The sequence below is a fragment of the Lontra canadensis genome, unplaced genomic scaffold, assembly GCF_010015895.1.
Source record: "Lontra canadensis isolate GAN:19392208 unplaced genomic scaffold, GSC_riverotter_1.0 scaffold20, whole genome shotgun sequence".
NCBI lineage: Eukaryota > Metazoa > Chordata > Mammalia > Carnivora > Mustelidae > Lontra > Lontra canadensis.
This window is the reverse complement of record NW_022631014.1, coordinates 16,602,692-16,663,687: the sequence shown is the minus strand read 5'-3', so window position 1 is coordinate 16,663,687 and position 60,996 is coordinate 16,602,692. Positions and strand designations below refer to the sequence as shown.

General features: G+C 42.5%; 2 protein-coding genes across 7 annotated transcripts; both read left to right on the top strand.

The window, feature by feature from the left end:
* The first annotated feature begins 5,247 nt into the window (after positions 1–5,247).
* Positions 5,248–36,229, top strand: ZNF621 (zinc finger protein 621). Of its 5 annotated transcripts, none has more exons than XM_032861117.1 (5): positions 5,248–5,306; positions 22,621–22,706; positions 32,521–32,647; positions 33,212–33,316; positions 35,100–36,229. In XM_032861117.1, the coding sequence occupies exons 2-5, from the start codon at positions 22,683–22,685 to the stop codon at positions 36,158–36,160; spliced, it is 1,317 nt and encodes a 438-aa protein (XP_032717008.1). In that variant the 5' UTR covers positions 5,248–5,306; positions 22,621–22,682; the 3' UTR covers positions 36,161–36,229. The 5 variants fall into 5 exon arrangements, with proteins under 5 accessions (XP_032717008.1, XP_032717005.1, XP_032717007.1 ...); XM_032861114.1 differs by lacking the exon at positions 5,248–5,306 and adding an exon at positions 21,845–21,926; XM_032861116.1 differs by lacking the exon at positions 5,248–5,306 and adding an exon at positions 21,876–21,921.
* ZNF620 (zinc finger protein 620) lies at positions 6,118–14,828 on the top strand. 2 transcript variants are annotated; one of them, XM_032861118.1, is made up of 4 exons: positions 6,118–6,196; positions 10,506–10,632; positions 11,123–11,236; positions 13,779–14,828. In XM_032861118.1, the coding sequence occupies exons 1-4, from the start codon at positions 6,128–6,130 to the stop codon at positions 14,771–14,773; spliced, it is 1,305 nt and encodes a 434-aa protein (XP_032717009.1). In that variant the 5' UTR covers positions 6,118–6,127; the 3' UTR covers positions 14,774–14,828. The 2 variants fall into 2 exon arrangements, with proteins under 2 accessions (XP_032717009.1, XP_032717010.1); XM_032861119.1 differs by lacking the exon at positions 11,123–11,236.
* Positions 36,230–60,996: the final 24,767 nt, after the last annotated feature.

Sequence of the window (60,996 nt, the reverse complement as noted above, 5' to 3'; positions counted from 1 at the left end):
GTTCTTTTCCTCTTATAGGCATAGGTGTCTCTCCTCAGCTCAGTTTTCATAACTCTGTGAGCTGAGTTCCCAGTCATCAGACTCAGAGGTTCCTGGTTGAGAGGAGCCCTAGGTTCTCTTTAGTATTAAAACAGAGGTTCCCCAATTCCCTAGAAGAGACTCTGGGCAAAATGGGAAATGAAAAGTTTTCTGATGCCCTCCTTAAACCCTTGGTTCCTACCTCACCCTTGTTTTCTTGAGATCTTTGTCCTCTACTGCTACCCCTATTTTAGCGCATATTCAGATAGGCCCTCGTAAGGTAAATTTCTTAAGTTTCTTCCAGAGTGAGACAGGTGCAAGGGCTCCTAAGACCCACCTACCTTGTCCTCCTGGGTGTTCCACTTCCCTTTCCACCTGCTAAAAGCAGAGGATGGGCTGAAAGGAGTTCCAGAATCAACTCTGATTCCCGGTACTCTCCTGTTCTGATAGCTTTGCTAGAGCAAGGGGAGGTCTCATGGGCCCAGATCCCTGGACACAGGTTGGCACAAAGGTCCTGAGAGGGATGCCTGAGTGGCTCAGTTGGTCAAACGTCTGCCTTCGGTTCAGGACATGATCCCAGGGTCCCGGGAACAAGCCCTGCATTGGGCTCCCTGCTTGGCAGGGAGCCTCCATCCCCCTCTGCCTGCTGCTTCCTCTGCTTGTGCACTCACTCTTTCATTCTCTGACACATAAATAAATAAAATCTCAGAAAAAAGAAAGGTCCTGAGAGATGTCATTACAGGTAAGTAGGAGAACCCGTGAGCTTCCTTTCCTACTTCTACTTTCTCTTTGTTTTCTTTCTCAAATGGCTGCTGTGGGGGATGAAGATGGTCATTCTTAAAGTATTGTAAGACATTTGGTGAAGGCTCAGTGGAGCATCCGCCCTGAATTAGATAGGACACTCCCCAGGGACCCATGCCTGCAAGGGTTCTGCACATTCCGCCACATATTTGTGTTACCACCCTCCTCCAGCCACACACCTTTTATTTCATATAATGGGATAATTTAATTTTCCACTATTTTCAATACAGAGATGTATTTTAATTACAGTTTAAGGAATTTAGGCTCCCATGAACTAGCCCGGGAGAGCATACAGAACATTATCATTCATTGTTTCTATAAGAAAATGTAATGTTTCTCTTTTTTTTAAGGTATTATTTATTTATTTATGTCAGAGAGAGACCAAGCATGTATGAGTTGGGAAGGACAGAGGGAGAAGAGCAAGAATCCCAAGTGGACTCGCACTGATTGTTGAGTCCCATGTGGGGCTCAATTCCATAACCCTGAGATCATGACCTGAGCTGAAATCAAGAGTTAGACGCTTAACTGACTGAGCCACCCACGTTTCCTGAATATGTAATATTTCTTTTTCTTTTTTAAAAAGATTTTATTTATTTATTTGACAGACAGAGATCACAAGTAGGCAGAGAAGCAGGCAGAGAGAGGAGGAAGCAGGGAGCCCTATGCGGAGCTCGATCCCAGGACCCTGAGATCATGACCTGAGCCGAAGACAGAGGCTTTAACCCTCTGAGCCACCCAGGCGCCCCATATGTAATGTTTCTAAAGAGTGACCTAATGATAAACTCTATGAGGAAATCATGGTCGTAACTGGGATGGAAACTGGCTTTCTTCATTTGAAAGAAGTCCATTAACCAAGATTTTTAAAAATCCAGAAGAGTACATTGTGGCCTTTCCTATTCTTCTCAGCCTATCCCAATTTCTCAAACTATACAGAGCTTTTATGTAGCATTGCCACTTTTAATTCAGCCTTGCTGTCACTCTGAAGTAGTGCCTTCTCAGGAAGGGCTCTCCCGCAGGAAGGACTTAAGACTATTTTGGTGAGAAAGCTTCCCTGCATCTACTGTGAATTCTCTTTATGAGTTGTCTGTTTAGCCTGCTAATGACCCTCACAGGGGGATTCAGGGAACTTTTCTTTCATTCTTTTATAATGGGTAGGCAGTAGGTAGGATTCAGGAGAAAAAAAAAATCAAAATACAAGATTAGTGTATCCAGATACAGTCTGAGTCAATCCCAGATCTCTTAAAAAAAAAAAAAAAAGAAGAAAGAAAGAAAGAAAGAAAGAACCGTAGGAAAAAAGACAATGATTTTGATTTCTGAAAATTATATTTATTAACTGTGTTTTCCAGTAGTACTTATGAAGAAAACCTCTGAAAAACCATTGTATTGTAGCAGTTTAGAGCAGGAGAGAAAAATATGGGATCTCTGTGGCTCTAGTTGATGGACAGAAATTTGTCCTAGTCATAGCCCATCATATGGGGATGGGAACACTGGGAAGACTGAGACTGTATGTCTTAAATTGTTTGTAATAGTCCTTCATGGGAAGATAGTGTATTTATAAAGAAGTTGATCATAATAGTAGATTTCAGAGACCTATTCTGCAGTGGGCTAGTGGGTTTTTTTTTAATCAATGACAAGATAAAACAATAAAAGCCCATCTAGAATAATGCCTTATATACAATACAGGAAAGATAACATCTTTGATGGAGAGAAAAACCTTTGTAAACTGTACAGATAAGAAAAAAAAAGTAAATGCTTTTCCAACACTTAACAGAAAAGTTTTTCTCAGATACTCAGTGACTAACGGAATTAGTTTTGGAAATAGGATTTAGGCTTGTAGTCAGAACAGGAACATTGGGCAAATGATAACAGAATGAAAGAAGATACGCTGAGTGTGAGGGAAAGTTTCCTTAGAAGAAAGTTTGAGTCCATAAAAGCCAGGCCAGGGAGATATAAAAGGGAGCAGGACATTTCTATATATAAATGGCCTTGAAGATATGACTAAACATCATTATTAAAGGGTGTGCTCAGCAAAAGAAGGAAGAATGAGGAGGACATCATGTCCAGAAAAGCATGGGTCCATTGTAAGGAAATTGTGGATTCAGCATAACAATTGTCCATGCTCAACAGTCCATGCTCAGCAGCAGGGCTGGAAATTTGTGTGTTCATACTGTTAAGGGCAGACAGGTTCTAATAGGACACCTGGAGGCCAGCACTAAGGAAGTTATGGCCAACTATTAGGAAGGTCAGAGTCCTGTCCTGGCAGCACTCCACAATAAGCCGGGTCAAACCAAACAAGTCCAAGATGGTGGATGCCATAACAGGAAACTCCTGACCAAATTAGGAAGAAAAGGTAGGAAACCCTGCTTCACACCCCAGATAATGAAGATTCTGCCCTCTAGTTAACAACTGTCAATACAAGATAGAAACCCAAACCCCTGGGCATCCATCTCTCTCTCTCTCTTGAGCTCACCAGCTCTCCTATCTCTAGAGTGCACTTTTCACTTTAATAAACTTTACCTCTTGTGTCACTTAACCACTGTGCTGTGTGTCTGTCTTTGAGTTCATTCTCATGACAAGTCCAAGAACTCTCAGCAACTCCTTTGGGTCTGGCTGGGTCAAGACCCCAGGGCCTGAGGTCTCCCCAGTTCACCCAGCAACAATACCAAAGAGGATTTGTAAAACAACAACAACAACAAACCCCCAAAACCCCAAAACTAGGATATCATAAAGTCAGCAGTAGAAAATATGTAACTAGGAATTTTTAAAAAGTTGTGCAATAAAAGAGATATAATCTTTACATATCATTTGGCTCTGTAGTGAGCACTATTTACATGGTACAGGGAAAAGGACTTTCCAAGTTGCTAGAGTAACTGGAGATAGAGATATTTTGAGTGACATCTGGGCACTGCAATCATTATTGCTACCTGACAGATTCTGGATGTATTGTAGGCATGACCAAAGGGTCCAGAATTTATAAACATTCCTTTACACAACAGTGTATACATTTGTGTGTGTGTGTGTATAAATTCTTCTGATTAGGTTGAGTATAAAAGCATCGCTCACAAAAGTTGAGTTTCTCTGATATAGAAGGACCCACTCCAGTATCCTAATATGGGGCTTGATCTTAGGACACTGAGATCATGACCTGAGCCAAAATCAAGTGTCACATGTTTAACTAACTGAGCCACCCAAACACACCTGCTTCTGCTTTCTGTGGTTACCCCATTTTCAATAAAATTTTGTAAAACTTGTCTAATTAAATCTTACTCAACCATATGTAAATGTTGCATGAAGTTTTCCCTAAACTGTGCCACATCTTGGAAGTCTCAACAGCACTTGTATCTTCGAAAGCAAAAAAGACAATTAGAAAAACAAAACAGGGGCGCCTGGGTGGCTCAGTGGGTTAAGCCTCTGCCTTGGGCTCAGGTCATGATCTCAGAGTCCTGGGATCGAGCCCCGCATTGGCTCTCTGCTCAGCAGGGAGCCTGCTTCCCTTCCTCTCTCTCTCTCTCTCTCTCTCTCTGTCTGCCTCTCTGCCTACTTGTGATCTCTCTCTCTGTCAAATAAATAAATAAAATCTTAAAAGAAAAGAAAAGAAAACAATCCGCAAGCATTTACTGTGCGCCAGGCACTACTGTAAGTACTTTGCTAATCCATTAACTAATTATTAAACCTCAACAGTTCTTTGCGGCTGGTATCACTATGGTGTGAGCTGCTGCTCACACAGCTAAGACGTGGTACAGCCAGGTTTCCGGAGCTATGTAGTCCATGCTCTCCACTAATGAACCGTTGGCTGTTCAAATGATGGGCCCCGCATACGGCAGTGGGCCTTCCACTGCAGCGCCGCCACAGAACCTAGCTAGGCAGCTTCAGGACCTGAAGAGCACCCAGGAGGGGTAAACGCCAGGGAAGCCTGGAAGATTACGCGGATTGCAAACGTTCCGTGGTCTGAGGGGGCCAGACCGTGTCCCCGGGAGGAGCTACCAAGAGAGGGCGCTGCAGGGCCCGAGCCTGGAGCCCCCAACTCTGGCTCACAGTCTCAGAGAGAAGGAACAGCGGCTGTTAGCAGCTCGGCTGGGGAACCACGGAGACGCGCACGTTTTCACGTTCCTAGAGAGGAAGGGAAACGGCTCTACGTATTTCCGGCGGAGAGGGTCCCAAGCTTTCCCGGGAGCGCAGGTTCGCAGCCGTCCCTCGCGTTCCCTGTATCTGCGGCGCTCGGTTGTAGCGGTCGGTTGGGCTCCGGGTCCGGCTAACGGGGCTACATCCCCACGGCGTTCTCCAGCACCTGGTTCTCCAGTCCCTGTGGCTCTGGGGTGAGGGGGTACTGGGACAGAGGGGGCCCCCGGCGGAAGACGGCATTTGAGGGGTGCCCGGCAGCAGCAGCCCTACTCTTGCCTCTTATTTTATCTTCAGCCTCACCTCGAACCCCGAAGGCGCTGTGTGAAGTGGGGACCCCAGCCATGCTCCAGATCACGTGGCGCCAGGTGAGCGAGCATCCTCTCTGCCTCTGTCGTCCTCCTTACCGGCCCGCCCACCCTTAGATGGCAAGTGAGAGCAGATGTCAGTCCGCATCCAGAGCCTGAGTTGTCCAGGTCTTAGGGGACTTGGGTCCTTGGACTCAGCATCCGTAGAAACGAGACTGGACCCCAAATTTAAAGTCACAAGAAAGGCTTTATTGGGGCTTAAGCTCGAGCACAGGGGAGCAGCACAAAGAATCCTCAGGCTGACTCCGAGGAGAGGTCAAGGAGAATTTTTTTTTTTAAACCCCACTATTTTTTTTTTAATTTTTAAAGATTTTATTTATTTGACAGAGATCACCACTAGGCAGAGAGGCAGGCGAGGGGGTCGGTGGGAAGCAGGCCCCCGCTGAGCAGAGAGCCCGTTGCGGGGCTCGATTCCAGGACCCTGGGACCGTGACCTGAGCCGAAGGCAGGCGCTTTAACCCACTGAGCCACCCAGGCGCCCCCCAAGGAGAATTTTTAATAAGATACTTAGGTAGGAAGATTGTGCCGTCTAAGCAAGTAGAGCGGGGCATTTATTAGCACCTACACACTTAAAGGTCATGTTTCTTCATGCATCGCTTGCGTAATGAACTTGTTAAATCTCCACCCCTGGGTATGAGTTTTAGTATTATAATGAGGGAAAAGTCGTGAAAATTCAGCACTCGTGTGGATCTTGGAGGAGGCTGGTTTGGACCGGTCGGGGCTTGCTCCTTAGCTGATGCTTTGCTCTGCAAGCAGTGAAAATAGCCAGTAGGGAGTTGTGTTAGAAAAGCGTTAACAGCCGGCAGGCAGCGGGGAGGTGTATGGGAGCTCCTTCCCAAGGTTCCCGTTGGACAGGTTTGTGGCTTTCATTGTGCGGCTGTCACTATCAGGTGTGTTCGGGCAGAGGAGGTGGAGTTGAGAGGGATGGAGAGATCAGAATGCCCAAACTAAGACATAATCAGGATGGAAAGGCAAGTGTGGGGGATTGATTGGGATAGATTTGCAGTGGAGGCTGAGAAGTAGAAATCTGCATCATTGCATGTTGTGAAGACCCTTTTCACCTCTGTCCACAGGAGTGTTCTCTTTCCTTGGACAAAGTAATTCTAGTTTTTGTTGTTGTTGTGTTTGGTTTTGGTTTGTTTTTGGTAGATTCCATTGGATTTTTACATAGACATGCCATCTACAAATACAGTTTTACTTTTTTCTTTCCTGTCTGGATACCTTTTCTTTCTTTTTCTTGCCTAACTTCACTTGCATTTAATGTGGAGGACAGGTGGTGAGGGCAGATATCCTTGTCTTATTTGTGATCCCAAGTGAAAGCATTCAATATTTCTCAGTTAAAACCATCATAGGTTTTGTTTTATTTTGTAAATGCCCTTTATTACATTGAGAATGTTCTGTGCCTAGCTTGCTGAGAATTTTTATCAAGAGTGGGTGCTGGATTTTGACAAATGCTTTTTCTTTTCTTTTCTTTTTCTATTGTATTGTGTTAGTTACCATAAAATACATCGTTAATTTTTGGTGCAGTGTTCCAAGATTGTTTATGCACCACACCCAGTGCTCCATGCAGTATGTGCCCTCCTTAATACCCACCACCAGGCTCACCCATTCCCCCCACCCCCCTCTCCTCCTAAACACTCAGTTTCTCAGAGCCCACAGTATGTCATGGTTCATCTTCCCCTCCGATTTCCACCTCCCCCTTCATTTTTCCTTTCCTTCTAATGTCCTCCATGCTATTCCTTATGTTCCACAAGTAAGTGAAACCCTATGATAATTGACTATCTCTGCTTGACTTATTTTGCTTAGCATAATCTCCAGTCCTGTCCATGTTAATACAAAAGTTGGATGACTGAGTAAAATTCCATTGTGTATATGAACCAACCTCATTTTCTTTATCCATTACTCTGTTGGAGGGCATCGTGGCTCCTTCCGCAGTTTGGCTATTGTGGACATTGCTGCTATGAACATAGAGGTACATATGGCACTTTTCATGACATCTGTATCTTTGGGGTAAATACCCAGTAGTGCAATTGCTGGGTGACAAATACTTTTTCTATGTTGGTTTAGAGGACTTTATGGTTTTTCTATTTTAGTTTCTTAATATGGTGAATTACATTAATTTTTCAAATGTTCAACCAACTTTGCATTCCTTGAATAAAAACCATTTGGTCATTTGTATTATTCTTTTACTGTATTTTGGATTCTCTTTTGTTAAAATTTTGTTTAGAATTTTTGCACTATGTTTGTAAGGGGTATCGATCTGCAGTTTTCTTGTTGTGACTGTCCATTGATTGAATAAGTTGGAAAGCATTCTGTCCTCTTGAGTATTTTGGAAGAATTTGTGTAGAAGTATTTGGTAGAATTTCTTCCTTAAATATTTCTTCCTTAAATATTTGGTAGAATTCACCAGTGAAACCACTTAGGTGTGGAGTTTTCTTTCTAATAACTTTTATTTATTTATTTATTAAAGATTTTATTTACTTATTTGACAGAGAAAGATCACAAGTAGGTAGAGAGGCAGGCAGAGAGAGAGAGAGAGAGAGAGAGGAGGAAACAGGCTCCCTGCCAAGCAGAGCAGAGAGCCTGATGTAGGACTCTATCCCAGAACCCTGAGATCATGACCTGAGCCAAAAGCAGAGGCTTAACCCACTGAGCCACCCAGGCACCCTGGGAAGAAACTTTTGATATCTCATTGAAACTGGTAATGTCAACACAAGTAGAACTGAGATAGATTATACACAGATAATATTATACTGAGTGCCTACTAAATATCTATACAAAGAAATACTCTGAGCTCAGAGCCCAACACAGAGCTAGGTCCCAGGACCCCGAGATCATGACCTAAGCTGAAGTCAGAGGCTTACCCACTAAGCCACCCAGGCGCCCCTAAAGCAAAGAATACTAAGAGATAAAGAAAGTCATTTATGACCCCAGCAGGGAGCCTGCTTCCTCCTCTCTCTCTCTGCCTACTTGTGACCTCTATCTGTCAGATAAATAAAGTCTTTAAAAAAAAAAGAGTCACATACACTGAGCCAGCCAGGCGCCCCTTCCCAAAATATTCTTGAGTCTTTTCTGGAATCAGGTTCAGTTACTTGGAAACAATTTGGTTCTTCCTGGTCCTGATATTTATTATTTGCCAGTAGAATCTGGAAAGTAGAATTCTGGTCAGCCTAGGAATAATTACTCTCCACTACTAAGGCAAGAGTTTCCCGAGAGCTCTATCTAGTGGCCTATGAATTATGAAATTTTCCAGTGTGGATAGTAGAAGTAGGCGCTGTTTCTAGACCTATGTGAATGCCAGGCATTGTGTCCTTCAGTCCTTTCAAATGATCCTTTTCCTGGCTTTGAGTAGTTTCCACACACCTGAGCCCTGGTCATTCTTTGCCCAGTCGAGTGAACCCTCTGCAGATAATTGTTTTTTTTTTTTTTTTAATCTGTGCAACTCTCTTCTCTATAGTATTCTGTCCTCTAAACTCTGCTGTCTTGGTCTCCTCAGAAGCTACCAGGGAATCTGCTCGGCTTCGCCTCATTTCCTCCTCCCTGTGTTGCAGCCTGGAAACTCCTAGTAGTAAGCATGGTGACTCACAGGGCTCACCTTGTTAACTTCCTGTCCCTCTGGGATTGTTATCCTCCATTGCTGTCACCTAGTATCTGATAACTTGTTTTGTGTAAATTTGTCTTGTTTTGGTTTAGGCAAGATAAAACCAATCACTTTGACTCCATCTGAATGAAAACCGGGGGTTTTCACTCAGCATTTTTATTTTTTATTTTTTTAAATTGATTTATTTGAGAGAGAGATTGAGAGCAAGGGGAGAGGGAGAGAAAGAATCCCAGGCAGACTCCACACGGAGTGTGGAACCTGATGCAGGGCCCATCTCATGACACTGAGATCACAATCTGAGCAGAAATCAAGAGTCTGAGGCTTAACTGACTAGGTCACCCAGGGGCTCCTTCGCTCAGCACTTTTAAAAACATTTCCCCTTTACTTTTGCTATATTGTCTGTTGTCATCTTGAATCCCCAGTCTTTGTGTATGTATGTGTGTTTCCTGCTCTGAAGTCCTTTAGGATTTTTTTTTTTTAAGATTTTATTTATCCATTTGAGAGAGAGAGAAGCATGAGGGGGGAGAAGGTCAGAGGGAGAAGCAGGTGGGAGCCCCATGCCGGACTTGATTCCGGTACTCCGGGATCATGACCTGAGCGAAGGCAGTTGCTTAACCAACTGAGCCATCCAGGCATCCAGGATTTTTTTTTTTTTATGTTTTCATTTTTCTGAGACTTCTCAGTGATAGGCCTTGTGTAGGTATTTTTCATTTACTACTCTGAGTACTTGTCAGTCCTCTCTCCTTCCTGGTGCTTTTAAACAGATAGAATTACCAAGTTTTAAAAAGCAGAGCACAGGGCGCCTGGGTGGCTCAGTGGGTTAAGCCTCTGCCTTCGGCTCAGGTCATGATCTCAGGGTCCTGGGATTGAGCCCCGCATCAGGCTCTCTGCTCAGCAGGGAGCCTGCTTCCCCCTCTCTCTCTGCCTGCCTCTCTGCCTACTTGTGATCTCTCTCTCTGTCAAATAAATAAATAAAATCTTAAAAAAAAAAACAAAAAACAAAAAGCAGAGCACGCTTAAAAAAAATCCTGAGCTCATTCTTGGTTTTGTATGATGATCAGCCTCCTTTTTGTTTGCTTCCCCCTCTGCCAGCAGTTAACATTCAGCTTTCTCTGCTCTTCTAATTTAGTACATTCATCCTTTCTGTCTTCTAAAATTGTTAACATCCTTGGTCTGCTCAGACTTCTTCTCCTTGTGGGCCATTATATTACTGTCACTTTAGTGGGATTAGGGAGGGAGTGGAGATCAGTACAAAAGTGCTGTGGGCTGTGTTTATACAGATGTTCTCTGTGCATGTGCACACAAAACCCATGGAAAGGAGCCAGAGGGACAGGCACATAGAGCAGGGCCTGGCAGAGTCAACACAGAGGTCAGCAGGGGAAGGAGGGGCTGTTTGTGGGGATGACCACACAGAGGTACAGTGGGTCTTGGACTCTCCTGTTGATGAGGGTGATGCCAGCTGAGGGCTGGCCCCCACGGGGAGTAGAGGGCACTGGAGAACTGTCCTTGGCAATACCACCACATCCAGTTGATCTCTGCCCCGATACGTAGGCTCCTTTGCCTTCACACAGAGTTTGAGCAGGAACCTGTTGTTTCAGGAGCCAGTGACCTTTGAGGACGTGGCTGTGTACTTCACCCAGAATGAATGGGTTATTCTGGACCCTTCACAGAGGGCCCTGTACCGAGAGGTGATGCTGGAGAATTATGCAAATGTGGCTTCCCTGGGTAAGGACTCTCTTCTCCCTGCTGTTGTCTTTCTCTGCCTTTCGTGCATCCTGGCTTCTTTCTTCCTTTTAGACATCGTGGCCTCTCTGATAACCCTCATGGGCAGTTGCTCCAAAGGCTGAGCTTCTCAGAGGCTACTGGTTGGGGAGAGTTTCGGGTTCCCTGGTTTTGAAACCTGCTGTCCCCCTGGCCCTGGGAGGGACTCTGCCCCATGCATGGAGGGAAAGGAAGAGCTCGTGGGAGCTCAGCAGAGCCCTTTGTTTCTGTCTTCCAAGTTCTCTGAAGATGATCTGGGACTCCCTCGTGTGAATGGGGGCTTATTCCAGGACTCTGCCCCCATCTGTGGGAATTTTCTTTCTTCTAAGATAGCGCAGGCTAACTTCTCTTCATTTCCCTCCCTGACTCAGTGAAGAAAAGTAAAGACAGTCAAGAGGGGACCTTGCTTCCTGATTCCCTTTACTTTTTGTTCCTGTTTCTTTCTCCTGGGCAGCTTTTCTATTCACCAGACCTGTTCTGGTCTCCCAGCTAGAGCGAGGGGAGCTGCCATGGGGCCTGGAACCCTGGGAGCCTGCGGGCAGGGAAGCTCTCAGAGGCATCTGTCCAGGTGAGCATGAGAACCTACTAGCTGCCTTTTTTTGCTTAGCCTGCTTTCCTACATCACATTTGAATGTGTGTGAGACTGTTTTCTTTCTTCTGGAATCATTATATGTGATTCTGTGTTCATGGTGGTAGTCTCCCTCAAATGAGGAAGGGCCAGTCTCTTCCAGGGAAGGCTGCAAGATTTCTCTGCATGTTCACCTTTCCTTTCCACCTCACCACCTGCTAAGGGACACCATGTGACTGAGCGAGCAGCTCTTGAGGCATGAGAGCTCTTTTGAACCCTGTCTTGTGGAAAGTTTATTTTTCCACCCGTTTGTGTTGCAGAGATGAGGATGTCAACCAAGAAGGAAAATAGGCTTCTGGGGCCTATCTGGCCATCCACATATTCACAGAGTACATTCTTTCTTTCTTTCTTTTTTTTTTTTAAGATTTTATTTATTTATTTGATCGACAGAGATCACAGGTAGGCAGAGAAGCAGGCAGAGAGAGAGGAGGAAGCAGGCTCCCTGCTGAGCAGAAAGCCTGATGTGGGGCTCCATCCCAGGACCCTGGGATCATGACCTGAGATGAAGGCAGAGGCTTTAACCCAGTGAGCCACCCAGGTGCCCCCAGTACATTATTTCTATGGGAACATTTTTTTTTTTTTAAGTAAACTCTACCCCTTGTATGGGGCTTGAACTCAGAATCCTGAGATCAAGAGTTGCATACTGTACTGACTGAACCAGCCGGACTCCTCTCTCTGGGAAACTGAATTATGAGTTCCCAAACACTGACTTAAATAAAAATAAAAAATAAGGGGACCTGGGTGGCTCAGTGGGTTAAAGCCTCTGCCTTCGGCTCAGGTCATGATCCCAGGGTCCTGGGATGGAGCCCCGCATCGGGCTTTCTGCTCAGCAGGGAACCTGCTTCCTCCCCTCTCTCTCTCTGCCTGCCTCTCTGCCTACTTGAGATCTCTGTCTGTCAAATAAATAAATAAAATCTTTAAAAAAAAATAAAATAAATTTTACAATTGAAAAAATTATTTAAAAATAAAACAATTCTTTTTCATAATTTATTTAAAAATAAAACAATTCTTTTTCATAATGGAAAATTTCCCACATACTCAGACACCAGCACAGCACACCCCGTGATTCCTTTGCCTCAAGACCCACCTGAAGCCTGTCATTTTTCCCTTACAGACTCTTAAAAAAAAACGTTGATTTTAACAGCTGAGCTTTTGAAACAAAACTTGCTATAACGGAACGGTGAATGGCTTCCTCATTTTGATTGATATGCGAATAAAAAATAACAACACGGTGTGTTTTTTTCCTGCCTTTGTTATTCTTTTTCACCCCTGCTCTGCCTGTAAAATTTCATGTGCTCCTCAGACTCTCGACAGAGAATGTCCATAAGTAATGCACAACTCCCTCCCACTCCCAGCCTTGTGTTAAAGTTCTGCCTTTCTGGATATGATCCCAGGACTTCAGGCTATCTGTGTAAAAAGATAAACAGTTCGCTTGTAAACACACAAGGTTGCCCTGGCCCAGTGCCGAAGATTATATTAGCCTGCAAAAGGCCTTAATAGGAGAGGGAGAACTGCCTTTGGTTTTCTCTATTTCACATTCTTACTGTCCTAGTAAACAATACACAGCTTGTGCAGTACTGTAGGAAAAGCACCAGAGTCATTACCAGATCCTCCCTAAGGCTTACGTCTGTTCTTGGAAGGGTTCCTCACACATGCAGTGCATGCTATTTTGTTTTAGTTTTTTAAAGACTTTATTTATTTATTTGACAGAGAGAGGGAGAGCGCACAAGCAGAGAGGGGAAGCCGCAGACAGAGGGCGAGGGAGAGAGGGAGAAAAAGTCTCTTCGCTGAGCAGGGAGCCCAATGTGGGGCTCAATACCAGGAGCCAAAGGCAGAAGCTTAACGACTGAGCTGCCCAGGGACCCTTGCTCTTTTATTTTAGAAGCGAGCCTCGGTGTCTTCCCCTTTCCTTCCAGCTATGGTGGGTTAGCCCACCATAGTTCCCTTAGCCACAGCATAGGAGGCTGCCACTTTACTGGCATCAGCCTGATGACAGAGACCATTCTCTTTTCAAATATTATGACATGGATAATGTTGTAAAAAATAAGCAGCTTTTAAGGAATCAGTTGTGGGACCCTTTGTAGTTTGAGCTGCTTGACCTGCCCCTTCTTCAGTCTGGTGGTCTTCCTCTGACCCTGGGGTCTCTATTCATCACTTTTCCATATATTCTTATCCCACCCATTCACTCAGGAGAAAGTGGTTGGTCTTCCCGTCCTACTAGGTAACAGTCTTCACTGTTTTCCAGTCTTTACACTCTTTATGGCAATGCCTCCTGGCCTTGCTTGCGTACCACCCATAGTATCTTCATTTCACTTGTGGGGCTCTGCTGTATGGTGGTCTTTGGTAGCCATTTTGTGTACCTGTAGGAAAATAGTCACATAGGGCAGATGAGAACCACTTGATCCTTTTTCCCCTTCAGCACTGTCAGAGGCTAACACTTGTGTTGTTGTTGTTGTTGTTGTTTTTTCCCTTGTGATGTCAGGAGGTGAGACCAGAGCTGAGAAGGAAGAATCAACTCCAAAGGAACACATTTCTAAAGAAATGGAGTCCCACAGACTGACATTAGGAGGGCTGCCAGGGAACGTTACCCAGCGCCTGGACTTTGGGAGCAGCCTAGAGCAACAGCATGGTCACTGGATAGCTAAGAAGACCATGTCAAAGAGGAGAGATTTCACAGCTGGGCCAACCAGCCATCGCGACAACTGCACTGTCGGGAGTGGGGAGCACTGTGAGAAATTTGGGGAAAACATTAATGTTAGCACACAACTCATGGATCAGACAGTTCCTAGTGGTCAGATATCATATGAATGTAGAAAATGTGGCAGATATTTTAGTCGAATGGCAGATTTTCAGGGATGTCACACTGGTGAAAGGTCTTTCAAATGCAAAGAATGTGGAAAAGCCTTCAGATACAACTCATTACTTATTCGGCATCAGGTAATTCACACTGGAAAGAAACCATTTAAATGTAAAGAATGTGGAAAAGGTTTAAGTTCAGACACGGCCTTGATTCAGCATCAGAGAATCCACACTGGAGAGAAGCCCTATGAATGTAAGGAGTGCGGCAAGGCCTTCATTAGCAGTTCTGTTTTCCTCCAGCACCAGAGGTTCCACACTGGGGAGAAACTCTATGAATGTAATGAATGTTGGAAGACTTTCAGTTGTAGCTCAAGCTTTATCGTCCATCAGCGAGTGCACACTGGGGAGAAACACTACGAATGTAAAGAGTGCGGGAAACGGCTAAGCTCCCCCACAGCCTTGACTCAGCATCAGCGCATTCACACAGGGGAGAAACCTTTTGAATGTAAGGAGTGTGGGAAGGCCTTTAGTCAGAAAATCACCCTGGTCCAGCACGAGCGAGTTCACACTGGTGAGAAACCATACGAGTGTGAGGTGTGTGGGAAAACCTTCAGCTGGTGTGGGCGATTTACTCTGCATCGGAAACTACACACACAGAAGATACCTGTTCAAGAGTAAGGTGGTCTGCAGCTGGGCATGCTGTGCCTTGTTGTTTCTCCCCTTTCATGTTCTTCACAGCTCTTTACAGTTAGAAAAGAAGAAACAAAGTCCCAAACTCAAATGTACAGAGAAATGTAACTGTCTGTGACTCTGGAGTTTGTGGTGTCTCTGAGTGCCCCTCAGGATGGATGAGGGATGGGTGGGAGGACCTACATCAGAGAACACCACTGTGAATTACCAAAACTCCAGGCTTTTAAGAGGAGATCTTAAAAAGGTTCTAGAGAAAACAAAAGTTCAGGAATAAGAATGCACTGGATTTCATAACAGCAGTCTTGAAAGTTAGAGGACGTGGCATATTCCTGCAAAATTCTAAGGGAAAATAAGTTCCACCCAGTATTCAGTACTCTCAAATGTGAATTGAGTATACTCTTTTAGATTTTGAACCTTTGTCTCCCATGCATTCATTCTTAGGTGTGCAACACTAAACAAGGGATCAACCAGAAAAGAAAAAGATAACGTGGACATCCTATCATAGTCTATATTAGGAGTCTCCTAAACTCAGAAACAGAGGGTCCTTATCCCTGTGGAGCCATCTGTATTTTGGAGGATATTCCTAATGGGCTACAGGTTTTCAGAGACCTACCTCAGGTGCAGTGCCCACCCACACCACTTACTCTGTAGTCATTTCTCAGTGCTCGGTTGTAGTCTGTGCCTTTGCAAAAGTTGGGGTATATATACCCTTTGAGTCAAATGCAAGGCCCTATTTATCAAAAATTCGTCCCATCTCATTGCTCTTCCAAGTGACCTCACAGCAGGAAGCATTTCCTTGCAACTTCACTTAGTTCTGTCTTATCACAGAAGAAGCGTCCGTTATTTTCTGTTACCAGTGGAAACAAGGGGAGATGTAAATGTGTTCTGTTTTAGCATCCCTCTTTTGCAAGCTGCTTGACTTTGCCCACTGCAGGAAGCAGAGTAGTGGATAGTAATACAGAACCAGGTGTGAGCCCAGGTGTGTCACCTTGGTTAAGTTGCAGACACTACTAATTTCCTTATCTGTAAAATCTGGATGATGGTCTACCTCATATGTTTGTGTTGAGGATTAACTGCATTAATACATGCAGGGGTGCTTAGAACAATGACTAGAACCTGGTAAACAATGGTGTTATTTATTATAATACCATTGCTAAGTGATGACTTATGTATATACCAGTGAAACAGTCACCACAGTCAAGATAATAAGCAGAGCCATAACCCCCCAAAATTACTTATGCTCCTTGGTAATCCCTTTCCTAGCTTTTCACAGCAAGTGCTGATCTATCACTTTGGATGAGTTTTGCTTTTCTAGGATTTTATAAAAATAGCCTATTTTGTGTACTTTTTTTTTTTTTTTTTGGTCTGGTGTCTTTCAGCATAAATTATTTTGAGATTTATGTAACATATTCATTATATATCAGTGGTTCTTTTTTTGGGATGGGGGTGGCTGAACAATATTCCACTATGGAAATAAATAAATTTGTTCATTCATCTCCTGATGGCCATTTGGGTTGTTTCCAGTTTTTGGTTGTTACGAATAAAGCTGCTATGGATATTTGTGTTTAAATCTTTGTAATGGTGTATACTTTTGTTTCTCTTGGGTAAATAAGGAATGGAATGCCTGTGTCATAAGGTAGGTGCATATTTACATTTTTAAAAAAGATTTTATTCAGAGAGGGAGAGAGAGCATGTGCCTGCATAGGAGCAGGGAGGGAGGTTGGGGAGGGAGAAGCAGACTCCCTGCAGATCAGGGAGCAGAACCCTGAGATCATAACCTGAGCCGAAGTCAGATGCTTAACTTACTGAGCCATCCAGGTGCGTGCCTCAGTATATATTTACATTTTTAAGAATCTTCAAAACTTCTATAAAGAAGTTGTACCATTTTATATCCATACCAGCACGTATGAGAGTTATACTCTCATGTCTTCATCTTTGGCTATGCTTAATACTGTTTTAAATTTTAGCTCTTACAATAAGTGTAATGCTGTCTTCTTGTGATTTTACTTTGCATTTCCATAATGACTAATGATGTTGAACATACTTTCATGTGCTTATTTGCCTTCCATATGTCTTAGGTTAAATGTCCATATCTTTTGCCTATGTTTTTATTGGGTTTTCTTTTTATTGATACTTGGGAGGTCTCTTTGGGATGGGGAGTTCTTTATATATTGTGGATACAAGTCCTTTTTCAGATATGTTATTTGTGAACATTTTCTCCCATGGGGCTGGGCTTTTCAGTCTCTTAATTTTTTTTTTTTAAGATTTTATTTATTTATTTGAGAGAGAGATTGAGTATGAGCAGGGTTTGGTGGGAGGGACAGAGGGAGAGGGATAAACAGAGTTCTTGCTGAATGGGGATCCTGGTGCGGGGCTCAATTCCAGGACCGTGAGATCATGACCCAAGCGAAAGCTAGATTCTTAACCAACTGAGCTCCCCAGGTGTCCCTCATTCTCTTAATCTTTTGAAGAGCAGAAGTCTTATTAATGAGGTCCAATATAACAGTTTGTTCACTTATGGATTATGCCTTTCATGTCATACTTAAGAAATTCTTGCCTTACCCAAGATTGTTTCCCCTATTTTTCTTCCTAGAAGTTTTGTAATTTTAGATTTTATGTTATGTCATCTATTTTTGTCTTAAATTTTGTGTAGGGTATGAAGTATGCCTCTAAGTTCCTTCCTTTCTCCTCTTCTCCATGCCTTTTTAGGTGCATATCCTAGTTTTGAAAATGACTCCTCCACTGAATTGCCTTTGCACCATCGTTGCAAATCAGTTGTCCATAGAGGTGTGGGCCTACTTTTGGATTCTATTTGTTCCATTCGACTGTTTGTCTGTCTTGATGCCGTTGCCTTAATTACTGTAGTTTTTCTAAGTGTTGAAGTCACACAGTGTTAGTTTTCCTATTGTGTTTTTACCAAAGTTGTTTTGGCCATTCTAGGTCCTTTGCACTTCATAGGAGTTTTAGAACCAGTTTGCAAATTTTTGTAAAGCATATCCGGGGATTTCGGTTGAGATTGTATGACTCTTTAGATCAGTTTTGGGGAGAATTCACATCTCAAATGTATAGTCTTAACTCAAAAACATGGCAAATATCTCATTTGGATCTTTATTTGGGCAGTGTTTTGTAATTTTTAATGTATAGGTCTTTCACACCTTTTGTCAGATTTGTCTAGATATGTCATTTTTGATGCTATTATAATAGTAAATTTCTAAATGTTCATTGATGGTATATAGAAATGCAATTGATTTTTGTATTTTGACCTTGTATCCTGCAATATTGCACAACTCACTTATTCTAATAACGTTTTTAAGATTCTGTAGGATTTTTTAACATTGATCATGTTCATAACCATTTTACTTCTTTCCAATTCTGGATCTTTTTTCTTGCCTTATTGCACTGGCTAGTGGCTTGGGGGTAGTGTGTTTTTAGGGAGAGCCAGTCCTTGTGATATTGGCCAGGTGAGGGACATCCAGCTCCAGATTTTTAATTTTGCTGATATATGAGTAAGCTCCCTGATAGCTGTAAAAGCTCAAGTTTCCCACCTCCTGGTTCACCGTGCTTTCTAGATGCCTGTACATCAGCACGGCCTGTACTCTGCCCTCTGGTGAGGCTGTTCTGGGAAAGAATGGGACTTTTGCATGCTCCCAGTTTTCTCCTCTGACTGCCCATGATTCCAATTCTCATTTTCACAACTTGGGGATTTTTATTTGGGTCTACCAAAACTTTCTCATTTATTCTCCCTGCACTATAATACCAGATAGAGGAATACCATGCCCAATATTGTCCCCCTTCAAGTTAGATCTGATTGTGATAACTGGCTAATACTTTTTTTCCCTAAGATTTTATTTCTTTGAGAGCGAGCGAGCAAGCGATCATAAGCAGGGGAAGCAGCAGAGGGAGAGGGAGAAGCAGACTCCGCTGAGCAGGGATCCCAATGCGAGGCTCCATCCCAGGACCCTGAGAATGACCTGAGCCAAAGAGAGATTCTTAACTGAATGAACCACCCATGCACCCCTGGCTAATACTTAAGGGTTTGTGATGTATATGTGTATATGTGCACCCATATATGTGTGCCCATCTTTCTAGATTAATGGTAGTTGTTCATTTTGATCAGCTTAGAGAAGAGGCAGTTTGAAAATAGAAGTCCTCATCATGCTGTTGTTCCTGGAAATCTAATTCATTTACTTAAAGCAACTGTACAAAAGCTTTACAATGAAAATACTGGAAATTTTATAAAATATATGGTTTCTGTGGTAGACAAAATCTCAGTATTAGGCAGCCTCCATATGGTCCGTGGTGATTCTAATCCTTGCATTCATGCCCTATCTCATGTAATATTGTATTATGAGAGCCCTGTTTTGGTAGTACATTGAGGTGATGATGGTGCATGACTTCCAAAGCTAGGTCTTCACACTGCAGTTGGCCTTGACATTTTTTTATTTTAAAAAAGGTTTTATCTAATTTTTAAATAAACTGTACACCCAGTGTGGGGCTTGAACTCATGACCTGAGATCAAGAGTCACATGCTCCACCAACTGAGGCAGCCAGGTGCCCCTGGCCTTGGCCTTTTGGATTGCTTACTTTAGGTAGAAACCTGTGGCAAAATTGTGAGGACACAACTGTGTGCAGAAACTCATGTGGGAAGGGACTGAAGTTTCACAGCAGTAACCAGTAATTTAAGCGTATACGTAAGCAGCCCCAGGTGACACCTGCATGGAACTTCATGAGAGATCCCAAGCTGGGATCTTCCAGCCAAACCACTCCTGAATTCCTGGTCTACAGAAACTTTAAGAAACATGTTGAATAAATATATTGTTCTCAGCCACAAAGTTTTGGGATGATTATGCAGCAGGAGGTACCTATTGTACTTTCCATGACAGGACTTCAAGCTATAGTTAGTAACAGTCTAATTCCTGTGGAAGGGTAACAGCACTCAGGCTGGTCTGAAGCATTAACACTCTTACTCCCTGACCTAAGGCCTCAGTCTGTAACAGAACTATTTTACTTTCTTCGAAATTTGCAGACCGTTGACCTTGAGAAGTGAAGAACCAGAAACTTCCGAGGCCCCAGAGGCCAGCAAGTCTGTTTGAACCATTTCGGCTTTCAGATCACTCCAGCAATTTTTTTTTTTTTAAGCAAAATATTCTCTTTTAGGTTACACAAATGATTTTACTAACCTCCCTTTGTGTATCTGTAGACCTTGCCCTGCTTTCCAGAAAGAGAGTACTGGGGCACATCACGAAACGAGAACTGGACCCCCATGCAAAACCCCAGCACTGAAAATGTTTCTAGCTGGCCTCAAATCTGCATGTGATGAAGAAATGTTACGGGCCACTGCAGGCTCTTTGCTGATTAGCTGCTTTAAACCCCACTGGACCAGGCCGAACTCTCAGAGGGGGCTTTTGGACAAGAGTCCAACTTCTCCCTTGGTTGCCTCCCTCCTGAATAAAGCTCAGATTCCTTTTCAAATAAAACTCCTCTCTTGAGTGTTCAGGTAACAGGCAGCCAAATGGGTTTGGTAACAAAAGGAATAGAAACTCCTGTGGTAGAGCCATACATCCAGATACCAAGGATTGTTCTGTCTTTTAGCAGTGGGAGGCCAATTGCCCTCCATGGCAACGAAGTGCTTGGTGAGTAGGAGGCGTGTATCTGAGCATGTACTCAACAGAAATAAAGTCCGTTCCTGCTGGCAACCACGCTGACCAACCCTGGTGGGTTGACTTTCAAAGGCTGTATTGAGGGGACCGATTTTCAAGGGTGTTTGCCACTGATTGGCTCCTCTTCAGAAGCTTGGGCTGCCATTGACTTGCTAACTTCCAGAATTGGGACCACCTAAGTGAGGCTGTCACTTTATTGGCTGATTTGTAGAACATGTGTACTGACCCGAAGTTATGCAAATTAATGGCAATTACTTGACTATGAAAAACATTTTTTTTTTAAAGATTTTATTTATTTATTTGACAGAGAGAGAACACAAGTAGGCAGAGTGGCAGGCAGAGAGAGAGGAGGAAACAGGCTCCTCGCTGAGCAGAGAGCCCGATGCGGGGCTCGATCCCAGGACTCCGGGATCATGACCCGAGCCGAAGGCAGAGGCTTTAACCCACTGAGCCACCCGGGCGCCCCTTTAAAACATTTTTTAAAAAATATTTGAGAGAGAGAGAGCATGAGAGGGGAGAAGGTCAGAGGAAGAAGTATTCCATCCCGGTACTCCGGGATCATGACTCCAGCCGAAGGAAGTTGCCTAACCAACTGAACCACCCAGGTGCCCTGAAAAACGTAGTTTTAATGTTAATTGTTTTAACTTCACACAGCCAAACCTGCAGGAGAGACTTAAGGGATTATCCAGATTTTTATTTATGGAAGGTATGATTTTTTTTTTTTTTCCCCAGCCAGTGTTGACATTGTATTTAAGTGCCAGTTACTGGGTGGAAAAATAGCTCTAAACTACTGATTTGTTGGTAAATTTATCGGGAAAATCTAAACAGAAGACATTTAAGTCAATACAGAACAAGATCGTCTAACATAGGACATGTCCTATATATATACAGGATGCCTGGTAACTTTAGTCACCATTCTTTTGGTAGCTAAATGAGTCTGACCGAAAAGGCACCTCCACACGTGCAGGTCCTAGAGAGGGAGAGGGCTTCACACGGGTGGATAGAAAACTTCGTTTTCCTAAGGGCCGCCCAGCTTGGGACCCAAGGAGTGTCCTTGGCTTGGGCCTCCAAGAGGTGAAGCACCGCGAGCCATTCTCCCCACACCAGCACAGCCCGAGTGACGCTCCGAGTAAAGGCGACCGACCGCTGACCGGCATCGAGTTAACCCGGGCCCCACATGGGTCTAGAGGGGGGTACCTGAGCCTAGACGTCTCGGACCCCTCCACCAAGACGCAACCGCCGCAGCGGGGGGAGGCACCAGCCAACGACCACGCCTGCAGCTGCCCGCCCCCAACCCCGCCTCTTCCGCGCGGCGGGCCCAGTCACGTGGGCCGGGCCGCGGGGACCACAGAGACGGGCTGCCTCCGCGCGGCCTAGAGGGGCGTTGAGCGCTCGCGCTCGCTTCCGCGTCGGCTTTCCTCTACCAGCTTTTTGGTGTTCGGAGAGGGAGAGCGTGGGTTCCAGTGAGTTCTACGTGCAAGGTCCGCCCGGCGTCGGCTTCCTCGTTTTCCCTGGCGGCTCGTCAGCGCCCCCCTCCCCTGAACTCGGGCCCAGTGTGGGCTCACTCCCTCCCCTGACTCGGGGCTCCGGCGCTTGGGCCTCGCGGAAGCCGCCCGAGGTGGCCGTGCGGCCTTCTACAGCCCTGGTTCCTGCCCCCTGCCCTCCGCCGAGGCGTGATCCCCTTTTCTGTGTTTAGGAACTTGGCTCAGCAGCTTCCCGCGCCCACTACTGACGTTTCTCTTTGGAGTCTCTGAGTCCCTGGGTGGAGATCCCGGTCGGGTCTCTGGTCAGCATCATGAGTATTTTACTGTTAATACGCATTTTGCCATCTCTGTGCCTCCTTTCCACTGACAACGTTTTTGGGTCAACGTCATGGTTCCTGTAAGCGCGTTTTTAGGTGTGTTCAGACCCAACATTGTAGGGATAGGATTTGTCTTGGATCTCTCAGTCCGCTGCGTGCGAATGGGCTCAGGAACGCTCTTGGACTGAGCCGGTGATGAGGATTGTCCTGAGGACCAGGCAGAGCAGTTCATGAGGTTGTTAGGGCCATCAGCCGCAGGGCGGGTCTGAGAGAGTCTCTTCCCAGTGCTGGAAATGAGGAGACTGGGAAGGCTATAGGCGGCTGTGGGTGTTGTAGGTCAGGGTGCATTGCACTCATGGCTCTTCTTCTCTTAGCTCCTAAGGTTTTTGCTTTTCCAAATCAAGAAGACAGTGCACGAAGCCAGGGGACATCAGCCATGCTCCAAACATCTTGGCCTCAGGTGAGCTGAGCTTCCTTTCAGTCTTTTTTTAAAATTAAGTTAGCTATCAGGTAATCAGGAAAAGACCAAGAAGACCTGACTTGGCCATGCTCCGATTTCCCCCTTAAGTTTATCCCCACAGCCAGGGCTCTAAATAATGGTGGAGGAGATAAGTTGTGTGTATGAGAGTGATGAGTGTGGATGTGTGGGGTTAAGTGGGAAAAGAGGCACCCAAGCTAAGAAATTCTCCCTGAATGTGGAAATCCAAATCAGGTTCTTCATATAAAATTTGCCTACTGAGATCAGAGAAATTCTTTTTTTTTTTAAAGATTTTATTTATTTATTTGACAGAGAGAGAGAGAGATCACAAGTAGGCAGAGAGACAGGCAGAGAGAGGGGGAAGCAGGCTCCCTGCTGAGCAGAGAGCTTGATGCGGGGCGATCCCAGGACCCTGGGATCATGACCTGAGCTGAAGGCAGAGGCTTAACCCACTGAGCCACCCAGGCGCCCCAAGATCAGAGAAATTCTGTATTGAAGACATTGTTCTACAAATTGCAGGTGTATCGCAGGGAGACCAGCATTGTTCTTTCCCTATGCACTTTGTAAGTGATGGGTACACAGTACTGGAAAATGTAGACAAGTCTCTTTTTCTCATGAAAGCCACCTTTAGTAAAGTAGATAGTTTATAAACCAACTAGTAAGTTAATTACATGTTGCTAAAGTACAGTGCTCAGAAGTGTGGTCCCCATGTGGGCAGCATCCACATCACCTGGCAGGTCATTAGAATTGTAAATTCTTGGGTTCCACCCTAGACCCAGAATCAGACTGGGTAGTCCAGGAATTTGTTGTAACAAGCTCTTCAGGTGATTTTTTTAAAAAATATTTATTTATTTGAGAGAGAGAGAGAGCATGAGCAGGGGGAAGGGCAGAGGGAGAAGCAGACCCCCCCCCCCAGCCCCCGGTGAGCAGGGAGCCTGCCATGGGCCTCGATCCCAGGAGCCCAGAACCGTGACTTGAGCTGGAAGGCAGATCCCTAACTGACTGAGCCATCCAGGTGCTACTGTTCAGATGATTCTTATGCCTGTACTTTTGCAAATCTGAGAAGCCTTGAAGCTCCCTCTCATGGTAGTGGTCAGGAAAGCCCTCATAGAGGTAGTAACATGGGGTTGAGATCCCAAGAATGAGCTAGAAACAGTTTTGGGAATCTCTGAAGAGCGAGCTAAAAAAGAGCTTTCTGGAGAGAAGGATGTCAAATGTAGAGGCCCTACAGTTGGGAAGAAAGCTGGGTGTGCTCTGGAAATAGGGCGAGGTCAGGGAAAGTAGTTCACTGTGTGATGGGAGAAGTAGGCTCATGTCTTGTAGGACACTGTCAAGACTTTGATTTCTATTCTGAGTTCATTAGGAAGGCACTGAAGGATTATTAAGCATGGTAGGTGACATGGTGGAATATATGTATTTTTTTTTTAAGACTTTTATTTATTTATCTGACAGAGACAGAATAAGCAGGAGGAGTGGCAAGCAGAGGGAGAGGGAGAAGCTGGCACCTGCTGAGCAAGGAGCCAGATGCAGGGCTTGATCCCAGGACACTTAACCAACTGAGACACCCAGGCACCTTTTTGGGTATTAAAAAGATTTTTCAGCAGACTTTGTCTGACTTAGTTGGTAGAGCATGTGACTGTTGATCTCAGCGTCATGAGCTCAAGTCCCATGGCCCCATGTTGAGTGTAGAGATTTAAAAAAAAAAGATTTCTTTTTAAAAAATGATTTTTCCAGCCTTGGTGGTGCGTTAGTTGTAGAAGGGTTTGAGTCAGTTAGAAGCATATTGTAGTCCAGATAAGAGAGAAATATTGTCCTTTTTTTTTTTTCTTAAAAAAAATAAATAGGCTTTATTCTCAGGGAAATTTTGGGTTCATAACAAAATGGGATAGAAAGCACAGAAAGTTTCCATATACACCCTGCCTCCATACATGCATAGTCTTCCCCATTATCTTTTTATTTTTTAAATTTTTGTTTATTAAGTAAACAAACCCCAACATGGGGCTCAAACTCACGAACCTGAGATCAAGAGTCACATGCTCTTTGGACTGAGCCAGCTAAGCACCCCTAAAAATTTTTAAATTTGGGTGTTGTTGACACACAATGTTACATTAGTTGAAGTATAAGAGCGATTTGATAAGTTTATACATCATGCTGCTGTCACCACAAGCATGTTTACCATTTTTCACCCTGTAATGCTATTACAGTGTCATTCACTATCTTCCTTATACGGTACCTTTTATTCCCATGATTTATTATTTGCTCATTTCATAACTGGAAGCCTGTGTCTCCCTCTCCCCTTCACCCATGTTGCTCATCGTCCCCCACTCCCTGTAACTATCAGTTCTCTTATTTACAGATCTGATTCTGCTCTTTGTTTATTATTTTTTTTTTTTAAGATTCCACATATGAATGAAATTATATGGCGTTTGTCTTTTTCAGTCTGACTTAATTCATTAGTATCAGTACCCTGTAGGTCCATCCATGTTGTTACAAATGACAACCTCTGGGCACCTGGGTGGCTCAGTCAGTTAAGTGTCTGCCTTTGGCTCAGGTAATGATCCGAGGCTCAGGTAATGATCCCAGGGTCCTAGGATTAAGCCCTGCATCAATCCTTGCTCAATGGGGAGCCTGCTTCTCCTGTTCTGTCTGCCCCTCCCTCTGCTTGTGCTCAAGTTCACTCTCACTCTCTCTCAAATAAAATCTTACAAAAACAAAAAACAAAAAACAAATGACATAATCTCATCCTTTGTTATGGCTGCAAAATATTTCAGTGTCTGTGTGTGTGTATGTGTGTGTATCTCACATTTTCCTTATCCGTTTGTCTATTGATGGACACATATGATGTCTATTCATATGGGCACAATATGAATCCATATTGTGGCTATTTAAATAAAGCTGCATTAAACATAAGGATACATGTATCTTTTTGAATTAGTGTTTCTGTTTTCTTTGGGTAAATACCCAGTAGTGGAATTATTGGATCACATGGTACTCTTGTCTTTAATATTTTGAGGAACTTCTATGACGTTTTACACAGTGGCTGCACCAGTTTACATTCCCTCACACGGTGTGCATGTGTTCCCTTTTCTCCACACCGTCACCCACACTTGTTATTGTCTTTTTGATTTTAGCCCTTCTGATAGGTGTGAGGTCATACCTCATTGTGGTTTTGCATTTCTCTGATGGTGAGTGATGTTGATCACTGTAGGTCTTTGGAGAAATGGCTATTCAAATGCTCTGTCCATTTTTTAGTCAGATTTTTTGTTTGTTTTTTGGTGTTGAGTTGTGTTAGTTCTTTATATATTTTGGATATTAAGTCCTTACTGGATATATTATTCATAAATATCTTGTCCCATTCAATAGATTGACTTTTTGTTTTGTTGGTGGTTTCCTTTGCTGTGCAAAAGCTTTTTACTTTGGTGTAGTCCCAGTAGTTTATTTTTGCTTTTGTCTCCCTTGCCTTAGATGACACATCTAGAAAAATGTTGTGGTGGCTAATATCAGAGAAATTACTGTCTGTGTTCGCTCCAAGGATTTTTATGGTTTCAGGTCTCACTTTTATTATTTATTTATTTATTTAGATATTTTATTTATTTATTTATTTAACAGGGAGAGACAGTTAGGGAACACAAGCAGGGGGAGTGGGAGAGGGAGAAGCAAGCTTCCAGCTGAGCAGGGAGCATGATGCAGGGCTTGATCCCAAGGATCCTGGGATCATGACCTGAGCTGAAGGCTGAAGCTTAACGATTGAGCCACCCACGTGCCCCTGAGGTCTCACTTTTAGGTATTTAATCCACTTTGAGTTTGTTTTTGTGTGTGGTGTAAGAAAGTGGTCTAGTTTCAGTCTTTTGCATGTAGCTGTCCAGCACCATTTGTTGAAGTGATTGTCTTTTCCCCAGTGTATGTTCTTGCCTCCTTTGCCACAGATTAATCGGCCATATAAGTGTGGATTTATTTCTGGACTCTATTTATTCCACTGATCTGTGTGTCTATTTTGTGCCAGTACCATACTGTTTTGATACTACAATTTAGTAGTCTACCTTGAAATCTGGATTTGTGATACCTCCAGCTTTGTTTTTCCTTCTCAAGATTGCTTTGGCTATTTTTAGCCTTCCTATAATCAACATCTCTCACCAGAGTGCTACTTTTGTTACAGTTGATGAACCTACAGTAACAGATTACAATCAGCCAAAGTTTGTGGTTTACAGTAGGGTTCACTCTTGGTGTTGAGCATTCTGTGGGTTACAGATGTATAAGGACATGTATCCATCATTACAGTATCATACAGAGTATTATTATAGTATCATACAGGGTATTTCATGGTCATAAAAATCCTCTGTGTTGTACCTGTACATCCCTATCTTCATAGTTTTGTTACGTAGTTAGAATCATACAGTATGTGGATTTTTCAGATTTGTTTCTTTCACTTGATTATATGTGTTTAAGTTTCCTCTATGACTTCTCATGGCTTGAGAGTGAATTCTTTTTAGTACTGAGTAACATTCCATAGTCTGGAGGTACCACAGTTTATTCATTCCCCTCTATTGAAGGATATCTTGGTTGCTTCTATGTTTTTGCAGTTATGAATATAGCTGTTAGAAACATCTGTGTACAGGTTTTTATATGTATATAAGTTTTCAGCTTGTTTGGGAAGATACCAAGGAGCATGATTGTTGGATCATATGGTAGGAGTATGTTTAGTTTTGTAAGAAACTACCAAACTGCCTTCCAGAGTGGCTGTGCCATTTTGCATTCCTGTCTGCCGTAAATGAGATTTCCTGTTGCTCCACATCCTCCCCGGCATTTGGTGTTTTCAGAGTTCTAATTTTGGCCATTCTAGTGGTACCTCAGTGTTTTAATGTATGTTTTCCTGTTGATGTATTTTCATATACCTGTGTGCCATCTGTACATGTGCTTCGTGAGGTGTCACTTCTGGTCTTTTGCACATATTTTAATAGGGTTGTTACTTTTGAGACTAAAGAGTTCTTTGTATATTTCGTTTAAGTTCTTATCAAATAGGCCTTTTCAACTATTTTTTCCCTGTGGTGGCTTGTTTCTCAAAAAAAAAAAAAGTTTAAAAAAGATTTTATTTATTTGTTAGAGAGTGAGAGACAGCACGTGCTTATGCACAAGCAAGGGAAACGACAGGCTGAGGGAGAAGCAGACTCTTGGCTGAGCAGGGAGCCCAATGTGGGACTTGATCCCAGAACCCTGGGATCATGACCTGAACCGAAAACAGATGCTTAACTGACTAAGCCACCCAGGTTCCCCTTCTCATTTTCTTATATCCTATTTTTTTTTCCTTTCAGTTTTATTTATTTATTTATTTATTTTAAAGATTTTATTTATTTAGTTGAGAGAGAGAGAGTACAAGCAGCGGGAGCAGAGGGAGAGGGAGAAGCAGGCTCCTTGCTGAGCAGGGGGCCGGATGTGGGCTCCAACCCCAACACCCTGGGATCATGACCCAAGCCAAGCCGAAGGCATATGCTTAATCGACTGAGCCACCCAGCCACCCTTTCAGTTTTTAAAAGGAAGATGTATTTGACAAGTTTCACTTAGTGCAATACACCTAAAAGGAAATCACAATACAGTGAAAGATTTAAATGAAGTCCTCAGAATTTCATATAGACACCCAAGACCAAAATCCTAAAGTATCTCCAATTTTCCCCATTAACTTTATTTTATTATTATTATTTTTAAAGATTTTTATTTCTTCATTTGAGAGAGAGTGGGAGCGAGAGAGATCACAGAGGGAGAGGGAGACGCAGACTCGCCACTGAGCTGGGAACCTGATGCGGGGCTCGATCCTAGGACCCTGGGATCATGACCTGAGCTGAAGGTGGATACTTAACTGACTGAGCCACCCACGCACCCCTGAAGTATTGGCCTTTCAATGTAGGGTTTAATTCCCGCTCATCTTTTCTTTCAAAACTTCTTTTCTTCAAAACATTTTAGGTAGTCCTCCGTACTTACTTTTCAGGTGACACTGTTATTATTATTACTATTATTACTACTATTATTATTATTTATTTTTAAGATTTTACCTATTTGTCAGAGAGAGAGCACAAGCAGGGGGAATGGCAGAGAGGGAGAAGCAGGCTCTCTGATGAGCAAGGAGCTTGATGTGGGACTCAGACCCAGGATTCTGGGATCATGACCTGAGTTGAAAGGAGATGCTTAACCGACTTAGCCACCCAGGGGTCCCTATTATTATTATTTTTAGAAGTAACCTCCACATCCAGTGTGGGGCTTGAACTCATAATCCTGAGATCAAAAGTCCCATGCTCTATGGACTGAGCCAGCGAGGTGCCCCTTAGATGATTTTAAATGATATCTTTTCTCTGCATAGATGTCATTGACATTTTAGATGGGAGCGTGGGTTTTATTGAATTTTTAGGCACAATTGGCTATAATTCTTTACAAATTTGATTCTTCCCACTTAGAAACACTGTTTCTCCTTTATTTCCGTTGTCTTCATCTTGGTCTTGCATATTTTTGTTAGGTCTAGTCTTAGCTATTTGTATATGAATGGCATCTATTTTCTCCCATGTTATCTTTTTTTTTTTTTAAGATTTTATTTTTATGTAACTTCTACACTCATCAGGGGCCCAGAACTTACAGCACTGAGAGTCACATACTCTACCGACTGAGCCAGCCACCCCCCCCCCATTTTATCTTCTAATTGTTACAGTATTAGGAAAGCTAGTGATTCTGGTTTCCTTACCCTATATATAGCCAACTTAATGAGTTATTTTTGTCGGTTCTAACTATTTTCCATTTATTCCCTTGGCGCTTGAGTATTTTTAGGCAGATAGTTACTTCATCTGCAAGCAAAGATGTTTAGGCTCATTTCCTGCATTTATTCTCCTTTTTTAGTCTTTTGCAGAAAGGAGGATCTCTGCTCTTGGTAGAGCACCAGCCATGAGTTTGAGTGGATATGCTCTGGCATCTTACTCAGTGAGGTATTTGCTGCTGTTTTCTGACCTTCTTCATAAGTTTAAAACAATTTATGGTCAAATGATTTTTGACATTCATTTAACAAATTTATATTAAGCATCTAGTATCTGTCAGGCACTGGACCTTGTGTTAGTGAACTGTTTATGAACAAAACAGGGTCCTTGCCTTATCGACCTATGTTCTGTTGGAGGCAGATCGTTAATGAACAATCTAATTTGTTGGATGATGAGAAAGGCGGTGGAGAAAAACAAGGTGAGGTACATAGGGACCATCATGGGAGAAAAAAAGGTATATCCACAACCCAGATACCTTAAAGCAGTAAGTTTTCCTTTTTCCAGACTCCGGAACCCTGGTGATATTTGGTGGCAGGTGAGAGGGACTATGGGGGAGGAAGAGACTGGGGTGGCAGACTGGGATGAGGAGTAGGAGATTGTGAGAGCAGCCCTGAAAATGAGAGGAAGCGAGGTCTGACTTGCTCTGAGTGGAGGTGAACTTTGGTTCGCCTGTGATCCTGTGGCTGGTGTCCTTGGAGGCCTTATTGCTTTGCGGTTCTGTCTACTGTTGGGATTTATTTTGGCTCAGGTTATTTTCGGGGCCCTTTGGACCTTGTCATTGCCCAGTTTAAAGGCCAGTTCTTGCCTTGAAGAGTGTCCACATTTGTTCCTTTTCTTTCACTGTATCCTTTTGAACGGGGTTCCCTAATTGTTGTTTTAAAAGGACACCCTTGGGGTGCCTGGGTGGCTCAGTCAGTTAAGCATCTGGTTTCAGCTCAGGTCGTGATCTTGGAGGTCATGATCTCAGGGTTATGAGATCAAGCTCCTCGTTGGGTGCCACAGTGAGTGTGGAGCCTGCTTAGGATTCTCTCTCTTCTTCTGTTTTCCCCTCCCCAGCCCCAATCCCCACTCACACTCTTGCTCTCTCTCTCTCTCAAAAAATAAAATAAGAGGGCACTCTCACAAGGACCTTAGTGTAGAGCAGCCATGAGCGTGTGAATGCCAGCATTTATCCTTGGGATACATTTCTTCTGGGCTTCCTCTAAGAGTGGTTACAGTAGCCTTCCCTTCTCCCTGGCCCTGGTGCTGCCCTCAGCACAAGGCTGCTACCCCGAGAGACAGGGGCACACAGAGTTAGGGGCTTAGCTGAACCCCTCTTGGTAGGTGTTTTCATTTTTGGTGACTGGAAGAACAAGGCTGACTGCATAGGGTACTGAATATCTCCTAGGATGTGGACTCTGGGGGCAGGGGCATCAAGGTGAGAAGGCACAGAAATCATGAAACCTCCAATGTGAGAGTCTAGTTTCTGTGGTTTGTACTGTCCCGACTGTAGAAGCAGAGAAGGTAGCTAGTGACACCATTAGGGATTGCTTTTGGGCGATTCAGAGTCTCTGGCTCCCAGGGTGGTGTGTGAGGCTTTGAAAGAGCTGAACCCCATTCCCCCCTCCCCCCCCCCGCACACACCAGTCTACACTCGGAGAGGGAGTCCCTGTGGCTTGGAGGGAGCATGGTAAAGACGGATTGATGGGTGCTGTTGGGGGTTAGGAGTTTCAAAGATGGGACAGCACCAGGTAATGATGAGGATCAGGGGTGAGCCATGTTTTAGGGGAAGCTCGTAAGCCTGGTATGGGAGGCAGCTTGGTGTGTGGGAAGAGCCCAGGTTTGCTGTTTGATGGATCTGGGCTGAAATCCCAGCTCAACCAGTTCCTGTCTGTGTGGTCTTGGGCAAAGTAATTAATTTTTCTGAATCTTAGTTTCATCAGGTGAAAATGGGAGTAATAATTTCTGCTTCATATATGTGTTTTTAAGATTAAAGGGAATACAGGGGTGCCTGGGTGCCTCAATCAGTTACGCGTCTGACTCCTGATTTCAGCTCACATCATGATCTCAGGGTCTTGAGATTGAGATCTGTGTCGGGCTCTGTGCTTAGCAGAGTCAGTTTAAGATTCTCTTCCTCTCCCTCTGCCCTCCTGCTTGTTTGTGCTCGAATGCTCTCTGTTTCTCTCTCTCTCTCTTTCTCTCTCAAATAAATAAATAAATCTTTAAAAAAAGATTAAATGAAATACATGTTCTAAAGGTACACCTGCCTGAGAGCTTGGTGCCTAGGGTCTTAATTAACAAGTATGAATTCTCTTCATGCGTGGGAACATGGATAGCTCTAGGGGGAGGCAGAGAGGGGCCCATCTTGGCAGGTGGGATGGAGCTCAAGACTGGGGGATGGATCTGTGTCCAGAGACAAGGCACTGCTAACTTTCTTTGAAGGTGGGTGATGCAGAGAAAAGACCAGAACCGGCAGGCTGCAGGTTTCCTTCAAGGGAGACTTCTGATAAGATAAGAAAGAATGAAAAGAAATTTAAAGAATGCTGGAAATATCTTTAAGGAGTGGGTCCTCTGCACTGGTGGAATGTTGGGGAAGACCGAGGAGATGCTGGGTGCAGGGAACAAACATGGTGTGCATGTGTACTCTGGATGGGCAGAGACAGAGTGAGTGGCAGTAGCCTGCAGTGGCTGGTGTATAGAAAACAGGGTGACAGGATTGTGGTGCACAAGAGGACGGGAGGTGCAGGAGGGACAGAATCAGGAACATGGGGATTGATACAGTGACCAGGCAGAGAGGCCCGGCTGCCAGGCTGTGAGAGGGAGATGACAGTTTGCAGCCTCAGAGCTGTGCACACGGGAGTGTGTTGGCTGAGAGCTTGCCCCTTTGGGGTGCTAAGTGTTCTTCTCACTAGAGCAGACCTTCCAGGAGGCTCAGAGTTGCAGACCCTGGTAGGTCCACCTCTTCCCTGCAGTCAGGCCTCTCTTCTGCCCTCACTGAGAGCCTTAGCAAGAGCCTGTTTTTTCAGGAGCCAGTGACCTTTGAGGACGTGGCCGTGTACTTCACCCAGAATCAGTGGGCCAACCTGGACCCCACACAGAGGGCTTTGTACCGGGAGGTGATGCTGGAGAATTATGCGAATGTGGCTTCTCTGGGTAAGGACTCTCGCCCTGGTCCTTTGTGATAGTTTGACATCTTCCTAAGACGTTTTGGGGCTTCTAGAAGTCGTTAGGTTAGATGACCCCAGAGGCTAGTTCTGTAGTTGCCAGTCTCTGGAGATGCTGGCTGAGGAAATCCCTGATTCTCTCTGGTTTTGAAATCAGACTTCCCTACATCCTGGGAAGGGGCTGGTTCTGGGCCCTGAGGGAGAGGCTGCTTCCTGATGCACTAGGTTCCTCCATGCTGCCAGTGTTCTGGAGATGTGGGTCCTCCCCCGATGGGAATCAATACCTATGCTCTTCCTGAGGGGATCTCTTCCTTTTCAGGGTGAGACTGCAGTTTCTTCCTGAGGACAATGGCTATCTCCTTGGCCTTACCTTGGAGCATGGTTTGAAGTTCTTCCTCAGAATCCCTTGATAGCTCACTTGGTTTCCTGGGCATTTCATCCCATCCCTTCCTCCCTCCCTGTGTCAGCCTGTTATGAGGTGGGCCTAGCGAGATCTCAGGAAAGCTCTGGAAGTCTTCCCTCAACTTGTTTTTCCTTTTTCTTGCTTAAGTAGCGTTTCCATTCCCCAAACCTGATTTGATCTCCCATCTGGAGAGCGGTGAAGCGCCATGGGGCCCAGATCCCTGGGAAGCAGAGCTTTTGAGAAGCATCTGTCCAGGTGAGTAAGAGAACCTAGTGGTTTTTGGTTTTGCCTTCCCAGTTTATTAGAAGTGTTTCTTTTGCAGCAGAGAAGCCATTTATAAGGCAATACTCAGTGCACTCTCTGACCTCTGCCCAGTTCCAGCCCTGAGCCTGGGAAGACCAGTCCAGGAGTGTGTGGCCACTCAACTCCCACAGAAAAGCTCTGACCCAGTAGCTCTTAAACTACTTCTTTTCTCAACAGTGGAAATACTTAATTTTAAACCAGCTTTATGCAAAGGAGTGGGTTTTAGCCATACTTTGAGGAAAGTATGCTTCTGTGGGTCAGACTGAGTTATTTGTGCCACAGCTATGAATGTTGTTTTTAGGTCTTTAGCAATGAAATAAACGCCTTTAATTTGCCTTTTTAGTATTTAAGTCACCGACAAGTTCTATATGCCAGAATCCTTGGGTCTATATTATATTTGTCTTATATACAGCTGTAGAGGGAGAGGCAGGGGCTGTTGTCCCACCACTGCACCCAACACACACACACAGACCCCAACACACACACACACACACACGTGCATGCACACACACACACACACACACAGCGTAAAATTTCCCTGAGACGGCTCACCAGTCCTGGGAGCTCTTGATTCCCTGGGTTTTCTTCCTTTTGGAGAAAGTTTCCATATATGCTTTGATTTTGTAAATTGTAGTTCTTTTAGCAGAAATATGCCTGTGGCCTACAGCTCTCCAGTTCAATTTATGTTCTAGCTGATTTTCAATTTGTGTTCTAGCTGATTTCCTGAAAGAATCTTTTATCCCAGAAGATTATGTGGAATGTTACTTATTTATTTATTTTAGGATTTATTTATTTTAGAGGGGTGCCTGAGTAGCTCAGTCGTTGAGCGTCTGCCTTCAGATCAGGTCATTATCCCAGCGTCCTGGGATCGAGCCCAATATTGGGCTCCCTGCTTGGTGGGAAGCGTGCTTCTCCCTGTCCAGCTCCCCCATAGTTGTGTTTCCTCTCTCTTTCTGTGTCTGTCTGTCATAAATAAAATCTTAAAAAAAAATAATAAGATTTATTTATTTTAGAGAGAGAGAGAGAGAGAGAATGAGAGGGGGAGAGAATCCTTAAGCAGACTCCATGCTGAGCACAGAGCCTGAGGCAGGGCTCGATCCCACAACCCAGAGATCAGACTGAGCAGAAATCAAGAGTTGGACACTTTTAACTGACTGTGCCACCCAGGCGCCCCATGTGGAATATTTAAGAATAGAATCATTGGGCCATTATTTGGAATTTAGGATGGTTTCCTGGCTTGCAGGTGGGGACATTGAAATGAAGTGTTTTTGAGTTTGGTTTGCAGCTTGCAAGACCCCTGCTAATGTGAGAGCTTCCTGATTCTTCTCCCCAAGAGCGTGAATTTCCTTCCCTTTCTGGGGTCTCTTTCTCTCTCTCTCAAAAATTTTCCATTTCTTGCTGATCCTCTTACCTCTCACATCTTTTTTTCTCTTTTCCCTCCCTCCTGCCCTTTTCCCTTTCCATTCTGGAAGGTCTCATTGTGCTCCTTTGACTTGTCTTAGTCTACTTCCCAGCCTTCCTCATAGGAGGCACTTCCCGCTGTTTCCAGTGCCATCCGCCCTCCAGTTAGTGGATTATCACTTTTCTTTCTCTCTCTTATCCTCCTGTAGGGATGCCTGTAGCCACTTTCTGAGTGTGTTTTTCAAAATCAGATTCTGTAAGAGAAAACAGGTGCCCTGGATCCTGTTGCCCTCCCAGCTTAGTAACTCCAAACACTTGTGGTTTCTTTGGACAGGTGGTGAGTCCTGGATCAAGGAGGAGGAGCCAGCTGTAAAGCAGGAAGCCTCTGAGCAGGCAGAATTGTCCAGAACACCCGGAGGAGGACTGCTCAGAAACGTCTCCCAGCACTTTGACTTTAAAAGCAAGGCGACATGGCAGACTTTCAGTCTGAATCCGAATCTGATACTTCGGGGTGGAATGAAGTTCTACGAATGTAAAGAATGTGGGAAAATCTTCAGATACAACTCAAAGCTGCTTCGGCACCAGATGAGTCACACTGGGGAGAAGCCCTTCAAATGTAAGGAGTGTGGTAAAGCTTTTAAGTCCAGCTATGACTGCATCGTACACGAGAAGAACCACATTGGAGAAGGGCCCTACGAATGTAAGGAGTGTGGCAAAGGTTTGAGTTCTAACACGGCCTTGACTCAGCACCAGAGGATCCACACTGGAGAGAAGCCGTACGAGTGTAAGGAGTGTGGGAAGGCCTTCCGAAGGAGCGCAGCCTATCTTCAGCATCAGAGACTGCACACGGGAGAGAAGCTCTATAAATGCAAGGAATGTTGGAAAGCTTTTGGGTGTAGATCACTTTTTATTGTCCATCAGAGGATTCATACAGGGGAGAAGCCCTACCAGTGCAAGGAGTGTGGCAAAGCCTTCACTCAGAAGATAGCTTCCATCCAGCATCAGAGAGTGCACACCGGCGAGAAGCCCTATGAGTGCAAGGTGTGTGGGAAAGCATTCAAATGGTATGGCAGCTTCGTTCAGCACCAGAAATTGCACCCTGTGGAAAAGAAGCCCGCCAAGGTTCTTGGGCCATCCCTGATGAGTCCCCCGTGCGCCTCTTCAGCTTTCTCTGCCGTTCCTGTCCAGGGCCCGTGCTCTGCTGCCACGGTGGCTGTGCCTTCACTGACCTTTCCACATGCTGTGCTCATTCCTACCTCCGGGCCTTTGTTCATGCTACTGCCTGCACCTGGAATGCCTTCTTCACCTGTCCAAATAGTGCGTGTCTTCCAGGGCCTTCCTTCCACTGTGAAGCCATTGCCGGTTATTCTGGCCCCTTCCCCTCACACCTCATGAACTTTATCTCAGCACTCTTCTGGCTCTTAGGCCCAGCAGACCTTCAGCTTCACTTGAGTTTCATTTGTATATGTGGGTTTGTTTTTTTTGTTTTTGTTTTTGTTTTTTTACTTTACATACATTACAATTGTTTCAGCATAAACTCCATTATAATCTATATTATATGGGAAGACTGTGTTTCTGTATTTACTTCCAGGTAGAAAGTGAAACTACCTGACTTTTGCACTGGTCTCTTTCAGGCTTGAACAGTAATGGCTGTATCTGCCCTGTGGGGGCGGGGGTGTTGGAAGTGCTGGCACGACACTTGGTTGCATTCGAGTGTCTGAGAGTGAGGCCGCCCCTGTGCTGAGCCATTGTGGTTAGAGCCAAATGGCTTGGGGGAAGCAGATGAGGGCGCAGGAACTGAGGGCGGGACGGGGGGAGCGGGGAAGCACTGAAATCCCCTTCTAGCCACAGACTCAGAAATTAATGCAGCTTGTTCAGTGGGCTAAGGCGGTCGGTCCATCAACACAATCGAAGTCATGTTGCCCTTGGCACGGATCACTGGGGATCTCCTATGTCTATGCAAAAGATCATGTGAAATAACCAGTGAAAACCTAATGTGTGCAGTGATCACAGTCATTTATGTGATTGATAGCAATCATGTCTGTAAACACAAAGTGTGTTTTGTGTTTTTTTTCTTTAGTTTTGCCTTTGATGTCTAGATATTTCTCTTTAACTTTGGTTTCCTAAGTAAATACACACCAAAGTACTCATCTTTGTTCCATGTGTTGTGTACATTTTTCTCCATGGTGTTCTGTTGGCAAGCATTGGCTTCTGCGTTTTATGTTCTCCAGATAGCATGAACTGCAAACATGCCTTTGGAGAATTATGAAAGAAATAGTGTCAGTGTTAAGCCAGCTTGGGGGAAATCTGAATAAGTCTCCTACTAAAGTATTTTTTAGGAACAGAGGGAGCTGTGTGGTGGGTCAGTGGCTAAACTTCTGTGCTAGGTCAGTGAAGCGGAATTTTGGATTGCTCTTAGTTTTGACCTTGATGGGGATCTTTTACAGCTCCGTGGAGGACTATGTGAAGCAATTTCTGGAAAAATAATTATTGGCATTAATATAAAGTAACTCCTTAAACATTGATGAAAGGGGCCATATGTTTTATTCTTCTAAGTTGCTTTTTTTTTTTTAAGATTTTATTTATTTATTTGACAGAGATCACAAGTAGGCAGAGAGGCAGGCAGAAGAGGAAGCAGGCTCCCTGCTGAGCGCAGAGCCCAATGTGGGACTCGATCCCAGGACCCTGGGATCATGACCCGAGCTGAAGGCAGAGGCTTTAACCCACTGAGCCACTCAGGCACCCCCTAAGTTGCTTTTGCTACCTAGATGTTTCTCCACGGCAGTTCACAGAAAAACCTTTAAATTAGTGGTTCTTTTCTTACACTTTCCTGTGTGTCTGAATAACCTGGTCTGAGAAGAGTAATTTTCTGGCCTAACTCCCAGAACTTCTGTTTTTCGTTATCTGTGGTGATGGCTAGACATACAGTGAGAGAGAAGCCCTGAGCACAAAGTGCTGTGGGCTGTTGGAGATGTGTGTGGATACAGGGTTTGGGAAGGACTGCCTTCTTGCACAGTGGGTCTTTAAGACAGAGACCTCTAAGAGCAGGGTGGATGGCTTTGGTTTAGAAGAAGAGAGAAAAGCAATGAAAACATGCGGGTAGAGAACAAAAGAAAGGGGCAAAGAGGTCTGAGGTGACCATGAGGTGTTCTAAAGGTCTCCACTGCCAGTGGCTTGGGGGTTGACGTTGGCTACCTTTTGCTATTTGCTTGCTGGCTAAAATAATGAAGAAATCTATTCATATTAGTTAATGCCCCTCCAAGGAACTCTTGGGTTGAAGTGAGTACAAATGGTGCTTGGATGCTGTGGGTGATCGAGAACTGAACAACGGTAAGAACAGGATGCAGCATGGGCTGGAATATGGCAAAATGCGGTTCTCAGAGCAATATTGACAGACTTGGATGCATCCTTTAGAAAATGACCTTAAGCCTTGCAGTTCAGCAAGTCAGGGATGGTGTCTAGTTGTGGGAAACAAATTAACCACAAACTAAAGAAAAACAGATCAGAAAAAATTGAAAACACAGTTGGCAAAAACAAGATAATGCCACAGAGTGTTTGGGGAAAATGGTGGTTGGACATGTTAGCACTCATGCCCTCCTGAAACCCCACTAAGACAGCAAGAGATTAAAAATTAAAAGGCACCAACTTAAAAGGACAAGGAAAATATGAAGGGAAGAGCTTGGAACTTTGAATAGCTCGTAGGGGAAGCTGAGCTGCCTATGTGGCAGATTTCCCACAGAGGCTTAGGAGCTGAAGATGTAGGTTTCTGTGGAGGATGTAGAGGATGCTGGTGGAGATAAACACAAGAGAATTTTCTAAGTTTTTACGAAGCATTTAGAGTCTCAGTTCACCTCCCCTAGCACTCTGTTCACTGGAGTAGTAAAACAGGAGTTTTGGAGGTCAGGGGTACCATGTGGAACATAGGTCCTTCTCTCTCACCCTCTAGCCTTCTGCCCCTACTTCTCTTCCAGAATGCTGCCAGCTAGACTTGTGTACCTTCTCAGCTAGAATTCAGAAGAACTTTCCTTGGGAGATCAGGTGAATCAAGAGAAAAGACAGATAATACATCTCAGATTCCTCAATGAAATGGCTCTCCAGGAATCTTCCAACTGTGCACATAGAGCTTCTTAGCCAGGCCACACCCCATCACCCCCTCACCTTAGCCAGCCTTTTATTATTTTAATTAAAAAAATTTTTAAAAAGATTTTACTCTGTGAGAGCATGCAAACAATGGGGGAGGGACAGAGGAAGAGGGAGAGAGAGAATCCAAAGCAGATTCCCTGCTGAGTGCCAGGCCCTATGTGGGGCTGGACACCAGCATCTGACCCAAAATCAAGAGTTGGGACGCTCAGACTACGGAGCCACCCAGGCGTCCCTCCCTTAGCCAGCCTTTTAATGCTCCATTCTTAGATATAAACAAATAGCCAAGGATATGCAGGAGGCTGGAACAAGAAAAAAGAAAGCCCGCTTGAAAGAAACTATGGAAGGAAGAATTTATTTTGAGGTTAGAGAAGAGGTTCACATCTATGTAACAAAGGCTGATCCAAAAAAGGAAAATTCAGAGAACAACAATAAAATAAAAAAAAAAAAACCTCTTGAAAACTTAAAGTTGGTATCAGAAATGAGACTTAGAGTGAGCACTAAAAAATAAGGGCAAGGGAATCACCTAGAAAGCATAGCAAAAAAAGGGGAAAGCAAAAAGAGGTGCAGTGTAGGTGACCTAACCGACATTAGAGGGGAACAGAGAAGTCATCAAAGAAATGCTGCCAGGCGATTTCCCAGGATGGAAGCCTAGGGTTCTTTGCCTTCATGAGCACGTGTTAAGTACTTGGAGTAAAGTTACCCCACCTCAGGCCTCTGTGTCCCTCCTGGTGGGAATAAAGAGGGACTCCAGATCCATTCCCCAACCTACCATGCTCCAAACTCAACCTGCCCAGCCTTCTAGCCTGGAGCCTCAGGGCAGCCTCTGCAAGCACCGGGCCTTGACCTCCCAGGATAGTCCCCGCCTCCTGCAAATTAAATCAATTGAATCCTCCACATCTCTGCATTCCCCCTTTGTCTTCATCTGTTACCTCTTCAGCTCCTGAAAGCTTTTCTTCCCTCAGCTCTCTGAAATGGCCAGTCCACTGGTAGCAAGTCGCCTGTGTGCCAAACCTCTCAGCATTGCCTTTACCTTTGTGCTCTAATCAGAACCTGTCCGTCCCTTGAAGATACTGCTACCCTAGAGCCCTCTGACAGGGTGGTCCCCTCTCTCACACAGTGCTGATACCACACAGCGTGGGTCCTCTTTGTTTCTTGTTGCCATTTCTAGACCATTCTGCTCCCCCTTCCCTTTTCCTAAAAACCACCTTTGAATCTCAGGTCATCAGGCTGTACTGCTGGGCTTCAGGGTCATACCCGTCTATTTCTGGAAGCTTTTAGTTCCTGGCCTGCTGTCATTGTCTTCAACATTATTCTTGTCAGAATTCTTGGTAATTTCAATAGCTGATCCTTTCAGTACCTCGCCCTCTTGTTTCCTTCCCGGTCCTCCATCTAACCCCAGCCTCTCTGATCAGACCTTAGACCTTGTTGCTACCAAGCACCTCATCTCTTCTGTGGCTCAGCCTGCCCTCTTAGCTCTTTTCATTCTCTTTAGAGTCCTGAGCTAACCGTCCTTCACTTCCTTCGTGCCTGCCCTTCTCCTTTGCCCAGCACGAATTCCATGCTCAATTATTGTTAACAGTCCCTTCGGTCTTCCTCAACTCCCTTGTCATCATGTTGACTTGGCAAAAACCCCACCTCAGACTAAACGCAGTTCTTTGCCTTCTCAGGGCCTGCACCTTCGCTACTGAAAGCAATCAGGAAAACACACTACCGTGCTCAATTGTGTTCATGACCAGTAACTGCAAGTGGGCCCTTGATGCTTCCCGACAGTCGTACTACATTTCTAGGGTCCATGTCACTCCCCTACTCCCTTAGGCTGGTGTTTCCTAGCTTCTTTCTTCTCAACTCTGTGGCGTCTCCTTCTCAGTCCTCGGGGTCAGCTGATGATCATTTCTGCCCTCTGCTGGGAGAGCAGTTAGGCTCCAGAAAGCCTGGGCAACACATGGAGAAGACAGGTAGAGCCAAACTGGGCCCAGAATCGCTGTGGCCACCTCATCTTGTCCATCTCCTTTCCAGCTTGCAGTACCTGGTTTACCACTGCCATATTCTCAATCACTAATACTAAGGCACTTCCAGCTCTAAGGTTCACCCACTTAGCAACCCACTCTGGTTCCTCATTCTGTGTTGGCCAGTGTTCAGTTGCTGACTGCATATTCACCTTCACTAGCTTAAGTGCAAAGAGATTTGATGCATATTCTTAAGTTAATTTACAGAATTTCCAAGAGGGAACCAAGGCAGAATGTCACATAGGCAGAAGCCAAGAAAAATAACCAACAATGACAGTACCAAATGGTTATAGTGGAAACCCAGCAGTTGCTGGTGTCTGCTACTGGACTGTTCTCTCCCCATTGAAGAGAGACCATCAGGAGGTTTCTACATATTCTGGAGAAAAAGCAAGTCCCACACAAATATTTTGGTAGGAGACCATAGGGCACCGTGATCTGCCATCTTCTGCAAGCGTGTACCTGCCACTGAAGTTGGTTATATGTGTATATCTGTGTAGCAAGTGCTTCTGGGAAATATTTTCTGGATTCTACCTGGGGCAAGTGAGATTTATAGGGTGGAGAAGTCCTAAAATGGGAAAAAGATTTTCAAAATATTTTGGGCAGTCATAAAATATCAGATACCTGTTAGAGGCACAGAAGAGGATTGAAATGACTGAGGGAAGCACTCTACTCATGTGGGGAAAATCAGTACCATCAAGATTTCAACTTTTGTCAAATGAATTTATAAGTTAAAAGCAATTCCAACAGAAATTGCAAAGGGGATTGATTGTGTACGGGACCTGACAAACCGATGCTAAAGTTTATATAGGAGAGCAATGACCAAATGATAACTAAGGCAATTTTGGAGAGCAGGGAGATTTTGTTTTTCCAGATATTAAATATAATGATCATTGAGAACAACAAAACAAAACAAAACTCCAAAAAATCTGAGTTACAAAAATAGATATACTGTAATATATTTGCATGAATTAAAAAAATCTAAGCCAATAATATACTATTTAGTAATATTACATCTTATACAAAATACACATATAAAATATAAAATTATAGAGAAATGAGATCTATAAGCATCAGTGGCATAGCCTGGAAAAATATTGAAGATCTTCCTTTACTCCCCTCTTACTGTTTTTCTCATTTTGTCCCAAATGCCAGGAACACAATCCCAAATGCTGCTCACCAGTTGTCCAACAACACCCTTCACTGTTGCCACCTCTATTTTGTCTGAAAATGAGTCAGATATTTTGTTTCTAAGATATCTAGAGTTAGGGATGTTTGGGTGGCTCAGTAGATTAAGCGTCTGCCTTAAGCTCAGGTATTGATCCTGGGGTCCTGGCATCGAGTCTGGCATCAGGCTCCTTGCTCATCAGGGAGCTTACTTCTCCCTCTGCCTGCTGCTCCCCCTGCTTGTGCATGCTCTCTCTCTTTCTCTCTCAAATAAATAGAGAAAATCTTTAAAAAATCTTGAGTTATTGATTCTCAAAGTATGAAATGTGGTCTTTCAATCTCTCTGTAAGTAGAGCAGTACTAGTATCTTACTTCATGACTGTCCAGAAATTATAAAACTTGCTTTAAACTAAAAATCATATAATTTTAGAGGTGCCTGGGTGGCTCAGTCATTTGAGTGTCTGAATCCTGCTTTTGGCTCAGGTCATGATCTCAGGGATCATGAGATCAAGCCCTGTGTGGGGCTCCATGCTCAGTAAGGAGTCCACTTGAGATTCTTTTCCTCTGTCCCTCCCCGACTCGTGCTCTTGCACTCTCTCGCAAATAAATGAATCTTAAAAATAATAAAATTTAAAAAGCCAGATGATTGAGTGTGTTGCTTAAATAAAACATTTTTAAAGGATTTTATTTATTTATTTTAGAGAGTGTGCACACAGTGGGGCGGGGCAGAGGGAGAGGGAGAGAAAGAATCTCAAGCAGACTTCTCAGTGAGCATGGAGCCAGACTTGGGGCTCAATCTCACGACCTTGAAATCATGACCTGAGCCAAAACCAAGAGTCAGATGCCTAGTTGACCGAGCCACCCGGGTGCCACTAAAGATAACATTTTGTTAGTTTTATTACATGAAGCCCAATTATAAGGCTGGCTCATGTCTTTCTCTTAAATGAATCGGTAATCAATGTTCTAACTTTATTTCTGCTGATCTACTTGCTAATTACAGTGAATTTATGGTGTTATAGGAAATTTTAATTGGCCCAAAAGTTTCAATCTACTTCTTTTTGCCACCTTTACAAGGACACTTTGGATTTTGATAATGATAAAAATAGATACTTTCCTGGTTTACTGTTTAATATTTAAGCACAGTACATTGCATGTGAGATTTCCTATCTTAGGTTTGTATAAAAAGAAGCTCCAGAGATGGTAAAGGACCTTTCTCAAGGTCATAGTCGTTGGGGACAGACGTTAAATATTTTGATGCCTACTTTCAGTTCTTGATGTTAACTTGTGAAGAACACGTCACAACTATAGCGATTTTATGTCTACTGAGAGATCGTTGCAGGGCAGAGGTTTTTTTCTTGCCCTTGTTTTGTAGGGCCATCTCAGCAGTTCAGTTCTAATTTGTTGTCAGTGACTACTAGCAGATCGCTTAATTAATTGCAGGAGCAATGTCCATTAGACTGTCAAAGTGTAAATAATGAATTGCAGCCATTGTGGCAGCAGAAATAGGAAGCTACGTTGCACCTGTTCTTGAGAAGAGAGTTCTCTTTACAGGTGTAATGTTCTGGGAACAGGTCAATTTTCCTGTACTTCTCAGGTCTCTCATTTGGATGGCTAGTCATTTTAAAAACACTGAGGGTTTCCATAATTTGTATAAATTGTCCACTTTTAACTTCTTGATCACGTAAAGCAGCTCCTTTTTTTACACTTTTTTTTTTTTTTTTTAAAGCAAGCCCTGCATCCAACATAAGGCTTGAACTCACAACTCTGAGGTCAAGTGTCACATGCTGTGCTCATTGACTGAGCCAGCCAGGTGCCCTCTATGTAAAGCAGCTCTTAAAAATAAAACCACCATTTTTCTAGTTATAGAAGAAATACATACGAGAGCCAAAATCTTACCTAGAAAAGCAATTTGTCCTGAATTTCATCACTTTTGATACTTTGGTATACGCACAAGCATGCAACTGATTACATAATCATGCCCACACATGTATATGCATACATAATTATAATATGCACATTCTATCACAGACTCCTTTTTTCAGTTAGCAGAATATCATGTACCTCTTCTAGTCAATAATTAATATTATATGTATTAGCTGCATAATATTACATTGCATGGGTTTGTATTGTTTACATAACCCATTATTATTGAACATGTAGGATAATTCCATTTTGAATTTCTTAAATACTTTGATGAACATCTAGTACGTACATAGTTGCTATAGTCATTATTTTTTTATTTCTGCAGACTTTTTGACAATAAATGGAATATTTTCAATAAAGTAGGGCTCCCTTTTGTTCTTCTCTTTCCAATTTCCTCTTCTATTATTTCTTCAGAGTTAAACTAGGAATAATGAATGGCAATCTTTCACACATTTAAAAAAGTTGATGTAGGTGTCAGTGTCCCAGGGACACTAGAGAGAGTTATGCGATGTACAACCACATACGTGCTTCTCTGTTAGTCTCGGTGGGTTATTAGTGATTCAGCAAGTTGCCTTTTTTCTCTTCACATTATGCTTCAGTGATACCGCCAGAAGACTGTGGTTCAGCAAAATGAGGCAGTGAACCAAAAGAAATATTTAGGGGCACCAGGGGGGCTCAGTCAGTTAAATATCTTAGTTGTGGTTTCAGCTCAGGTCATAATATCATGGTCATGGGTTTAAGCCCCATGTCAGGTTCACTGCTCAGCACAAGTCGGCTTCAGATTCTTTCTCTCCCTCTCCCTTCCCCTCTGTCTCTCTCCTCACTTGTGTGTGCTCTCTCTTTTTAAATACATACATATATACATAAAATCTAAAAAAATATTTAGAGTCTAGGGAATGGAGGAGCCAACATTCATAAAGTAGTGAAGGGCTGGGAAGACATTGGTCTTAGGCACCAACCAATTCAAATTTGAATAGGATGATGAAAAATTGTGAGGCCTCCAGGAAAAAAGGAAAAAAAATCTTTATTCCAGTCCCATCTTTATACACTGTTAGAATGCCAAGGATAAAGAAAAGATCCTATGGACTTCTGGGGGTGGGAAGTGATGGGGAATAGGCCATACATCAAGGAACTGGAATCAGGAGGACATCAGATTCTGCATTAGCAATATGGGATGATCCAAGATAGTGGAATTCGTTTAAATTTGAGGAAAATTATTTTCAACCTAGAATTCCATTCTTAGCAAAACTATCCATCAAAAGTATATTAATATGGGGCACCTGGCTGGCTCAGTTGGTAAAGCATGCAATTCTTGATCTTGGAGTCATAAGTTTAAGCCACTTGTTGGGTGTAGAGCTTACTTAAAAAAAAAAAAAAGTGAAGTTGGAAAATCCTATTACAACCATTATAATAAAGATAGGTTCAGTTAAGAATCTTCAGTGGGGAGATGTAATGGGGATTAGAATGTTTGTATAGTCTTAAGATGTTTAACCATGAAAATCATACGTTGCAAGAGAAAGCACAGTAGAGTCTAGAAATTGTACAACACCTTGACTGGATGATCAAAATTACCACCACCACGGGTGTCTGGGGGGCTCAGTTGGATAGGCGTCTGCTTTTGGCTCAGGTCATGATCCCAGGGTCCTGGGATGAGCCCTGTGTTTTGGCTGGCTCCTCACTCAGCAGGGAGTCTACTTCTCCCTCTCCCTCCACCCCTCCCCCACCTCATGCTCTCTCTTTTGCTTTCTCTCAAATAAATAAATAAATAAAATCTTTAAAAAAACCCACTAATGAGGGGTCAATGGAAATTATGTTCTCTGTTATGAGTATTCTATCATGGATTGAATATCCTGAATCCACAAGGAAGCATGAGTTAAAGCTAAGAGTACATTCTCTTCAAAAAGGAGTTTTACTCTTAGAAAAGAGACACAGCTACGTGGTCTTTAGGCATTGTCATGTCTGGTTGTGGTATTCAGAACTCCCATAGCCATCTCCTGAGCCAATGGGAATTCAGACAAGGTGACAGGGCTGAGTCCAGAGAGTCCCAGAGAAGTAGAGTCCTGACCACACTACACTTTATATTTTCTTTTGGAAATATTTTTAAAGACAAAATTAAAATAATATAAAGTTAAAAAATAGAAAACTACTCATTGACATCTGAATTCTTCATCCAGACATTACTGTGAACAGAGTGTACATTATTCAGGTCTCTCTCTGTGTATATAATTTTAAAATATTTGCATGCATGTGTATGTACACACACACATATACAATTTTTTATAACTCCCAATGGAATCATACTATAGTTCAGCACTTCTCCAAACTCGAATGTGCTTAAGAATTATCTGGAGGACTTTTTTTTTTTTATTTGACAGAGATCACAAGTAGGCAGAGAGGCAGGCAGAGAGAGAGAGGAGGAAGCAGGCTCCCTGCTGAGCAGAGCTTCCATCCCAAGACCCTGAGATCATGAGCTGAGCAGAAGGCAGAAGCTTAACCCACTGAGCCACCCAGGCGCCCCTATCTGGAGGACTTTTTAAAATCACCTGGTTCTTATCTCAAGCACTCTCCTTCATCCCCATCACCTATATCACCCATCTTCCCACCCAACTCCCCTCTGGTAACCATCAGTCTATAGTTAAGAGTCTGTTTCTTGGTCCATCTCTCTTTTTTCCACTTTTCTCACTTGTTATGTTCTTAAACTGCACATATGAGTGAAATCATATGGTACTTATTCATCTTTCTCTGACTTATTTCACTTAGCATTATACTCTAGCTCCATCCATGTTGTTGAAAATGGCAAGATTTCATTGTTTTTATGGCTGAATAATATTCCATGGTGTGTGTGTGTGTGTGTGTGTATACACACATCTTTATTCATTCACCCATCAATGGGCAACATTTGGGCTCTTTCCATAGTTTGGCTATTGTTGATGCTGCTGCTATAAACATTGAGGTACATATATCCCTTTGAATTAGTATTTTTGTATTCTTTGGGTAAATACCCAGTGGTATGATTACTGGATCATAGGTAGTTCTATTCTTAACTTTCTGAGGAACCTCCATACTGTTTTCCACAGTGACTATACCAGCTTGCATTCCCAAGAGTGCATGAACTTCCTTTTTCTCCACATCTTTGCTAATGCCAGCTGTGTGTATAAGATTTTATTTATTTATTTGAGAGAGAGAGAGAGAGAAAGTATATGAGCAGTGGGGGAGATGAGAGGTGCAGAAGGATAAGCAGACTCCGTGCTAAGCAGGAAGACTGAGGCAGGGCTCCATCCCAGGACCCTGAGATCATGACCTGAGCCAAAGGAAGACGCTCAACTAACTGAGCTACTCAGGTGCCCCTCACCTGCTGTTTCTTATGTTGTTGATTTCAGCCATTCTGACAGAAATGAGGTGATACCTCATTGTAGCTCTGATTTGCATTTCCCTAATAATGAGTGATGTCGAGCATCTCTTTATGTGTCTGTTGGCCATATAGATGTCTTCTTTGGAGAGATGTCTGCTCAGTTCTTCTGCCCATTTTTTTAATTGGATTATTTGATTTTTGCATCTGGAGGACTTTTTTTTTTTAAGATTTATTTATTTATTTGACAGACAAAGATCACAAGTAGGCAGAGAGGCAGGCAGAGAGTTGGGTGGGGAGAGCAGGTTCCCTGCTGAGCAGAAGCCCAATGCGGGGCTCGATCCCAGGACCCTGGGATCATGACCTGAGCCAAAGGCAGAGGCTTTAACCCACTGAGCCACCCAGGTGCCCCTCTGGAGGACTTCTTAAACACAGATTATTAGGTGCTGTCCTCAGAAATGGCAAGATGTAATATATAAAATCAACCCCATAAGGGTGCCTGGGTGGCTCAGTGGGTTAAGCCTCAGTCTCCCTAAGCACTGGTGGACAAGTGATCTGGAGTTCTGTCACCTCAGACACTGAATATGCATGACTCACGTCCCTATCCCTCCCACTTCTCTTCCTGTTCATAGGGGAACAGCTGTCTTCATTCTAGAAACTTCCCTTTCATCCAGAAAAACAAAAAGCCTGCATTGCATCCTCTCCCCAGCCTAGTTAATTATATCAATATATTTATACTTTTAATAGCAAATCTCTGGGTGCCTGCATGGCTCAGTTGGTTAAGCGTCTGCCTTCAGCTTGGGTCATGATCCCAGCATCCTGGGACTGAGTCCCACATAGGGCTCCCTGCTCAGCCCTACCTGTTTCTCTTCTCTCCTCTTCTTGTGCTCTCTCTCTCTCAAAAAAATAAATAAAATCTTTAAAAAAATTAATAGCAAATCCCTGCTTCTAAACAAAGGTATTGTTTTCTGTGGCAGTAGACTCCAATTTGCTGCATCTTTTTTTTTTTTTTAAAGAAATAAGCACTTATTAACTGCCCCTACAGGGAGAGGAAAATTCAAATTTTAGTATCCAAGATATCTAGCTACTCTCCTGGGAGAGGAAAAAAATGTTGACTCCTTGATGATTGACAGCAGCAAAACTGAGAAAACAAATCACAAGCCACTTCCTTAATCAGCCTGCCACATCCATGACACCAGATGCTGCAGTAAAATCTGGTATGTCATAGGAGGAGCCTTTGAGTAATGTTTTCTGCCTTGTCCTTGACTGATTTACCATGTTCTTTTACAACATAATTCCCCCCCCCCACCCAAATGACTGCATGCTCGGTCTGTTTGATTTTCTACCTACTCCCAAATGGAGGTCCATTATCGGGATAGTGAGAAACAGGTTGGCAGAGACCTCCAGAGAATAACAACCAAACTGGATCTAAAACGATAACTGTTCCTGAGAGACGGACCTGTTTTAAGATACAGTGTTGCTTCCCTAACACTAGTGAGATTCCTGACAGGGGATGACACATTGGGAGATTTATTAAATTCATTCATACATTCTCTTAAAAATATTTCTTGGGTCCTTACTAGGTACAAAGCCCTGCACGGACTGGAAACATGATGTGGACAAGTACTCACCCTCCTGAATGTTATAATCCTTTGTGGAAGACAGATCATGGGACAAATAATTGAACAAATTATTATAATTTTGATAAGCATTTGAAGGAAAAGTACATGGTATTGTGAGAGAAGCCAGGGGAGGGGAGAACCGGAGATAGGAAGGCACATAAAATTCAAATTCATTTGAGGGGTCCCTGGCTGGCTTAGTCGGAAGAACATGAACTTGATCTTGGGATTGTGAGTTCCAGCCCCACGTCGGGTTCAGAGATTATTTAAATATATAAAACTTAAAAACAATTCAAATTCATTTAAAATACTGAAGGAAATCTAGTGTGGCAGGGGTAATACGTGAGGAATGGAAGAAGCACAAATTATAGAGTCATTTTACTAGCCCAACTTGCTTATTAATAAAGATTTTTTGAAAGTCTATCCTAAAGCAGATAAGTGTGGTGCCTGGACTATTTTTACTCACACATTTTATTTTGAAAATTGTTAAAGCTCTAGAAAACTTGAGAGAATGGTACAATGAATACTTGTATACCATCCATCTAGTCAACAATTGTTAACATTTTTTTTCACATTCGTATTGTCTATCTTCATACATATCTATGTATATGTTTTCCTAAATCATTTGAAAGTAAGTTGTAGACATCATGTTTCACTCCTGACTTCTTCAGCTTATCTCCCTAAAATTTAAGGACATTCTACTGAACCACAATATCATTCTCACACCCAACAAAATCTACCAACAATTTGGTAGTATCATCTACTTTATAGTCTATTGAAAAATTTCCCCCAAGTGTGTGTTTGTCTTTAAACAATTTAATTTTTTTTAAACTTTTAAGTAATCTCTATAGCCAAAGTGGGGCTTGAACTCACAACACCGAGATCAAGAGTCACATGCTCTAGCGACAAAGCCAGCCAGGCACCCCTCCCCCAAATGTGTTTTTGAAGCTTTTTTTTCCTTTTTTCCTCCAATCCAGGACCCAATTAGGTTTTTGCATGGATTTGGTAGCTATATCTCTTCTGGAATAGTCTTTTCCTTAAAAAAAAAAAGTGATACTGACTTTTTTTTTTTTTTTTACTTTTAACTTTATTTTAGATTTCAGTATATTTAACAAGCAATGTTGTATTATTTCCAGGTGTACAATACGGTGATTCAACAAATACTGATTTTTAAACACTGCTTTATTGAGTCTATTTCACATATACATAATTCACCAATTTCACCTCTACAACTCAATGATTTTTCAAAACTTTACTGAGAGCTGAAAACGTGAACTTTAATCAGTTTACCGATACTTTCCTCCTCCCAACAAGACCCCTCATGCCCAAGCAACTACTAATCTACTTTCTGTCTCTGTAAATTTGCTTTTTATGAACACTTCCTGTGTATCTGGCTTCTTCCACTAAGCATAACGTTTATCCATGATGCAGCATGTGTCAGTAGTTCATTCATTCTTATTGTTGGATTAATATTCCATTGTATGAATATACCAAATTTTGTCCACTCGCTAGCTGATGGACATTTGAGTTCTTTCCAGTTTTTGGCTATTATGAATAAAACTGCTATGAACATTCATATGTAAGTCTTTGGATGTATGTTTTCATTTCTCTTGGATAAATCCCTAGGAGTAGAATTGCTAGTTCTGATGCTAGTTTTAGACTTACATTTTTGAGAAGCTGCCAAGCTCTTTCCCAAAGTGGCTGCACCAACTAACATTCCTACCACTAATGTCTGGGGGCTCCGTTTTGCCATACTCTTGACAACTTCTGTTCTTTGTCTTTTTCATTTTAGTCATTGTAGCAGGTGTGGAAGGATATCTCATGTGAGTTTAATTTCTATTTCTCTAGTGACTGATGTTAAACCTCTTATCATGTGCTCATTGGTCATATGTATATCTACTTTGGTGAAATGTCTGTTCATATTTTTTGCCTCTTTTTGGACTGGGTCATTTGATTGAGTTGTAGGAGCTCTTTGTGTATTCTCGATACAAGTCTTTTATTGGATACATGTTTTGCAAATCTTTTTCTCCCTGTTTGTTGCTTGTCCTTTCACTTTCTTAATGGTGTCCTTTCAAGTACAAAAGCTTTGAATTTTGGTGAGGTTTAATTTATCATTTTTGGGGGCATGTGGGTGGCTCAGTGGGTTAAGCCTCTGCCTTGGGCTCAGGTCATGATCTCAGGGTCCTGGAATTGAGCCCCACATCAGGTTCTCTGCACAACAGGGAGCCTGCTTCCCCCTCTCTCTCTTTGCCTGCCTCTCTATTTGTGATCTTTGTCTGTCAAATAAATAAATAAAATCGTTTAAAACATTTATCATTTTTTCCTATATGATTATGATTTTGGTGTTGTATCTATGAAATCTTTTCCTAATTCCTAATTTTTTCCTAATCTTGAAAAGTTACTACTATGTTTCCTTCTATAAGCTTTACTGCTCCAGCTCTTACATTTAAGTCACTGGTCCATTTTTAGTTAATTTGAGTGAAATCAGTGTAGGTTTTGGGTAGATGTTTTATATCAGGTTGAGGAAGTTCCTTTCATTTCCTAAGTTGTTAGGAGTTTTTATTGAGAATAGGTGGTTGATTTTTTCAAATATTTTTTTCTGTGTCTATTGAGATGCCTTATTTTTTGTCCTTTTTTTATTAATATTGTGTTAATTATAACACATAATATTAAGACATATAATATGGTGTTATTAGTATTGATTTTTGGATGCAAATGGACCCTGTATTTGTGGGATAAATCCCACTTGGTCATGGTATGTATTTTCACATATGTTGTTAGATTCAGCTTATTAATACTTGGTTGAGAAGGTTTACATCCATATTCATGAGGGATACTTGTTTATAGTTTTCTTTTCTAGTGATGTCTTTGTCTGATTTTGGTATAAAAGGATCCTAGCCTCAATAGAATGAATTAGGAAGTTCCCTTGTCTTTTATTTTCTGAATTTATAGAATATGAGTATGAATTTCATTAGCGAAAGCCATCTGGAATTTTTTGTGTGCATGGAAAGATTTTGAGTGGCTAATTCGTTGTCTTTACTTGCTATAGATCTATTCAGATGTCCTATTTTTTTCATGAGTCAGTTTTTGTATTTTGTAATTTCTTAGGTATTTGGACAAATTTCTCCTAAGTTATCTAATTTGTAAACATTAAGTCATTTGTAGTATTCCCTTTAATTTCTGAGGGGTCAGCAGAAATGTCCCCTCTTTCATTACTAATTTTTGTTATCTATATCATCTCAGTTTCTTGGTGCAGGTAAAGATTTCTGATTTCATTGATCTTTTCAAAGAATCAATGCTGGTTTCATTAATTTTCTCTACTTTTTGTTTTCTATTTAATTAATTTCTGCTATAATATTTATTGCTTTCTTCCTTATGCTTACCTTCCGTTCTTTTGCTCTTTTTCTAGATGTTTAATTAATTAACCAGTTAATTAATTTTAAGGATTTATTTATTTATTTGAGAGAGAACGAGAAAGTGCAAGTGCTTGAGCACAGGGGAGGGGCAGAGGGAAAGGGAGAAGCAGACTCCCTTCTGAGCGCGGAGCCTTACACAGAGCTCCATCCCAGGACATCGAGATCATAGCTAGAGCCAAAATCAAGAGTTAGACACCCAACTTACTGAGCTACCCAGGTGTCCTTTTTTCTTCATTTTTAAAATGAAAGATTAGATTAATGATTTGAGATCTTTTCTGATACAGGCATTTTCTTTCTTTTCTAATATGGGCATTCAGAACTATTTCTTTCTAAGCACCACTTTAGCTGGATCCCAATCATTTTTATATGTTGTGTGTGGTTTTTTAAAATTTTTTAAATTTTTATTTTATTTTTTAATTTATTTTTTATTTTATTTTATTTTTTTTTTAATTTTTTAAGTTTTTTTTTTTAAGATTTTATTTATTCATTTGACAGAGAGAGATCACAAGTAGGCAGAGAGGCAGGCAGAGAGAGAGGGGGAAGCAGGCTCCCTGCTGAGCAGAGAGCCCAGTGTGGGGCTCGATCCAGGACCCTGGGATCATGACCCGAGCCAAAAGCAGAGGTTTAACCCACTGAGCCACCCAGGCGCCCCATGTGTTGTGTTTTTATTTCACTTGTAATTTCTTCTTTAACCCATGGGTTAGGAAATGTGTTCATTAATTTCCAAAATACTTTTGTTTTTCCAAAATTCCCTTTTGTCGTTGATTTCTCATTGAACTCCATTATGGTTGGAGAACAAATTCTGCATGATTTAAGTTACTTTAAATTCATTAAGATAATTGTAAAACATTGGCTTAGCATATGGTCTATCATAGGGAGTATTCCATATGTGCTTTAAAAGAATGTGTATTATGCTCTTGTTGAGTGGAGTGTTGGATAGATAGATGTCTTTAGGTCAGGTTGGTTCATAGTGTTGTTCTTCTGTGTCCTTGCTTATTTTTTCTCTGGTTTTCTATCGATTATTGAGAGTGGAGTATAGAAGTTTCCAATGATTGAATTGTCTCTTTCTCTTATGATTCTGTCAGTTTTGATTTTGGGACTCTGTTGTTAAGTACATATCTATGTATAATTGTTTTTTTTTTCTGCTAAATTGAGCTTTTTATCTTTATAAAACATCTTTTTGTCACAAATTACATTTTTTTAAATCTTGAAGCCTATTTTGACATTCAATAGCTACTTCAACTCTGTATGGTTACTGTTTGCACAGCACATCTTACAATCCTTTTACTTTCTGTCCATTTGTGTCACTGGATCTAAATTGTGTCTCTTAAAGCAGCATGTAGTTTTGTCATTTATGAAAATCCATTCTGCTAACTCTGCCTTATGATAGGAATGTTTATTTTCATTTGGTGTAATTACTGTTATGGGTACAATTTATATCTGCAAATTTACTATTGGTTTTCCATATGTCTTATGTCTTTTTTGTTCATGTGTTCCTCCCTTTCTGACTTCTTTTATGTCACTTAGATATTTTTAGTGTACGGTTTACATTTCTTTGTTTTTTAAAACAGATTTTTTGGAATTTTTTTTTTTTTTTAATATGGTTGTCCTAGGTTTTACAATTAACATCTTGAAACAGTGTGGCCTACTTGTGTCTGCAGGGGTTGCTCCTAGGAACCATACCACACTCCATTTCCCTCATCCTTAGAAAATCTTCCAGGACCTTTGATTCCCCAGTCCCCTTGGAAGTTTGCTCAGGAAATTTGGGGCACATGGGCCCTTGACTCATTACCTGGGCCTTGGAAAATCACCCCTTACCTGCACTGTGCCTTAATTTATTCTCAGGCCCTCAGGTTGCTGGGTTAGTGGTTTTTTTTTTTTAATTGTTGTTGTTGTTAATTTTTTAAACTTAATTTATTTTTTCCAGTTTTAAGAAGTAATTGACAAAGATCACTGTATAAGTTGAAGGTGTACAGTGTGATGATTTTATTTACATATATTGTGAAAACACAAAAAATGTTTTGTGCTAATAAAATTTTAGTTAATGGCCCCCCTCCAAAAGGAGGTTGTCCCCGAGTGTTGATTTGTATGGTAACTTTTTCCTTCCTTCTAGGTATTTCCTGTATCCTTGAAGTTTGTCTAGAGGTTTGATTAGGTTCTGGTAACATCTCTGATAAAAACACTTCATGCTGGGCGCATGTCTGTCTCAGTTGGTAGGGAATGCGACTCTTGAGCGCCATGTGTAGTGTAGAGTTTACTTAAAACAACAAAACAAAAAACTTCTTGGAGATGCTTTATCTTTCCAGCTCCAGCCCAGACATCAACTATTCTTCCAAGCAGTCATGGAATGGGCAAAGGTATTTAAGAACCAAGAGCTGGGAACTAGATGTCTTGTGTTATCTTGAACATGGATTGTGCAAAATTGGGCTTTGATACGTTTAGTCCAGTTCATGCGTGTGGGGCTATTGGACTTTTTACCTACCTTTCCAACTCTCTCTTCGAGTGGAAACCCGAACTGAGTAAATGATCCTGTGAATTTAGTGCTAAAAGATAGTGACCAAGAGGCATTGACTGTTGGTTCTCATTTGAACTTGTAGTCATCATGATGTTTTATTGTATTTGTTACTGCTGTTTTTAGTGTAAGAAAAGAGTAAACAATCTATGATTATCTGACACATCTAATTCCTACAGCTCTCTCATTCCAAATAACACAGTGCCTGACGTGTTGAAGGCTTTCAATAAGTGCTTTTTGAATAAATAAATTATGAAAGCGTCATTGTACAAATAGTTATTGCCTTCATCATAATTCACGCTGTAACTTAATGTCACCAGAAGGCTAAGCAGTAAATATACAGAGATTCATGAGCTATAAATTATAAAACAGGCCTCACAACATATTAAAATACAAATAAATGACATCAACAGAGCCTAGTTGTTTTAAAATTGAATGAACTATTCCCATAATTATAGGATTACTTTCAGAAAATGGAGCAAAAATTATCTTAAAACATCAAGGAAATTATATTGGTAGACAAATGTCATTAGCACAGGGAAAATAAACAGGGTGAGAAGCAGCAGGTTTACTTTTTTAAAGATTTATTTATTTATTTGAGAGAGAGAAAGAGAGGGAGTTCAAGAGCACGAGTCAGGGGGAGGGGAAGTGGGAAAGAGAGAATCATCTTAAGCAGGCTCTATGCCCAGTGTGGAGCCTGATGTGGGGCTCGATCTCATCACCCTGAGACCATGACTGAGTCTGATCTTAACCAACTGAGTCACCCAGGTGCCCCGAGTTTATTCTTTCTTTATTGTTGGGAACAAGGGCAATGTTAGGCATTGTTTACAACTTTATTTTATCTGCACCCAGATTTTAAGCAAGTGACATTTCTAAGAAAAAGTGGTATTGGCATGTGAGTGGGCACAACATTAGTTATAGAAATAAAGGGGAAAAAAGTAAAGATGATTTGAGTCCTTTCAGTTCATCCAGCTGGACACACACAGACCACAAAATAGTTTAGTTTGTTCCAGGATCAGCTGCGAGGTCCTCTGACTTTTCTAGTATGTGAGCATCCAGAAAGGGGATTGACTCTCGCTCAGATCTCCATCCTCATTTTTACCCCACTTGAAATGAGTTGCATACAGATTCAACAGGTAACCGCTTCCATATTTGATTATTCGCTCTCTCTCTAAATAGAGAGACATATATACATATATACAACCACAGTGTTTTGTTTTTTTTTTTCCTTGAAACATTTGAGAGTAAGTTGCAGACTCACATCCCTTCACCCTTAAATACTTCCATGGGTATATCCAAGAACAAAAACACTTTCTTATGTAACCTCAACATAACACTTTCTTATGTAACCTCAACATAGCTGTCAAATTCAGGAAACCGAACATAGAGCCAATACTATTTTCTAATTTATTGTCTACTTTCCAATTTCACCAGTTATTTCATTAGAGTTGTTTGCAGATATTTTTATTTCTAACCCAGGATCACACATTGCATTTGGTTTTCATGCCTTTCTAGGGTTTTTATTTTTATTTTTTTAAGATTTTATATATTTATTTGACAGAGAGAGACACAGTGAGAGAGGGAACACAAGCAGAGGGAGTGGAAAAGGGAGAAGCAGGCTTTCTGTGGAGCAGGAAGCCTGATTTGGGGCTCGATCCCAGGACACTGGGATCATGACCCGAGCCGAAGGCAGATGCCCAGCAACTGAGCTGTCCCGGTGGACTATCTCTCTGGGGTTTTTAAATTTGGAATACTTCCCCCTCCTTTCTTTGTCTTTCATGACTTTGACATTTGACATACCTTGGGTTTCTCTGCAGTTTTCTCATTATTAGATTCTGATTATGCATTTTGGCCAGAATACCAATAATACCAGAAGTGATATTGTGTCCTTCTCAGTGCACCTTATCATGAGGCATATATCATGGGTTGATTTAGTTATTGATACAAACATCAGGCATTTGTTAAGGTGATGTCCATTGGATCTTTCCACTGTTAAAGAACCTTTTTTTCCTTTTGTATTTAATAAGTACTTTAATGGGAGATATTTTGGGTTTATGCAAATTTCCTGCTCCTTATCAAACTTCCACCTATTCTTGCCTGAATCATCACCCTGATTTTTAAATATAGATGATATATGCCTGTCTGTATAGTCTGTGGAGCATAAGACAGAACTTTAATCAAGTTTTATAATTCTATTAAATTATCTTTGGCAGGTGAAATGCTGCCGAATGCCATTTCTGAAGCAAACTTCAGACTATTTACTCAGCAGATTGACAAATAAGCCAATCAGGTGAAACCTGCCAGGTATTTTTAAACAGACTATAAACAACACCAGGGCTAAAAAGAATAAATTTCAGCTGAGACTGGAACCTCTAACTCCTCGGGTGGCGATTTTCCTGCTGCTTGGAACCAGCTACACCTTGACAAGGGTGATCCTCTAGATGATCCACTATTCTTTAGACTGGGAAGACCCTTTTTCCCTCTGTTGACTTACTGAATGGTTATTTAAAAATGTACTTAGTTTCCAAGGCTGAGGTTCTTCTTAGGGAGAAGCTCCAGTTCTTCATGAAGAACCTTTAGACTTGTAAGGGAGGTGTGTGGCCATGCCCACCCTGGTGTCCCTCCAATGCCAGACGTTGAAGGGCAGAGAGGTGCCTGGCTTTAACCGGAGAGCTGGGTTAAGGCTTTCTCTGGCTCACTGCGTACGGTGCATTTACTGCTCTCAGATGAGAACACTTGTTTTAAATTCATTGGCTCCTTAACATACATCATATGAAAAAATGGTGATTCAGAAAGAAGATCCCAAATTGGGTGATTTGTCAGTGACGAAGTCCTGCTGGGCTTTTCTAAGTATCTGTGGCTCTAGGTTGGAATTATTCTCACAGCTAAATAATGGGACGGTTATTTTCATTCATTTTTTTCACTGGCAAGGAGAATTAATGCCTATGGGGTTGCATGAAGATTTACGTACGAGTTTCCATAGCATTAGTCATAAAGAAAACTGATGACCAAAATAAATGTTTCTCAGGCTAAAAAAATAACTACCATCATGGCAAGAGACAAAACCTAGCTTTTATTGAAATATAATTATTATGCAATGAACTGTATGTGGCTGAAGCATTTACTGAGTTTTGACAATTGTATATACCCACGTACCATCACTAAACCAAGGCATAGGACATTTCAGTCATTCCAGAAATTTCCCTCCTGTCCCCTTCCAGTGAAAACACAGAGGCAGCCACTATTCTGATATTTATCACAACTTTCCCCTTCCAGGTATCCATTATTCTAACCTGTGTCTTGAAAGGTTGGTTTTCTCTTTGCTCTTAATCAAATGGCATCATATAGCATGTATTCTTTTGGGGTCTGCTTTCTTCACTCAACATTGTGAGATTTATCCATCTAGTCCTAATTGGTTTCTTAAATTGCTGTGTACTATCTCCCAATATTATTTTGAAGCAAATTCCAGACATCCTATCATTCAATTCATAAATATTTCAGTTGGTAACTCTATAAGACAAGTAGTTTCAAAAGACCCTAAATTATCACATCTAAAAGAAATTACCACAAATGCTCTAACATAGTTCTGATTCTTTGTCTGTAGGGGATGTTGGGGGCTTTGGTTCAGGCTGGATCTGAAATGCAGGGAGTTGGGAGCATGCCCATGGCAGAGGGGTGTAGAGTGGGACGAAAGCATTTATGAACCGTTAGTGGGGTGCTGGGGAAGGGAAAGTCACAGAGAAAGAAGGAGGAGAATGACATAATTCTGCGGTCAGGATGGGTCAGGAACATGGAGGGCTGGGAGCTTGCTAAATGTACATGGAATAAATGAGTGACAACATCAGTGACCTTGGATGGCAAGATACCCTGTTCTCTACTCCTTTTGCTTTTTATTTTTGGATTTCTGGCTGCCAAACCATATACCTTAAGAAGCATTTATTCCCCTTAAGTGTGTCTATTATGGTTAAAGATTCAACTATCCTGTCTCAGTACATACAATAGCTCTCAACCCCAAATAGCTTTCTTTCCCCCTTTATTTAAAACAAAGTCTTATTCACATGCCCACCCCCTCTTTTTGTTGGAATTTAATTTGACGGGAAGAGATTGGTCTCTTCTCCGAGGTTATTGTGACTGTGCCTGTCTACTGTCTTTTCTTGTTCATTAAAACCAGTTCTTTCCCATTTTAATTTCCTATTCCAAAAATGGTGTGTATCAGCCCAATCCCACATGCAAATCAGTAACAGCACATTTCATGTTCTTGGTATATTTCCCTGTGCTTGCCTCTGTTTCTGGTGCCCTCCTGCTGTTTTCCTGCCTGTGTGTTCTTTTATTCTGTTGATAGCTTTCATTTTGGCCTCCCCTTCGCATCTGGCCCTGCACGCTGGGCTGTGGTTCTGCACTGTGGTTGGGCTGCTCAGCGATTGGACTCTTTCCAGCCCCCACCAAATGCTGTCGCTTTCTGTAGCAGGAGGATGAGCTTAGGATGTCTTTTACCGTGACTCGAATGATATATTTTGCTTTGAGTGGAAAAGCCCATACCAACTTGAAATGCTGTCTGTGCTCTGTATTTAATAATAATAATGATGCTCGAAAAAGCCACATACTTTTAGGGCCATCTTTGAGCAGAGCCCTCTCCCTTGGCCATTATTTTGCAGTACTATTCCTAAAGGTCTATTGATTATATTGCAAAATGTCTTTGTGAATATTCTTTTCTGTTCACCTAACATTTTTTCCATTTGCTATAACATTTTGGATCATTTTTCCCCATCCATACGAGTGAAAATTTAAAAATTACAATTGTTATAGCTGATGACTAGGGTAAGTGTTCTTCAAGCTTAAAAAAACCCCAACTATTATGACAGTAAGAGACTAAAGCTTTTACTGAAATATAAATAGCACACATTAAAATGAATATACTTTAAGCATTTGATGCGTTTTAACAATTGTGTACACCCATGTACCACCACCAAAACAAGGTACTGACTGTTTCCATCTGTTGGATTGTTCCTGCCCGCCCCTTCTAGTCAATTCCTGGCACCCAGAGGCAGCCACTATCTTGATTTCTATCACCGTAGATTAGTTTTGCCTATTCTTGACCATTGTGTAGATACAGTATGTGTGATTTTGTGTCTGGCTCTCCTTTTCTTTTTGACACTTAGCATGTCTCTGAGATCCATTCGTGTTGTATCGACAGCCCGCTCCCTGTCACCGCTGAATAGTAGCTCTTGTATACTTAACACAGTGTGTTTTTCCATTCCCCTGCTGATGGGTTCTTGCATTGTGGAGACTATCTCGAATAAAGTCGCTATGAACACTTGTGGATGAGTCTTTGCGCAAGTGTGGCAGAAGACACTAAAATGGCCCCTCCCGGTGTTCACACCCATATAGGCTCCTCCCCTTGGGTGTGGGCGGGACTGGTGATTTGCCTCCGACCCACAGATTATGGCGAAGGGGATGGGATATTGTTTCTGCGATTACATTATGAATGATTGTATCTTTCATTTTGCTTGCACACTCTATTGACTTTCTTGCTGGCTCTGATGAAGGAAGTACTTTATGAAGAGGCCCACATGGCAAGAAACTGAGGGCCAACTCTGGCCAATAACCAGTAGGAAACTGAGGCTGCCACTTGGGGGCCTGCAAGGAACTGAATCCGGCCAACAACCCCATGAGCTCAGAAGGGGGTCTTTCCCCAGTCAAACCTCAGATGAGATCCCAGCGCCAGGCGGGTCCCTTGATGGCAGTCTTGTGAGACATGCTGAAGCAGAAGACCCAGCTAAGCTGTGGCCAGACTCCTGACCCACAGAAGCTGTGAGATAATGAATATGTACTGTTTGAGCTGTTAAATTGGTGGTAATATTGCACAGCAATAGATATCTAACAGAGTGGGCATATGCTCTTATTTCTCTTGGATAAATATCTGTAAGTGGAATGCCTAGATCCCACGGTGCATGTACATTGAACTTTCTTTCCTTTTTAAAATTTTTTTTTTATTTTTAAGATTTTATTATGTATTTGACAGAGAGAGAGAGAGAGAGCACAAGCAGAGGGGAGAGACAGAGCAGCCTGTTATAGGGCTTGATCCCAGGACTCTGAGAT

Coding starts and splice junctions, on each gene's coding strand:
- ZNF620 (XM_032861118.1), top strand. CDS start 6,128: ATGGGAGCTCCTTCCCAAGGTTCCCGTTGGACAGGTTTGTGGCTTTCA. Junction 6,197..10,505: donor TGTGCGGCTGTCACTATCAG/GTGTGTTCGGGC, acceptor CTGTTGTTTCAG/GAGCCAGTGACCTTTGAGGA. Junction 10,633..11,122: donor TGCAAATGTGGCTTCCCTGG/GTAAGGACTCTC, acceptor TCTCCTGGGCAG/CTTTTCTATTCACCAGACCT.
- ZNF621 (XM_032861112.1), top strand. CDS start 22,318: ATGGTTCCTGTAAGCGCGTTTTTAG. Junction 22,343..22,620: donor TCCTGTAAGCGCGTTTTTAG/GTGTGTTCAGAC, acceptor TTCTTCTCTTAG/CTCCTAAGGTTTTTGCTTTT. Junction 22,707..32,520: donor TCCAAACATCTTGGCCTCAG/GTGAGCTGAGCT, acceptor CTGTTTTTTCAG/GAGCCAGTGACCTTTGAGGA.